We start from the raw sequence: 60960 nt of genomic DNA, 5'->3' as shown, positions 1-60960 counted from the left end.
CAGTTTCCTCATCCGTAAAATGTGATAAGAACAGTATAATAGTTAACAGTAGCATACTTATCTCACAGAGTTCAAGGAATCAACAAGCTAATACATGTACAGCACTTAAAGCTATCTCTTACATCGTGCTGAATAACTGCAGAGATCAGAATTTTGGAACTTCAGCAAAAGGTACACTATTCAAAAAATGGAAATAGTCAAAAAAGCAATTATGTTTATCAAACATTGGCATTCTTTAGAGATTGGTAAGAATGGGTATCTGTGCTTTTTATTTATTTATTTTTAACCAAACTGCCCTCGTCTTACAGAAAACTAAAAATGATTCTCTTAAAAGCTTACAATGCTCACATCTTTTACCATTAAGAGCGCTCCTTCAGAATGGTACATTTTTTAATTTGCTTGGATCCTGACTTTCTCTGTCCTAGTTTATACTGGCCCTGGTGCTTTCGACAGCATCCTGATGCCAGGATGACTACACAACAGCAGAGAAAGATGACAGAGGTGCAGAGGGCCACAGGAACCAACCACATCTTGGAAGTCACAGGTGCCCCATCAGGTGTTGTGTCTTCATTCTCAGATGTACGGTTTCTGCTGTTGTATCCTTTGGTTTTGTTCAGTAATTGTTTGCTACTGTTGAGTTGGGATGGAATAGGCATATGAGAAAGTTTTGTGTCTATAGGCACAAAGAAAGGAGAAATAGTCTTGTTATCTGGATTGTTGATGAACTCAGTACTGGCTGACACCATATTTACGTTTGTGGTAATGGAGTCATTCAGAGAAATGAATCTTGCCCAAGAGTCTGTGGTTAATTCCTTGGAATACCTAGTATTATTTGTGGTTGCAAACAAATCTTGATATGTGATTGATGATGGAGCCTCTACTGATGGTAGCATTTGGTTTATCATGGTCGTTTGTTGTTTATCTGAATACAAAGCTTTTAGAATCCTTAGTCTCTCCCGTATGTTAGATGAAGAACGGGTATTTAGATATGTGGGCAGTGATTGTTCAAAAACCAGCAAATCTGGATCTACACCTGAAATATAAATAAGGCATCATTTAAATTTTATTTTTAATTTAGAAGACAGGACCTTAAAGTACAGTTTGGAGAAGTCTTGGATTTTGCCACTGTAAGTTATTGAACTAAGCTAATTTCAAGTTCCACCACTGCATACTTCTGAAAGGCTTAGAAACATACTAGCCACGTTTGAATTTTTCTTAACTTTCTAAGACACTTTCTGTTGCAAATGAACTTGGCTACATCACATCGTGGAGAAAACTGCCAGGGCTTTTGCGCAATAATAGCAGTATTGGGCAAGAGCTGCAGAAACAGTAACCATTTGATATGTATGACATATTAAAGTCAAACAAAATGGGGCCTGAGAAGTGTAACTATTCAAAATTATTAGCAGAGCCCTAAATCTCATCCCTTCCCAGTGCCTGAGGGTCCAGTGCCTGAGGGCCTTCAGTGTTCTCTCTCTTCTTGTAAAACTCCTTTCCCTCTGGCTTCAAAAACTCTCAACAGCTTTACAGTTGTCACACTGTTTCCCTTTCAGTCTCTCTTGAGCCTGCTCGCTCTCTCAACACACCACCACCTACTCCCTTTCCTTTCTGATTTGTTTTGTGCCTTCTGTCATTTTGTTTCCATCCTCACTATTCTGCCAATTCTGCTTCTGGGGTGATCAGTACTTTCCCTGTTTCCTGGTCACTGTATCTCATTGCTTTGGCTTCTCTCTTGTTCTTCATACTGATGGCCACCTCTCCTTGCATTCTTCTCCCGTGACTCCCTGGACCCCAAATTCCTTTGGCACTTTATCTCAGACTGCCTGCCTCTCGTTTTTCCCTTCCTTTGCTGGTTCTCTCCTTGGTCCTCACTGATTGTCCTATAATCTTTAGTCTTTAGTCCTTGGTTTTTCTGCTGTACTTCTCGTCATCCCATACCAACCACCCTCCCACCCCCTGCCACCAAGAGATTATCCTCATCAACTGTCACCACTACATTGATGGCCCTGAAATCCACATCCCCAATTTTTTCCTCTTTCTTGAGCTCTGATCTCATTTCTCCTGTGCTCTACTGGAGGTTCCCACCTAAACATCTCACATCACCGCTGACATTCTCAAAACCATCATCTGGTCTGCCTCTTTGTCTTTTTCAGCGGCATCATCATTCTTCTGTCACCCATGCTGGACTCTGCACTGCAACGGGATTTTTGACTCCTCAGTTTTCTTCTTCTTTATCCAAAAAGTAACTAAGTGCTATCCAAGCCCTTCCCAATATGCTAGCAACCATCCCTCCTCTTCGTTGCAACTACAGCCACCTTGTCCAGATATAACATTACCCTGACTGCATTTTCTAATCTGCATCCTACATATAATTTTCCTGGACTAAGATAACCAGACATCACTTTAATGATAGTGTTTTCTCATGAAATACCTTTGTTGGTTCCATATTTCTGACAAAGTCAAACCAAAACTCTCCTCTGTTCTTTTGTTACCTGGCCTACCCTATCCTACCCATATTTCCATTGCAGCCCCAAATGTACCCCTATTGGAGCCACACCAGTGTTTGTGCTTTGCTGGGGTGTGATACGGAGCTCCTTATCTTGCCTCTACCTGGCCTCTTCCATGAAGCCTCCTCTGAATAATTGAGCTTTCTTTAGTCTCCCCTTCTTTTGCGCCTTTGTACTTAAGGCAGTATCACACATTTTTGTATTTAATTGTATGTCTTACACTAATTGTAAGACTTGTTGCGTCAACTAGATTAGAAGGAGCTCGAGGGCAGAGATATGGCTGTAATCTCCTGCAGTGTGGAGCTCAGCATGGAGCATTATGTGTTCAATAAGTACAGATTGATCAAGAAATTTAGCCTCCTTTGTATCGTGTTGGCAAAAATCTATTCTTTGATGTTTACTGATTTGTACCCTGAGATTATATACACGGGAAAGGACACTTAAATATGTATTTTTCTAAAGGAAAATGTAGTCGTTTTCTTGGGACCAATGCTATGCTAATGTGTGGCAGTAAGTGCATTTCCCCATCCCCGACATCCATCTTTGTAGAATCCTTGTATACAGCATCAGCGAACCTCAAAACTGACATTTAGCATTTTCTTTATTTCCTAGTGGTATCCTTAACCACTATAGTAGAAATAACCTATTTTGGTTCTTGCTGAAGGCTCTTGGAATAAATGAAATACAATGCTCTTGTTCAGTCACATATGATTTGTTATCTGGGATGAACTCATCCTTGCTGAACATGCCAAATTAATGGGAATTTCCTTTTAGTTTTCTGCCCTGGAAGCCCCAAACTTTTCCAGACAGAGTTCACTGGGAAATAATGATTTAGATTCATACATGGCTACTGCCAACCAATTTCTAGGTTATATGCCTCTACTAAAATATTACTGACATTCTTCAAAATACATACAAAGGACATAAATCATTACCGTCTGTTATGTTGTATAAAATGGCGCTGGTTCCGGGCTCCAATATGCAGCTCTCCAGGGTTGGGCAGTGAATATGGAGGCAGTTGACATCGCCATGAATAGGATCGTGGAAGAAGACAGCCAAGTTACAGGAAACTGAAAAGGAAGCAGGCAAAGTACATCTGCAGATGGTCTTGATTTCTGCAGCTTGATGAGCTCTGAGTAGCTTACATTTCTTTCAAGAACACTGGATTAACAGTACGTTGCAGGGCTATGTTCAGACATCTTACAGAACATTATGAACTATCGCAAATGCTTCTGTGAATATGGGAAAATGCCTCTTCAGAAGAAAATAGCTACCAATATTCTCAGTAATCTTTCACACATCCCATGCTACACAGATTACCTGGAATCATTGCCCAGTCCCAGTATTTTATGTTCAGGAAAATCCAATTGGCTACAAAAACCTCTGGGGATTTATATAGATCAGATTTCTAGATGCAATACCCTCTCAGAATACTAAGGCACTGAAGTTCACCAGAGAGAAAGAGGAAAAAAATAGACAAAGCCTGTAACAGAAGGGGGAGTGATAGGAAGGGCAAAAACAGTAATGACCCGTGTTGTTGGGAGAGGCCCAGGTGGCGTAAAGGCAGCAGGCTGGGTGAACATTACCTTGACCCCGACTGCAGGTGTGTGCTAGCCCCATGCTGCAAAGCCACGTCCAGTGAAAAGCTAATCGGTGTCATTCAGAGAGGAAGGGAGTAGACAGACAAGGTGGTTAGCATTTGGGATTCTAGTGGGGAGGGGCTCATCACTTGCTCTTGCCGGCTCCCCTTTTCTAAGTAGATTTGCTCCATAAACGATACCGTGTTATTTCTGGAAGGTCAGATTTGTTGAATGCAAATCTTCAGTCTGTCCTCCTTTAAGTGTAGCACAGATTTTCCTCCTGCTGTAGTGTAGTAGGAACCATGTGATGGGAAATATTCATGGGCCCAAAGGTATCAGCTTCTTTAATAAAATGAGATTACGGAGGGAGAGTGTACGATTACCAGACCTCCGAGTGTGCCTACAGCTGCTGTGGAATTGCTGGCAGAACCTGCTCTGCTTCTGTGTAAGGTTAACTGCGGGGGTTACGTCTCCCCTATTACTTCTGGGACACCCCGTGTTTCTACACTCTGTATTTTTCCAGAAGGAGAAAGAATAGGACAAAAGTCAATTAATAATACATTGCTAATACATTATAGATTACAAATACATTCCCTGAGGACTGTGCTGTAAAGTTTAAGGAAAAGGAAGAAAGAATATTCAAATTTAGACATCTAAATTTCTGATAAGAAAGTAGTGGATGCTGTAGGGAGCAATCTTTCAAGATCTTTTACATTCTTCATGCATATTTCAGAGTCCCAGCTCTGAGTAGGTTAGCTATTGTAGGATTGTGCATTTTAAAGTTCTGGCTTCTAGGTAAAAACTGGGATGTGTGTTCATGCCTTTTCTTCTCCTGGAGAAAGAAAGCCACAACTTGGAAGCCACAGAGGCTCTAAAATCCTGGAATTCTACTGGATGCTTCTAGTATCCCCGGAAGTCCAGAGGCCACAGCTTCCCTGGTGTGGAGAGTCAGGTAAATTCATGCCACGGGAAAATGCTGAAAAGGTATCAACCCTCCCTCATCTCCTCTCAGTGAAGGCTTCTGGGGTTATAAGCATCTGAAAGCAGAATATCTAGATTTGCTACCTCTTCCAAAATTTCCCTTTAATAAATTAATTGCTCTCTTCTGTGCCTGATTAACTTTTGAGGGCTAAGCCTGTGACAACTTCTCACACTGTGGTCTCTTGACAGTCGGTTTAGACTCTCCAAGGAGCTCTAATTTGCATCCCAGAAATCTTACATGGATAATTGGATAGGAGGCATTGACAATTAATGTCGGTAAGAAAACATGGGAAGAAAGTGTGGAACAACAAGAGAATTATTTTAAAGTACTGTGTTGCTTTTGTTGTTTCTTTCCAAGTAGCTTTCAAATCTTGGAAAAATGAAAAATAAATGAAGTCTTTAATCAAATGTAACTTGAAATTCTGCAACAATGAAATGTTTTCCTAATTACAGGCCTTGATTATATTATATGAATGATATTTAACCCTGAATCCAGATTTCAGACCAAAAAAAAAAAATTCTGTTAGGATATTTTGAAAACTAACTTTCTCTCTCTCTCTTTCTTTCTCTCTCTCTCTCTCCCTCCTTTCCTTTCTTTTCCTCTTTTTCTAGTTGACATATATTTCCCTATTTCTTTCAAAACATGAACCACAATCTAAATTCCTGTTCAATACATCCCCACACTTGGTCAACCCAAGCAAGCACATTTCAAAAGTGTGATACGATACCAATATCACCAAAAGAACCTTGAAAAGGAAATACTTTTGAAATCATATATGCTATATTCTGGGCTATAGAAATATTGTTAGCCAGCCCTCAAGGCAATATTTTCATTTAGCACTTTAGTGAAGAGAAGAGGTTCCCTGTTACCTGTAGGTTCATAGCGTCCCGGGTCATTACTAGATTTGTAAATGGAGCCTGCACTGGCCCCAGCTGCAAAATCAGTCTCAGTGTCTCTCCGTCTCTGCCCACTCCCTCATCCCAGGGCATCTTCTCTAGTTCTCGTCAACTGTTCACTGCACCCTCTGCCTAAGGGTCCTTTCTTAGGTCCTCATTTTGGAAGTTTCCCCTGATTTTTGCTCAGGTCTATCATCGACACTTACCATCCTTCCTAAGACAGCAGCTCTGACTGCACTTCTGACCAGTGCTTTCGGAATAATACTTCAAGAACTGGGCCCCCAGCTTCTGAGACTCCTCCAGGTCAATTAGGAGACCTGGGAAGCGTCGGATCCAGCAGTCTCTGTAAAACACAGTGGGTGAGCAGAGAGAGTCTGAGGTCCACCCCATGCTTAAGAGCAAAATCACGTCTGCTGCCACGGCCACCACATGCATCTCCCTGGGATGAAGACTCGGCAATAAGTCTGATGACCAGACAGACGCTGAAGCTGACCATCAGGGTTTAGAATGGTTTCTGGAACTTCGGGGCTGTTGCTAAGGGAGAAGGCTCCCTTGGAACTCTGTGAAGGGTCACTTTCTAGAAAAATGAAGCGGCTCTTTGACAGCACGTTGATTTTTCTTTTGTTTCTTCCCAGTTGCACCCCAGGTGAACATTTGACTTGATGCTGTTAATGCTGAACACTTTCCAGGCCATTTCAATACTCTGTCCTTTAGCCTTTGGAAGACGTAGATTCTTTCCTCTGCCTTTATTCTTTCTGTGAAAGTGAAGTCACAGACACCTTTTACTAAGTAAATATAAAGGCAAGTTGAAATCCTAGCCAAGAGTCTTTCTGAGGAAAACAATAGTTTAGTCACTTGATGTCAGATAAAGGAAGGATCCATTTCACCAGAAACAAGACATCATTTTGTCAGGACACTTCTATAAGGTTTTTTAAGAAACTTGTGACTGCAGGGTTTTTTTTTTCAATTATCTTCTTTTCTTTGATTTGAAGTTCTAATATTCAGGTTCACTAGAAAACTAGTTTGAGCATGGGTTTAAATTCTTTGTTTTTGCAAAAAAAAAAAATCGAAAGTAAATGAAAACTGAAAATGAAATAAAAAATTTAAATTTTGCAGTGATTTTGAAAACACTGAATATGAATCCTGGTCACTTCTTGGTGCCAGGCATTTTTTGCAAAGGCCAGCCACAAGCTTTTTAAAAAGAAGATTAAAGATCCAGCCAAAAGAATATCCTTATAATGTAGATGGAGCACAATACCCATTAAAGTGTATTTTGTTCAGTCAAGACTAAAAAGCATAATTGAAAATTGTGATGAAGTTCAAAAGCATAATTGAAAATTGTGATGAAGTTGCCTAATCTGTTTTCTGATATTTATGTTTTCAAGTTACAAAGAAGTCTTTGGGAAGCACATACATAAAGGCATCTCTGAAGCAGATGTAGTTACAAGAAATATGCATTAGGGAAATAATAGTTTTAAATTTCTACATATTAATAAAGTTACTTCCACTGCAATGCCAAAACATTTGAAAAAAATATTAAAGACAGTGAAAATGGCTTCCTTTGTGAAGTCTGTGTGTTCCATATCCCATACATTCCAAGATGAAATTAGTTCAAAGCATGGAACTGTTGCTTTTTTGTATCCATTTTTATACAAAGCATTAGTGGTAATTAGTTCGGGGCATAAAGTACCATACTGCTCTTTTAAAAAAAAAAGAAAATGAAACTTTTTCTCTCTTGTGATCTGTTTCTCTTATACTTTTTTGCACACTCACTCACTTGACACAAAAATGTTAACATTCTTTGAACTTTCATCTCTTCACCTGTCTACTAATAAGTTTAATAATCATCTTTTGATTTTTAGAAGCACAGTATTAACGATTGATAATAAAGAGGATGACAGTCAAAAGACTGAATAGCTTAAAAAAAATTTCACTTTCTGCTGAGCAAAAATTATATCATGGACTAACACCTAACCTTCCATAAGCCACATAAAATGCACTAAAAATAAAAAATATTTTATTCTAATGAACTTCTCTTAGAAAGCAAGTTTCAGTTGCTTACCTGCAAGCAATCTGAGTGTTTCATCTGTTCACAGGAAAGAGGGAAGAGAGGTTTCCTAAAGGCAAAACAGGAGACAGATGAGGAACAAAAGAGTACTCCCTGTTTTACCATGAGGTTCCATAGCTATTTTGATTAGTTCATGCCCTGGGGACATAAACCGGAAAGTCAACTTTCTAACCTTCTAACCTCCACATCTTTCAGTCGCATTAAATGTGGTTTCTTTCCTGTGATATACAATTCTTGAAGTTCTCATGTTCCCTGCAGGGATAATGGAACAATCCACAGTTGTTTAATCCTTTTGCTGTCAGATGATGTTCAAGGGGAGACCAAAGTTGCATTTTAAAGAATCTACAAGTTCCAATGTAAAAGCAGGCTCTAAAATTTTTAAAATAAATTTTGGGGTGATTGATGAACATTGAGTCTGGAAACAGATAACTTCTTGGAGCTGGGTATTTTGAAAAGGAGAGATTAAAAACTGAACAGCAGGGACAGAGGGAGGAAACTTCAACCAACTGAGATGTGGAGCAGAAACATCCCCCCATGAGCCTGATTCAGTAGCTCTGGTGTGGGAACCAGAATTCTTATTTTTATAAAAAGTATCTCAGGTGATTTCCTAAGATGTTTGGAAAACACTGAAATAGGTGACTGAAATAAGTGAAAGTTTTGCCTACATGAAGTGCTCAGCCTGAATTAAATAGAATCATTTTAAGAACTGTGCTACTTTAAATTCATTTAAATTGCCCCCTATGCTTTAATGAAAGCAAGATATTTCAGTTTTGCTTATTAAAAAAACAAAAAAGAAACAAAGTTGATTTAGAAGTATTGGAGGGACTAAAAAATAGAGATAAACAATTTTTAAGTGGTAGTGAAGTAATAGCATAGGTTTCCTAAATTCAAAAGATTAAAAAACAAAAAGTCAATATGTCATCCTTATTTTAAAGATGCTAATTGTAGTATTTACTTAACATTTTCATTTCATCAGTTCATAAAATTGGTGGAAATCATTTTGTAAAATGGGGCCTGAGAAATTAGAATATATCATTAATTATTAAATTGACATGCATTCACTTAAAAAAACCCAAACCATACCGAACAGTACAATAACAAATAATAACCATTCAAGATCTTACAATGTTAACATTTTGGTAATGTCCTTCTAAACATCTCCATTCAAAAAATAGATACTTATATACAATTTTACAAAAATGGATTCACACTGTTTCAGAAACTTTTTTAAAAATCCAGTGTAAAATTACATGTTCAGTGTCTCTAAAGAAAGCTCTACATCTAAAATTGTAATAGAATGGTATTTCATTCTACCCATGTACCAAAATTTACTCTGAGCCTTAGCTGTAAAAGAGTATTAAAATAGATTATAATCCACAAAGAGCACTTACAACATGCAATAAACTTTCAATAAATGTTAGCTACTCCTAACATTATACATTGTTTTTCAATTTATTATTCAAAGCAACACTGTGACAAACATCTTGTACTTTGATTTTTTTCCATTCTAGGTCAAAAGGTATACCTTCCATAAAAATTCTTGAAGCAATAGCCTAACTCTGTGTTTGACCATTACTTTAGGCTTTTGTAAAACAGATCATGATGTGTTTGAAGTGAATCATGGTGCCACAAAGGCCACTCTTTATTATTCATTAATCAGTGGATAACTATAAAAGTATACCTCCAGTTATAGACAAGCAATATTTTCATGAAGCTTAAAAATAATTTTAGGTCTTTTGTAAATAAAGTTTATCTTGCTTTGACTTTGCATTTCTAGCTTAACAGAAAACTTACTTTGTGAGTTATTCAAATGACTTGATCTTTAAGAGGCTTTCAATTCTAAATGACCTTATGTCAGGGGCCAGAAAGCTTACAGGATCAGTGCCCAGTACTGTCAAGCTGACACCCCAGATTACCTGCCCAAGATCTGCTCCGATAATATTACTGCCCGTGAATTGCCTTTCTAATGCACGTGATTTTTTTTTTTTTTTTTTTTGGTCTGTTTTTAAAAAGCAAGAAAATACCAGTCTGAGGCATATCTGTGATGGCTGGGAAACAAAAGCATCCACTGGTGAAAGATTCTAAAGGGACCGAGGAGAGACTAAGAGCCTGTTCTTTGCTGCCCCACTGAATCTGGCACTGTTGCTGATGGAGGGACAAATAAATCCCAGGTCCAAGACTCTGACACAGGGGGCAACTTCCGGCAAAATTTCCCCAGTTAAATGCCTAATACTGGACGTGGAACATTAGAGGATGCTAAATTCATGACCACCTACCCCCAAAAAACCTTAGATGTCTCCACTACACGCTCATTGAGAACAGAAGTGTGAAAGGGCCAGGTGAGAACTGAGTTTTATCAGTAAGGATTTAAAGGCCAGGTGAAACAAGGTGAAAGCTAGACGTTTTTCCCAGGATCCAAGAAAATATCTTGAAAGAGGCAAGTTATAGGTCCATCTTTGTTTCCTTCACTTTTCCCAGGGAGGCCAGAATCTACTACAATTTTTTTCTATGTCTTCAAAATTTTAGTTTCTTGTTCATGGTGTATTATAAAGAAAATAAGGGATGACAACACCGCACTATGAAGCTGTTAATTACACAGGAAGAAGTGCAAATGTAACCGAACAATGTGTTGAAAGAATTTCGTGTTTTACCATACGACTTTCTTCTCTGTTTTTTAACCCTTCCCCTTCCTAACATAAAATGTTAATTAGCTTTGTAGGAGGTATCTTTTGTTTGAAATAGGGGGCAATGTATTTATGAAGAAGTTACTATTTAACAACTTGTCATTCAAGAAGAAAGCTAAAACTTGTTAAAAAAAAAAAAGAAGTCCAAATACATATTCTCTCCCCAAGTAGAGGACTACTATTTGGTTCTCAGTCTCTGGTCTGAGAAAGTTTCCAAGCGGTTTTTGGTTAAGATAAGGGTGAACACACACACACACACACACACTGCTCCCTCCCAATACTATCCCTTCTACTCAAAGGTAACCTAACAATTACCGCCTACTCCCCGTTTTGAGGATTAATTCATAGCTCAGGAGCAGCACAAGATCCTTATTACTTGGGGTGAGCTTTCTACTTGCAATGTTCGGTGTAAGAAGATGGGGAAGAAGTATCCTTCCTTATGAAGTCCTCAGACTGTAGGGGCAGGGGTAAGGGAGGGGTAAGAGGGTGGCGAGAAAAGCCACCTCTGCAGGCAAATACGAGCAAAAGCGGCCAGACCTTTTGCCCAGAGGTAACATTCCGTGATGGCTTGTCCAAACAAACTGAAATTGGGAATGCAATGGCTGTTAGAAAATATTTAAAAGAAGGCACGTGATCTAACTTTATTTAGTTGAGTTGTACTTCTTTCTTTTAATAGCATAAAGAGAACAGGCCGCAGCAGCAAATACAAGCTCCTCTGCTTCCCAGCCCTTTCTATCGGGGGCACCCGGTGCACCGAGACCTGCAGAACCTGCTGCCATCTGGCTGACCCTTCTTCCTGCAAGATGGCTCCTACGCGATGACCATTCCGAAGAATCAGCTCGAGGTGCCACCTACACGCTCAGAGACGGCCCGTGTGCCTCGGTCCCCCGGGACACGATGCCGGACTCGACAGGACTGGCGATCCCAGATGTGATGTCTTTTTGACTCCCGGACCCCGACTTATTTCATCCCCTTCCTCCCACGCCCGTTTCTTTTCCTTTTCCCTTCCCGCTGGTAAGGCGCCTTGGAAGAAGAGGCAACCGGCTTCATCCCGCCTTCCGCGCGCCCGGAGCATCGCCGCAGATCAGGCGGGCTGCAGGGTCGCGGCGCCCGGCGCGCGGGGGCGGCCGCGGGGACGCGCCTTCCCGAGGCCCGCCGCCGAGGCCCGCCACCTCCTACCCTCCCCGAAAGCCGGAGCCGGGCGGCGGGGGTCCTGCGGGCGGAAGTGAGAAGCCAGGCGTGGGAGGAGGCTGCCGGCTGGGGGCTGGGATCCCCTCCCGGCCGACGGCCCGGGACGACCCGAGCGGGGAGCGATCGTCGCCCGGGCCTTTTTTGGCGCGGACGGAGGCCGGAGGGGCTGGGCCGCCGGTCCCGGGGGGCGAGGCCGAGCCGCCGCCCCCGGGACCGGGAGGAGGGGCCGCCTCGGCCCGGAGAGGCTGGGCGGGCGCGGGCGGGCGCGGGCCGCCCTGCGCCGCCGCCGCCTCCGCCTCCGCCGCCTCCTCCCGGCGCCGGCGCTCGGCGGCCGCCCCGGAACCCGGCGAGCGCGCGGGGGCGGGAGGCGGGCGCTCAGAGCTGGCGGGAGCCCCGGCCGCCCCCGGGCCCCCGGCCATGTCGGCCGAGGAGATGGTGCAGATCCGCCTGGAGGACCGCTGCTACCCGGTGAGCAAGAGGAAGCTCATCGAGCAGAGCGACTACTTCCGCGCCCTCTACCGCTCCGGCATGCGCGAGGCCCGGAGCCCGGAGGCCGGCGGCCCCGAGGTGCAGCAGCTGCGCGGCCTCAGCGCTCCGGGCCTGCGCCTGGTGCTGGACTTTATCAACGCCGGCGGCGCCCGCGAAGGCTGGCTCCTGGGCCGGCGCGGGGAGCCGGGCGGTGTCGGGGATGGGGAGGAGGACATGGACGAGGTGAGCCTGCTGTCCGAGCTGGTGGAGGCGGCCTCGTTCCTGCAGGTCACGTCCCTGCTGCAGCTGCTGCTGTCCCAGGTGCGGCTCACCAATTGCCTGGAGCTGTACCGCCTGGCGCAGGTGTACGGGCTGCCCGACCTGCAAGAGGCCTGCCTGCGCTTCATGGCCGTCCACTTCCACGAGGTGCTGTGCAAGCCCCAGTTCCACCACCTGGGCTCTTCTCCTCAAGCCCCCGGGGATGTCAGCCTGAAGCAGAGGCTGAGAGAGGCCCGGATGACTGGGACTCCTGTCCTCGTGGCACTGGGGGATTTCCTGGGGGGACCCCTGGCCCCTCACCCCTACCAAGGGGAGCCCCCGTCCATGCTCAGGTACGAGGAGATGACTGAGCGCTGGTTCCCGCTGGCCAACAACCTTCCTCCCGACCTGGTGAATGTCAGAGGGTACGGGTCCGCCATCCTGGACAACTACCTCTTCATCGTGGGCGGCTACAGGATCACCAGCCAGGAGATCTCCGCGGCGCATTCCTATAACCCCAGCACCAACGAGTGGCTCCAGGTGGCCTCCATGAACCAGAAGAGGTAAGCACCCAGCCGCTCTGCTGCTTTCCCATGCCATCCACCTGTTCGGGACTCCGTTCCCGCGTGTTTACTGGGCAGTAACAGGAGGTTATGCTGAGGTGGGAATGACATCCTTGGGAGTGTTGCTGGCCTTGACTTTGGCAAAGTTCCCGACGAACTAAGAGCTTGCTAGGAAGCAGAGGCCCTAGTGAGGTCAACTAGCTGAGTAGTTTCTTTGCAGGTATTGCGCCGTTAGACAAATTGCCTTTTTTTCGCGTCTCAGTGGAAAAAAAAGATGTCTGTGGTTTCCTAGAAGGATATTTTCAAAGAAAGCTTTCTTTAATTTTGCTTGTATTTTTACCTTTTTTTTGTTTTTTAGGAACTAATCCTGATTATAATGACACACGGGCAGTAACCTGTAACACTGACTTTGGAGGATCTTGTTGTTAATGACTTTGAAGCTTTCCATACTGAGGCACCAGTCTATGATCGGAAAATAATCATTGGACTTGTGTTAATATTAGCTATACAGGATTACCTTTCTTACTTTTTATCCTCTCTTTTGCATATCACTTTTCTTCCCAGACAGTCTTCATTATGGACCCAAGACTTGAGCCTGGCATTGGTCACCTGCAGAATTAGAACATTACCATCCACCCCAGCCTTCTCCCTTCCCATCCTGCAAATCCCTCCCAACATGCACTTGGGTGACTTGAAGAAAGGAAGAGAAAAGGAGGAGATTGGGGGGAGGAGGAGGGAACAGAGCCAGGAAAAGTATGGGAAAACAAGAGCAAAGAGCATTATAGGAAGAAGTGGTAGGGGAAGAAAAGATGGTAGGGCCCAAGATGGCCCAGAGCCATTCAGAAGTGGGAAGAAGAATCAATGTAACCCAAGAAAGGACAGGAATACCTTTTCTTCTTGTCCGCCTGTGCCCATCTCAAGCCCCACCATGGTTCCTGCTCTGAAGTGTGGAACGAGGAGCTGGGGGACTCACAGCCAGGCAAAAAAAACCCCACAAAACTCTTAACAGGAATGGGAAATTCATTACACATATTTACTTGACTCAAGGTTCCCCTCCCCAGCCTAAGGGGGGGAGGGTCCACTGGCGTTATTTCTACTATAATATAAAATTCAATTTGGAAAGTGTTTTTTTCTGATGATAAAAAATACATAGTTATCCTAGAAAACTGGGAAAATGTCAAAGAATGAAGAAGCAGAAAGACTGTCACTCCCACTCCCTCTGTTCTGGAGGTGATAACCATCTACAGGTTGGCTTATTTTCTTCCAGCCCTTCTTTAGTGCATTATTTACACCATTAGGATGATCTATTCAAAATTTGATATCAGAGCGTTATTTTTAAACAGATTCTAAGAGCTTTAGTTGAAGCAACAAAGGAACATGCAGTGGTGATGGGCGGTGCTCAGATTAGGGGTACAAGGCCCAGCAGGTTGTCACCTCTACACGTGTCTCCTGCTGTACATTTGGTGCTGAACACGCCACCCCTAGCTCCACAACTCTAACACGGCACCTCATGGGATTCTCTTTTCTCCACAAATCCTTGGTAGTCCTTTCCCCCCGCCCCCAGGAATGCCCTTACTGTCCTCTTTAGGGAAAAAAAAATTATTTGAGTAATGCATGAATACATGCTTAGAAAAATTGTAAATGACATGAAAAACCATGGAGTAAAAAAATATGTGTATCTGTAGACATGTTATATAAGTATATACATTATACTTATACATTATAAAGGTATATTTATAAATATGGTGATAGTGGTTAACAGGGAAAAATGTATACATGTATGTATGTACATGTTGGGGTGTCTATGCATCTTATACATATTTTTACTCTAAAATTGATTAGCTTATGCTGATTATTATGGCCCTTGATATTTCCACTCTGAGATTTTTTCTATATCAGCAAATGTAGATCCACCTCACTCTTGTTAATGGCTGTGCAGTGTTCCAGCCTATGGATGCACAGTACTGTAATTAGTTCTTCCCTTATTCATGAGCATTTAGGTCGTTTCCATTTGCCATTAATAAACAATGCCATGTTGAACATCTTGGTATACATGTGCCTAGCTTAGTAGGCATATGTGAGTTAGTTCTATATGGCAAATGCCCAGAATCCCTTGATAGGTGGGGCAAAGCGTACGTGCATTTAAAATTTTGGTAGCTCCTGCCAAATCGCCCATCAAAGAATTGTTCTAGTTTCCTCTCCTGTCAACAGTTTCTCTCCTGCCAGTTCCCTATACTCTTGCGAAGATAAGACGTTATCATCAGTTTAAAATTTTTACCAATCTAATGGGCAAAAACACTGGTGTGAATGTCTCTGCTTGGAAGAGAGATTGTTTGTTTCATATGTTTATTGGCCATTTGTATATCTTTTATAAATGGCCTTTGCCGGTTTTTAAAAAATTGGCTTATCTTTTTTGTATTCATTTTAGAAGTTCTCTTCATGTATATAGATATTAGTCTCTTGTCTCGTAGGTAATGTTGCACATGTTTTTGCCCTGCCTTTACTTTATCAGAAGGCTCAAAAGTGAAATGCCTTAAGTGACCAGGCGGTAAAGTCAGTGAGTAGAGGGGTGGGTGAGAGTTATGATGAACCAGAGAGCTACTGACCCACCGCAAGAGGGCTCTACCTCTTGGCCACAGCTGGTTACTTCCGCAAAGGCGTGAGGAATGGTGTTGCCAGACATCCAGATATCCTGATTTTTAAATGTTGGCAACTTACTCCATTTAAAAAGCAAACAAGTCAACAACAACACAAACCTTGTAGACAAAACAAAGTGTAGGCCACAACTGGCCTTGTGAGCCTCCAGTTTTGGACTTCAGGTTTATAGGGTATTCTAATAGGAAGAGATTTTAAATATTTTGTAGTCAGATTGGTCATGTGGGTCCTATGAGCTTTTTATCTTGCATAGGAAAGGCTTCTACAAGCCAAGACTAAATACTCATCTATCTCGTGCTCTATTACTTTTATAGTTTTGTCACTTTACCTTGACATCTGAATCTGCTTGGGATTTATTTTCATATAAGGTACACTATAAGGTTATAACATGTTCTCTGCATGTCCCAATAGCCTTAATTCTTCACTGTGATTTGCTAAATCAATTATCCTATGCTAATTTTCCTGTTTTCAAATTGGTAGATTGGCCATTCCTCTACCAATGACACATTTAAAAATTTTTGTAGCTTGGGAATCTATTGTCTGGTAGAACAGACAGCCATTTGTTCTGTTTTGTTTTATTTTAATTCTCTTGGTTATTCTTCATACATTTTCTCCTTCAGATATACTTTAAAATCACCTTGTCAAGTCCTGTTGGAATTTTGATTGGAATTACATTGTATCATAGGTTAATCTGGAGGAGGATTCACAGATTTCTGATACTTTGCAGCTGGAAAAATGGCTTGTTTTTCCATGTATTTATTTGGGTCTTTTGGTCCTTCAGAAAAGGTTTCTTTTATTAACTTTGCATGGGCTGTGTAATTTTTGTTATAATTATTCTTAGGTATTTTCTAGTTATTATTGTTCCTTTTTTTCCCCTACACTTTTTTTTTCATTATATTTTTTTAAATTGGGTTCCATATCGGAATTTGTACCCTTCTTTATCTCCTTCATACTTTGACTCAGATCTGACATGGTCTCAACCAGGAGTCCCTTCCTGAACCCTCAGTTGGGCCAAATGATCAAACTTCATGCTTTTCTAGCACACTCTTCACCTTGAATTGAAATCTTCTGTTTGTGTTTGTTTCTCTCCCTTCCAATTGGGGCCTATTGCTTATTCAATGCTTATGTATATTCACACTGCTAACATGGTGTCCAATAAATAATGGATGCTTAAAAATGCTTGGCTCTTTTGAATCATGGAATATATTTTACATTATTGTAATAAAAGTGAACATGTATATATATATATATATATATATACATTTTGTTCTTTTAAAATGTAACATTACAGTGAATATTTTTATCTTGTAACAGTCATTATAGTTATTTAGAATAGCTGAAAAATAATAGTAACATTTAATTAAACATTTACTCTGTACTAGGTGCTGTTCCTACTGCTTTGCATGTATCCTCTCACTTATTCTTCACAAGGATTATATTAGTCAGGTTCCCATTTTACAGAGGCAGAGACTGAGGCACAGAAAGTAAATTGCTCAAGGTGTGTAAAAAGTAGAGTCACCGAAATGTAAATTTCCGTTGACTAGATATAATCGTTTAGAGAGTTTATAAGTTTTGGCTTAATGACTGACAGTGACCATCTTCATGCAGACCTTTAACTTTTCCTTTTAAAAATGATTTTCTTCCAAGAAGTGGAGCACAGATATTTCATGCTACTGCATTGCTTTTCAGAATTTCATTGTGTGTGCCTCAGCCTCACCTCAGCCTCTGTGCCAGCATTATTCTAGTCACTATTGAATAAACAACAAAGATGATATGGCTCCTGCCCAGAAGGAGTTTATAGTTGAGTTTGGATGATGAGACAAATAAAAATGAAACCTAAAGTGGGATTATCCCTGGATAATGCGTCCAACACAGGTTCCGAAAACACTGGAGGAAACTTAGAACCTTGAGTACAAAGGGCACCTTTAGGCCTCTGGTTACATAGCATTTCACATCTACCTCATTTCACTGCCTTTGCGATGTATCCGGATGGTTGACAAAGGGGTCAAAGGCAGAGCAGCCAGCTTTCCCCAGGGACTGAACAGTGCAGTGATCCCAGAATCTTAAATAACAAGAGATAGGCGGGAACCCTGGGACTGGGAGATTTTATAAAGCCCTTTGCACCCTGGAGAAAATGGTGCAAAAACAAAAACAAACAAAAAACACAAAGAAACGTTTAGTGCTGTGCTCACTACTTGAAAACAGCAGTGTGAGTACACAGCACTGTTGGAGAGGCTGCTTTGAAGTCCAAGTATACAACACTGCCCGGTGGTCTGAACGTGAATTTGATCTCAAGAGTTGTCAGGACATAACTTTTTACGTGTAAAGCGTTGTGTGCCCACAGAATTGCTTGCTTCCCTTCCTCACTTTAATTAGCAATAACTTGCAGGAACGGGCACTGTTGCAGCCATCAGTTCATTAATTTATCTATTTCTAGAGTTATCTCTAGTATCTTCTGTTGCCTTGCACCCTTGCTCTGAAATCGGAGTCGGGTTGTGCCATCCTGTTCTGTGTGTGAACACAGCAACGTTGGGAGAGAAACCTAACAAACAAGTCTCCTGGCAGAGAAGGAATTACAGTTGTCAGCTTTGACTGTCCCCTTTCCTCTGAGCCAAAGTTTAGTATTTTAGAGCATTTCTAGAGTCATGAAACCTTCGAGAGATTTTGTCCTCTGTGGTTAATTGCAGTGGAGCCCAAGGATAGTATGAAGTAAAGAAAACTATATGTCTATTCACCTCCCCCCCAGTATAATTTTGGCCAGCAGTTTAAACTGCTTTGTGCATTAGGTTTTCTCAAAGGTGGTAGGTAGTAGGGAGCAACCATGACTCTTTCTGTCTCCTAACCTTCCCTTCTCCCCTCCCTGGTCCCTAGGGGAGGGTAATGCTTGGGGGAAGTGGCAGAGGGGAAAGAGGAGACAAAAGGCCCTGGTGGTCCACAGGCTGCACAGTCCTCCCCGGAGAGCTGGAGAAAGGGCTAGAGAAAGGAGCTTGCCTTTTATTCTAAGTTTTACCCTAATGGTAACAACTTTTCTAAGCAGCAAGTCCTAACAGTGGTTTACATTTCTTGAGCTCTCACTCAGGGCTGCATGTCGTGGTCACTACTTTAGATGTCCTCCCTGTGTCCTGCTCACAGCCTCTCTCTGAGATGGGCATTATTATTGGCCCCATTTTCCCAAAGGGGAAACTGAGGCTCAGTGAGTTTCATTAACTTGCACATATCACAGGGCCCGCACTCTAAGCCACTCAGACCCCGAATCATCCTGCCCTTCCGATGGTTATAATAGCTCTTGTTAGTCTTTGATACCTGTGTGCTGGTGGTTGGCTTGGTTCGTGTTACTCAGCTTTTAAGGATTTCAAAAGCTTTTTATTTCTTCTAAGTGAACTAGAAATTAGATCGTCATCTCAGTTTTCTCACTTTCATTTCTATTTACTGTAAGTCAAGTATGTAGCTACAACAAATTGTTATTTGATTTAAAATTCTTTTTGCCTCCTGAATGGAGTATGTCAGGGATCAATATTAAGAAACCACTGTAGGGACTTCCCTGGTGGCGCAGTGGTTAGGAATCCACCTGCCAGTGCAGGGGACATGGGTTCGAGCCCTGGTCCAGGAAGATCCCACATGCCGTGGAGCAACTAAGCCCGTGTGCCACAACTACTGAGGCTGCACTCTAGAGCTCATGAGCCACAACTTCTGAGCCTGTGTGCCACAACTAGTGAAGCCTGCGCGCCTAGAGCCCGTGCTCCGCAGCAAGAGAAGCCACCACAATGAGAAGAGTAGCCCCCGCTCACCGCAACTAGAGAAAGCCCGCGTGTAGTAACGAAGACCCAATGCAGCCAAAAATAAATAAATAAATTTATAAAAAAAAAAAAAAGAAAACACTGTAGAGGTGATACTTTTTAAAAATAAGTGATAGCTTGGATTCATACCTTTACTCTTCAGAATGTGAAGAGTGGAAAAGTTATTTTCAGAAAATGGGAAAAGGCAAGAATTTATAGAAGCGAGAGCGCTTTGTACAGAAGTCCAGCACTTTGTCCATTACAGCCAGTGACTATTGCAGTTGACAAATGAGAAACCCATCCTCCTGAGGTTAAGAAACGTAGGCAGTGACATGCAGGCAAGCATTCCCTCTAGTGACCTCTTTCTGCAAGTTACCCTTTTCAACTCTTAGAACGTGCTTTTCTTTTCCCTACTGAGACTCAGATCAACTGAGATTTAATGACTTGTTCAAGCTCACAGAGCTGTTGAGTAGGGGAGCTGAGACTTCCCTGTACAAGCCTGGGTTCATAATCCTTGGCAGTCTGCCTCTTCATCAAGTGGCCTGTTTTGGGGAGGCAATTGCATCATAAAACAAATTCAATATTGGAAAAGTGTTTCTCTTTTCAAGTGAATTTGAGCATGTTGGGGTCTGGAGAGACAGAGTTGTTTACTTTTAACTGCCTGTTTGTTCAGCCTCAGAAAGAAGCCCCTCACATATTGCTTAGGACAAATGATTATGCTGGAGGAATATCAAAAACTGTTTTGATCTTACAAAATTTACTATCTGTGTACCTTTGGGAAGCAAACACAGATCGTGGGCTGGTAAAATTTTAAGCTTTATTTCCTTCGGATCCCCAAATTTGCACACACAGAGAGGGCATCATGGTCAGATTTTAAGGACCATTGGCAGCAGGAAAGGTAAGCAACATGAACCAAGGACCCCCCAGTAACTGCCACCCCGGTGAAGTCTATTGGCTTGAAAACCTGAGTGGCTGGCTGAGTTTAGTGGACAATATGAGGTTCTTGATGAAGAGTACTCCATTTACTCTCTGATTTGAAAAACAAAACTAAGCTAAAACTCATTTTTAATGTAATGTAAACATTACAGGGACCTTTGAAAAAAAGCTTAATTTTTTAGTAGGTGACTATTACTAACATATGTTCTAGATCATAATGCACCATTGTTTATTAAACATCTGTCAGGAGATCAGGCATGGCTACTTGTTCACTGCTGCTTTTTAATCTACCCTCTTACATGCTTTTTCCGTTTGGAGCCTCTACCCCCCATTCTTTTTTAGGATGTTGTTACTTTTGAAGAACTCATTGTGTTGGCATTAGATGAGGCCTCTAAATTCACCGGGTCTAGCTTCTTTATTTCAAACACTAGAAAACTGAGAAATTATAGTGATGGTATCTTTTCTCTGTGTAGTACTTTCTGATAAGCTGTGTGGTGTAATTGTCTCGACTACCCTGTGACGGGTATGGTCCCCACGCTAGAGACGAAGGTCAGATAGCTGGTTATCAGCAGACGGGTCTAGAAGTGGGTCTAGAAGCAGGTCTCCTGCTTTGTGCTGCTGCTTGTATTATTGTAAACTTGAGATGGTTGCACGTATCACAGTCGGCTGACCCAGCACTTCCAAATGCTTATCCTTCCTGGCCTTCAAGGAGTCCATTAATCTTTATGTACTACATTGAAAGAAATTAATTTTTTTCTTTGCAATTCAAAAGTCATGAGGCTTTTATTTAGTATCTGAAGCCGATAAGCAGAGTTTAATTGTATTACTGAATATGGGCCTTAAAACCAATGCATTTCTCTTTTTAAAATTATTTACTCTTGTTATAGGTGATCATTTGTTGATAAAGGTATTTGTTGAGTTAACATGTGTGAATACCCTAAGAATGCCAGATCAAAATATTTTTAATTAGTTCAGTGCTTACCTCCCCCTACCTATATGTTGTGAAGCAATATAGAAGATGCCCTCATATCGAGGAGGATGGGTGAGTGATCTGCTTAGGTGAACTCATGGTAAAGGGCTATCTGGACCACCCTGTAGCAAACAACCTTTGCGTGTGCTTGTCTGTGTAGGCAGCACTGGTGTGTACCTAGGATGGCGCCTACCCACTGGGCATAGAGAGAGGCGAGGGAATGGGGTGGGTACTTGCTCCCACTCCTGAAAGAGGTATTGAGTTTATTTTATTTATTATTTATTTATTATTGAAGTGTAGTTGATTTACAATGTTGTGGGGGGTTTTCTATTTTTTATTGAAGTATATTTTTAAATTTATTTTTATTGAAGTATAGAGGTATTGAGTTTAGCATATACAAAGTGGTTCTTGGTTTAAGCAAAGCAAGATTAGTCCTTGTTATATTGACTTGCTTATCTTCAATAGCTAAAGTTTGGAGGATGCATCAAACTTGTGGATTCTTGGGGATAAGAGTGAAATTTGAGATGCCGTTCAGTCATTCCTTTGTCCCCAGGCAGAATAGCACCCAAATTGGAGAGCTCATTTCCTTCAGATATCCAGCAGATTCCTCACGCTGCTTTAGCAGATCATGCCATTGTCTTACTTCTTTTTTCTTGTTTATATTGTCTTAATTTTTTGCTTTCAAAAGCTGTACATTTTATTTTTGGCTGCGCCATGCAGCTTGCGGGATCTTAGTTCCCCAATCAGGTATCAAACCCGTGCCCACTCCATTGGAAGTGCGGAGTCTTAACCACTGGACTGGGAAAGTCCCTTTTGTCTTACTTCTTTTTTTAAATTATCATTTATTTATTTATTTATTTTACTTTTTTGTCTGCATCGGGTCTTAGTTGCGGCACACGGACTCTTCGTCGTGATGCGTGGGCTTCTCTCTAGTTGTGGCGTGTGGGTTTTCTCTCTAGTTGTGGTGCGCGGGTTCCAGGGTGCGTGGGCTCTGTAGTTCGTGGCATGCGGGCTCTCTCGTTGAGACGTGTGAACTCAGTAGTTGTGGCGCATGGGCTTAGTTGCCCCGAGGCATGTGGGATCTTAGTTCTCTGACCAGGGATTGAACCTGCGTCCCCTGCATTATAAGGTGGGTTCGTTACCACTGGACCACCAGGGAAGTCCCTGTCTTCTGAATGATCAAAAGAACTGACTTTGTGGGCCTTTGTGTCTCTCTTTCAGGTCTAACTTCAAACTCGTGGCTGTTAATTCAAAACTCTATGCCATTGGTGGGCAGGCCGTTTCTAACGTTGAATGTTACAGCCCTGAGCAGGATGCCTGGAATTTTGTGTCACCCTTACCAAACCCTCTGGCTGAGTTTTCTGCGTGTGAGTGTAAGGGGAGAATTTATGTCATTGGAGGATATACTACGAGAGGTAAGTAAAGGGGCCTAGTAAGTGGTCCTCCTACACGTGAGCTTTGGCAGCCTGGGAAAGGGCAGGAGGGGCTGGAGGAAACCCTCTAGTGTGATTTTATGTATTATATAGTATATATTTACATATCTGGAAAAAAGAGCATCCTGTATGACAGGGGCAGTTTGGACAGGAGGGGCCTTTGATGCCTTTGTGTGAGCATGAAAATTGAAAGGGGGAGGGGGAGCTGTGAACAAAATGTATTTCCTTCCTGCTTTGGAAACCCTACCTTGTGGTCAGCCATCCTGTGACTTGGCTCGGTAACTCCCATCCTTCTCCCAAACGCACACTGAATCCGCCCCATCCAACACTATGGAATTTAGTGCCACAGCATTCTTGCAGATCTTTGTTTTCACTTTCTCCCTTGTGTTTGGACACAAGCATGTCAGATACAGATTCCAGAAATTCAGCTCCAGGCGCTTGTTCCCATAGCATAGAAGGAGCAAGTACATAAAGAGAATTCTTTCCTGACCAGTGATGGGAGGGGGTTGTGCTGTGTATTAACCGTACATATGTGTTTTTCACTTTTTTGGGTGGGCATTTTGTAGTTAATGATGTGGAAATAAAATGTTTCTCCAGAGGTTTTATACTGCTGGTCTTGGTAGCAAGCATCTCACAGCTTGGCTTTGTTACTTGGTTTTCTGTTATTAACAGTAAGAAAGGCAATAGTGGACCACCAAGAAGAGGTGTGTCTTTCCTGTTATCTCTTTCCTTCCCTTAAAGCAGTTGTTTCCAAGTTATCTCATGGCCAAGGCAGTTTATTTCTTCTTTTGGTCTGTCTGACTGTATAATGCCCAGAACTTTTAGAAAAGGCATAACTGGACTCTTAGCCACATTGAAGTAGAAGAGTTACCATTATATTTGACGTAGTGAGATAACCTGTCACCCCTGTATGGTGTGATATGGGCAGGACAGAGCTCTCCAGCCCTGGCTGATAACAGGCGTGCTGCTGATGGCCCCAGGAAGCTGCAAGTGACCATTTATAACTTTGCAAAGAACAGAAATCCATGTAATAATAATATGAAGTAGGTGCCAAAAATTCTTTTCAACATAACCAGATGTGTCTTGTTTTGGGGATATATGTTTGAGGAAGAAGTTAAATGTAAGGTATTTTATGAGCATCTGATTTACTTTTTTTTTTTTTTTGGTGACAGCAAAAGATTTTGATGAACACTTCTTAGAGTACCTCTAAACAGTTGATTGGTGGGGAGGGTGGTAGGCGGTGTTTTAGTTTCCTGTGGCTGACTTAACAAATGACCACAAACTTGGTGGCCTAAAGCAACAGAAATGTATTCTCTCACAGTTCTGGAGACCAGGAGTCTGAAGTCAAGGTGTCAGGAGGACCACGCTCCCCCTGAAGGCTCTAGGGCAGAAACCTTCCTTACCTCTTCCCGGCTCTGATGGTGCCAGGTGTTCCTTGGCTAGAGGCTGCATGATTCCAATCCCTGCCTCTGTCTCCTCTGTGTGTATCCGTGTCTTCCTATTCTGTCTCTTATAAAGACACACACCTCATTGGATTTAGAGCCCAGCTGGGTAATCCAGGATGACCTCGTCTTGAGATTCTTAACTAAATTACATCTGCAAAGACCCTTTTTCCAAAAAAAGTCACATTCAGAGGTTCTGGGGGTTAGAAGATGAACATATGTTTCAAGGGGTCACCATTCAGCTTTCTACAGGTGGTATGTTTATTTATGCATTTAAGAAGAGGCGGTGACATGGGAAGAGGAGAACAGTGAGGGTTTTTCTTTTTCACTCCAAGTTTTCATTACTTGTCCCTAGTGACTCTCCACTGATGATAAGATAATTGCCAGCTTTTCCTTTACGGATAATTGAAAGAAAATGAGACCTAGCAGTCATTTCTTTCACCTTCAACATTGGTGTTCAGGTTACAGTGGCCAACTTTATAGACTTAACTAAACCATAGACCCGGGAGAATTCCTGTGCATGCATATATGCATGTGTATCTATGTGTATCTGTGTGTCTTCTCTCCTAGGAAAGTAAATACAGTTATTTGCTTTTGCACATTTCTAAGAATTCTGATTCCTCCCTAGATTTTGTGACACAGGATGCGCCCTGTGGGCTGACGCAGTGCACACATATCCCCTGGCTTCTCTTCTAACCAGGAGCCGGCAAGCGCTGACAGGCAGCACTGTGACCTGAAGACTGTGCAGCTGGTAGATTTCCTAGTGTTTCCATGACCCTGGCTGAGCAAACGTTCTTTAGATTTGACCTGGAAAACCCTTGCTTGTGTGTTTTCTAGTTTCACAAGCCACTACTAATGTGCCTCCTTCACTTGGGCCACCCACTGTGATTCCTGTCCCGGCTTCCCCGAGCCAAATCCCCACGATGGGATGGTTAGGTGATGTGGATGGATGACTGTTTGTGTAAGGACTGAAAACGAGTTTTCTACGATGGGAGGGCAGGACAGTTCCTCGTCCTCTGAAGCCCCCCTCCTCCTCTGCTTGGGCTCTTCCCAGCATCTTCCTAATAGTTCCTTGTCTTTAAAACAAGAAGAGTCATGATTGTCATGAAAAAAAAAAAAAAAATTCAGGACTTAAAGTTGGCTTCGTAGCCTGCTGACTTCTTACGTTAGGTGAGACTTCTAAAATTTAGTAAGGAATAGTTTGTGATTTTTATGATAGCTGTTGGATTATTTTAATTCTTTGGCCGGCACTGAAGAAATGAAATTCGATAGAAAGTAGTAGTAACCACTAAAGGGAAGAAAGGTGATTTGTTAAATGTCAGAATCAACTCTAAATGTAAAAGCAGAAAGATCATTCCGCCAACTCAGACGACCTCATCATGGTCTGAGCCCTTGTTGGGTGAGGGGAGAAAACATTTACAGAAGACCTGGAAGGACCTTCAGACCTGGACCTGAGAAATAAATACATTGAAGCTTTGCTAGAATAAGTCCTTTATTTGTGGGATGGGGAGCCAGGTTACTAAGGAGCACTAGTTGGATAGATTAGTAACCAAACTCCCTAGGGCTGACTCGTAGGATGAGCCTATCACAATCGCTACAAAGAAAAGAACGAGCGGGAGGTCATAGTGTTGGTGGAAAACAGAAGCTGTAACAAATTTGACATTTCTTCAGGCTCCGAACGGGTGTACACACAGGATCTGGACTCCTTTCCCTTCCCTCTGTGCCCTCTTAGGAGACACTTGACTTGGTAGCAGAGAGCACAGTGGAGCTCTAATTACTGTCCACTGTGGGTGGGTCCTTCTGTCTCAGGAGGAAGTACTCCTCCCAGCTTCTGCAGCCATCAAAAGGCTGTGCGCTTTAGTTGGACATCAGTTCCCAAGCTGGGCTGTCTCTTACACTGATTTTGTTGTTTAAAAAACAACAACAAACAGAAAGTTCATTATTTTGGCTAATTCAGAGCATTTAAAATTTTTTTTTCTGAGTCTAAAATATTCCATTTATTCTTTCCTTGAGGAGAAAAGCGGAAAAAAAAAGAACAATAAAAAAAAAAGAAAAATGAAACTAGATATTTTAAATTTCACAAGCATTTTTCAAAAAGAGAGTAGGCAATATTTTCCTTTGAAAAAGCTATTCAAAATGATGTCAGGGTAGTCTTTCATCTACCCTCCGATTTTATCCACACAATAATTAACCATCTCTTGTGAAACGGGGGTGGGGTCTCTGGTGTTACAGTTGGGAAACAGAATTGCCAATGATTCTGTGGCTTGAAGGTCAGAGGTGAGATTTTCTTGCATCTCTCCTGACTTGCAGCTCTGCGTCCTTTCCTTTAGACAGCTCCAGAGATCCTGCTCGGCTCGCTTGGCTTGTTTTGTAGAATCTGTTGTCAAGGATAGATCCTCTTGGGGCTCTGCCTGTCGTCTGCGTTAAGCAGGCAGTCATTCTGTAGATACTGATGAGGGTTCCGAGGCTCGGATTCTTTGTACGCTGGCCTGGTGGTTCTCAAAGGCGCAAGGGTCCCAGGGAGGAGGGGGTGCTCCGTCACAGCGGCTCATCTCCCTGGCCTGGCCTGACCGACTCTGACAGCCTCCCAGGCAGGGGACGTACCTGAAGGGCAGGCCAGTGGGGATGATTCTGCACGGATCTCCTCCCGGCCATTTCGAAAACTATTTCCCCGACCTCGGCTTTCCTGAAATAGTTTTGCCTCTGTGTTAGCCAGTCACCCAGGTGGAGGTAGGCGTGTGTGTCCAGCCCAGGCAGCCGGCCTTGCTCCCGGTCGCTGTGTCATCATGCGGCTTCTTCCTGCCTTTCAGACCGGAACCTGAACATCTTGCAGTACTGCCCCTCCGCTGACACCTGGACGCTCTTTGAAACGTGCGACGTCCACATCCGCAAGCAGCAGATGGTGTCGGTGGAGGAGACCATCTACCTCGTGGGGGGCTGTCTCCACGAGCTGGGGCCCACCCGGAGGGGCAGCCAGAGCGAGGATATGCTCACCGTGCAGTCGTACAACACTGTCAGCCGCCAGTGGCTCTACCTCAAGGAGAACACGTCCAAGTCGGGCCTCAACTTGACGTGCGCGCTTCACAATGACGGCATCTACATCATGAGCAGAGACGTGACCCTGTCCACCAGCTTGGAACACCGAGTCTTCCTCAAGTACAACATCTTTTCGGATAGCTGGGAAGCCTTTAGGCGTTTCCCAGCCTTCGGACACAACTTGCTGGTCTCCTCACTTTATCTGCCCAATAAAGCAGAGACATGACTGAATTGACTTCGTATTTAAAAGAAGCCTGGTTCGAGACCAAAAAACAAAAAAACAATGTCCAATTTCGAGAGAGACTGATTTTTAAAGGGAAAATGTGGGTTTTAGGCCGTTTATACAAAAGCTGTAAATATGCTTACTTGAACTAATTACTTGAAAACTTGTGGAAAAAAGAGACCAACTTTATTATTTTTTTAATTATTGATTTTTAAATTATGGGAGCAAATCCATGATGATGTTTTCATACAGATGTGATACCCTTGGGCCAGTGACTGAAACTGATCCTCAAAAAGAAGATTCATTGTGCCTGCTTTGGTCAAAGGGCCAAAGTCAATCATTGGCATGAATGGTAAAGATGATTTTAAAATCAGTTTTATTTAGGTCACTTGAAATATCACTGATACCTTAAGTGAGAGATTATTTTTTTGGTTATTAATTTACTTGACAAACATATTAACACTGTCTTTCTCCCTCGGTCACACCCTCATGTATTGCAGTGTGTTTAAAATAGGTTCTATGTTCGTATATTTTATTTGCACACGACTTTCCAGGAAACTTACACCAGTGGAACCCAGCACCCAGTCCTCGCCAAAACCTGCATAAAAACATTCTCAGCTATTTTTCCAGTCTTTTTTTACAGTTATGAATGCTGAGTAAATAGGAAGGTATAACCTCTTATTTCATTTATGTAGCAGATTGCAGATTTATGTGGTCAGATAGGTAGTATTGCTAGGCGTTCTGTATTTCTTAAAAGAGAGGATATATTGTTTCATTCTGTTCTTTTAAAAGGACAGATCTCTATGTTTTTAAAATCGAGTCTTAAATTTAAGTGGGAAGGGAAGGAAGCACCAAATAAGGGGAAAAAATGCCTTTGAGAGTTACTTTTATTGACTGTATTTGACTTAGTTCTTTTTTTAAAGTTTGAAACAGTAACTTTATATTTCGGTCAGGCACCTTTCTAATTTAGTCTCGGCGTTTTAATTCATACTTTGCTTTTGTGGGGTAAGGTGAGGGTAGCTTTGAAACGTTTGTACTGGAGAGAGGGGAAGAAGCCCCTACAGAGATGGAATGGCATCTGGTAGGATTTCTGGAATCCGGTAAGGTGCTCTGCTTGCCTTGGTTGTTAAATCAAGTGGAACCCAGCTCAAGCAGTTGTTTGCAGGAAGTCAGTTAACAAATGAATACAATCTTCTGCCAGTCACAGATAAGCATTTCTTTAAAAATATACAGGCATATCTCGGAGATAGTTCAGTTCCAGACCACTGCAATAAAGCAAATAAAGCAGGTTGCAAGAATTTTTGGGTTTCCCAGCATGTATAACGGTTATATTTACACTATACTGTAGTCTGTTAAGTGTGCAATAGTACTATATCTAGAAAAACAATGTACATACCTTACTTTAAAAATGCTCTATTGCTAAAAAATGCCAACCCTTATACCTGACAAGGTGGGGTTGCCACAAATCTTCAATTTGTAAAAAACGCATTATCTTCGAAGTGCAATCAAGTGAAGCACAATGAAACAAGAATATGCCTGTATACACGCACGTAAAGAAATTTTATTTTCATTGAAAAACACTTTCTGAGATTCTCCTATTTTCTGTGATGGAATAAGTTTAAACTGTGAGCTGGACCCTATCTTTCTGTCCTAACATTCCAGTTTCAGCATGCCTCGCTTTAAGAAACTCCCGTAGAAAAAGAAAAACTGCTGCAGCAAATTCATGCACTCAGCACACGTGCTGAGCGCCTCTAGTATGCATTCACCATGCAGCTGTCACAGAGGAGGCAGTAACCTTGACAGGCTTCAGTTTACCCAAGGAGTCGCCACAGGGTTTCCGGGCAGCTGTGGCCTCCTTTACATATATTATGGTATATTTAAAATTAGGGTCTACTTGTAAAAATTCTAGTTGCATAACTTTTCAGGAATACTTCTGTTAGGTAAAATGAGGTGTCTTTATTGCGGACCTGGAGACAGATCTTTGCATCTTGTCACCAAATCTTATCAGCACTCTCCTTACAACACTATTTAAGGGTTTCTAAGCCATATCCATTTGTTCTCAAATACTTAGCCTTTTTTTTCTTTTTAAAAAAACCAACAACTCTGAACTGAAATCTTCCTGGAAATGGTACTTTAATATTAGATTTATATTAATTTATATTCATTATAGAATTGAATTTCCAGTGACCAAGAATTTCATTACATATATTTAAAAATCTAATTTATTTTAGATAGCATTAACTTTTGTTACTATAGATCTTAACGTCTTTAAGGCTTAAACTTATATATTCATAAGATTCTAGCCAGTTGAATTAATTCTGGACAAACAATTGGAGATTAGCTCGTAAATACCCACATTGTAAAAAATACAGTATTATTCCTGCCAACCAGTTCTCTTCCTCATTACATTCTTTGGGTCCATTTTCCGAATGCTGACAATTAGATGCTTGGACCAAGTGAAGGCATACTCTGATCCACAAAGCTCTTTTTATAAACCAGGTTTGATGTGTGTGTGTGTATGTGCATCTGTGTGTGTGTGTGTGTGTTTGCATTTGCACGCATCTGGCATATTAAGCTCTCTCTAAGATACGCAGACTCCTAACAAGACTGTTCCTTGGGGCTGCCAGTGGTACTTAGGCAAAGTGGAAAGTGCAGTAGGACAGATCTGCGGATTTGGGACATTATCCTTCCTGCTGTACACATCAGCTATGTTGGCATTTTGAGGGTAATTTTAATTTAGCCCTGTTCTCTCACTGGGGCCAATGTTATACTAAAGGCTGTACCTGTGATGAAGGCAATGTTGCTTTGAAAGTCTCCCTTTGTTTCCTCTCTTTCTCTATACGTGTTCTCCTTCTTTTCAGAGATGCTTCTGAGGGGTGCTGACCTCTCTGTGGGGAGGGGAGTTACTGGGAGGACCCCAGTGGTGGCCACCCTGCCAGAAGCGGCCTATTTCACTGAGAATGGTCTGAATGGCAGAATGAGTCCTGAGTGTGAATTGTTAGAGGAAGGTTGTTGGTTCTTCCAGTCATTCTTTCTGGCTTTCTCTTCTGCACCCTTAGTTTCAGAGGCCTCTCCCTTTGTTTTTCTGATGAATGTGTAGGAGTTGACTATTTCAACCGTATTTGTTAAATCTTAACAATGAAGTACTGAGAAGGTTATGGATACTAGTAAGAAGCAAGTAGATGTAGATTAAGCATGAATACCAAAGAGAATTTCACTCTGCCATTTTTTTTGAACCCAAATCCCAAGTAATTCCAAATGCCTTAGATATCAATTAAAGTTGTACTGAGATGGACAAAGCTCTTTCTCTACAGAGAGAGTAATCAAGTAAATGCCTGTTCTCTTTCAATAAACCATTACTGAGCAGTGTGGATGCCGTGTTTTCAGATTTCCAGGTAAATTCATGACTCTCCCTGTTTGGCTGCACAGGTAAATCAGGTAGAAAGGCTTTGGCCTTCCTGGTCGACCAACATTTAATAAGCAGTGGCTTAATGCAGAGCACTCGAGAGACAGCATAGCAACAGAAAGGGAATATGGGTGAGTTGTTAGATGCCTTTCTCCTGTACCAGGGGTGGGAATACAGAGCATCTGTGCCACCATTCTTTCAAGGAGGCATTGTGAATGAGCGGCACTCCTCTCCTCCCGGACAGGAATTGGTCTTAAAATCTGTGTCATTAATGCTTCCAGGCATCCACTGCCAGTCTATCAGAGTGAGATGAAGTCTATTTGTCATCCCTGCCTTAGGCAGAAGAGTGAATGAATTACGTGAGTAGACACCACCCAAAATGGCTTTGAAAGCAGTGAGCTGATTCAGCTCAGTTCCCTGGTTCCCAGAAATATGTATTAAATATCTATCATGTGCAAGAAAGTGCTAAGAAGTGGGGATACAGACGTAAGTAAACCACTATCCCTGGCCTTGAAGAGCTTACAGCCTTGTGAAAATGTTTGCCGTGACGGTCGTAACTAGACTGTTCGTCTGGAAGATGCCCACTTTTGTCAGGCACACTGGGGCTCCCTGGCCTTCCTGCCTCTTCAGTCCTGGTTCCAATCTGTCCCGTACTTTATGGTTGACTAGGAATCATCATGAACCAGCTTTTCTCTAGATTTGAACATCATGTCCTATGGTTTCTGTTTTTCACAGTATGCTCTTTTCTCACTACTTTCCGTAGTCTTCTCTGTACTTCATTTTTCAGAAAAGAATGATATGAGATCTGCTTTATTTAAAATACTTACGAGGCTCCACAGCTTATGGAGCTGAGAGCTCAGCAGCTTGATCCCAGGAAAAGGAGGAGCGAAGCCAGGGAAGCAGGTATTGGGAGAGAAGCAAGCTGTTCACGTGTGCGTTTGTACCTATGCCTTTAACACACTTCCATAAAAAGTATTAATAAAGAAATGGACATTGAGACACTAGTCCTGACTGAAAGTCAGTTGATTTTTTGCCTTTGTGATAACTGTCAAAGGGTATGTTTCATTCACATGAGAGTATTTATTTTTCATTTTCTGGTGTTAACTTAGGAACACGATACAAAATACAAACCAATTGACACAGGCTGACTTCTGCACTTGACATAACCATTTTTATCCATTCCTGTAGGAGACAGATTAAATGTAAAAGACGGTCAATTTTGAGTTGCAAAGGGTGCTGAAATGACCTTGATAGAGTTGGCTGGTGCTTTGTCAAATGGATGTCATAGTCTCTTACTAGTAAAGAGAAAGAAAATGTCATTTGCATTCTTGTGTCATTTTTCTAAAAAAATACTTAATGGGGGCTCTTTAGATGTCTCTGCAATGTTTTCATATCTAGTGGTCATTTTAGGCAAAATGATAATCCGTAGAATGAACAGTTATGTTTTGTTATGACTGATTGTTTGTTAAAAAGGTTGTACTGAGTCTTCAATTTCAAGTGTGGCTTAAAATGTAAACACATCACATGATTCATTTCAGTACAATGATGCCTATGAAGCACTTATTCAAACAGCATTCCTTTGTGTTTAGAACTACAGAAGAAAATCTCTTCAAATAAAATAGTTCTGAATCAGTGTATGTTGTCCTTTAAGTATGAGCTGAGGACTCAGGGCTGGGAGGAGGCAGACCATGCGTGAGACAGGTCCCTGCCGTGGGAGCGCCTGATTGCCTGGAAGGCCAGACGAACACGTGAGCCAGTTAGAGAGGTGGCATTTGGGCTGGAGGAGGAGTCATGTGGGGCGTGTCACGAGAGCTGCTAGTGTTGGGAGAAGAGGGGTCGGGGAGGAGGGTCTCTGAGTCCTTATAATTCTGAATAAAAGAACGAAGTCTAAATCTCACAGTTTAGCAGCTGTGGCCCTCCACAATCTATGCTTTCTACCATTTCCCACTGTTGTAAGCGCCCCTCACTCCAGGAAAACTGAAACACACAACTCCTTTTCTATTGTGTTAGTTATGACGCTCACTGTCTGCGAGGCTGAGAGGGGTTGGGGGTCAGTGTCACAAAATGGGGTTCAGGGACTTCCCTGGTGGCGCAGCGGTTAAGAATCCACCTGCCAACGCAGGGGACACGGGTTCGAGCCTCGGTCCAGGAAGATCCCACATGCCGCAGCGCAACGAAGCCCGTGCGCCACAACTACTGAGCCTGCGCTCGAGAGTCCGCGAGCCACAACTACTGAGCCCGCGTGCCGCAACTACTGAAGCCCACGTGCCTAGAGCCCCTGCTCCGCAACAAGAGAAGCCACTGCAATGAGAAGCCCGTGCACCACAACGAAGAGTAGCCCCTGTTCGCCGCAACTAGAGAAAGCCCGCGTGCCACAACTAGAGAAAGCCCGTGTGCAGCAACGAAGACCCAACGTAGCCAATAAATAATAAATAAATAAATAAATTTATAAAAACAAAACAAAACAGAAAACAAAATGGGGTTCAGTTACTAGATGATGGCCCACGGATGTCCATCTTCTTCTTCATTTTTTTTTTTTTGGCTGCACCCCACGGCTAGCGGGATCTTAGTTCCCTGACTAGGGATTGAACCCAGGACCCCTGTAGTGGAAACGCAGAGTGCTAACCACTGGACCGCCAGGGAAGTCGCCCATGTCCATCTTCTATCCTTTGATTGCCCTGCCTGTGGGAACATGTGTGCACGCACATGCCCTTCTTATACATACAATTTTAAGAATGACCCAACTTAAACTACTACTACTACCCCATTAAAAATCAAAGACACACTCGTCTTTTCCCCAAGGGAAACAATCAAAAATCAGATCCAGCTACTGTATCCAAAGGTGACATCACAGCTCACTGAGTCCCAAGTCCAGGGTTGTCAGGGATTACCCATCCCTCCGAAGCCCATGGGTGACCACCCATTTCTGGCAGTCTATAAACTAATGAAGAACTTAACTATTTCGTACACACCCCATACTAACAGAGCACTTACTCTGTGCCAGGAAATCTAGGCATTTTTCTATTTAACTTATTTAATCCTCACAGCAATCCCATGTGGTAAATATGAATATTACTGCCCTTTACAGTTGAGGAAACTGAGGCACTGCAGGTCACAAATTGCCATTTGGGAAAAGGCAGAAGGGAAAATGGCATGCAACAGTCACTTGTCCGAATGGCATACATTTTCCTGCAGGTAGCGGCTGGCAAGGGCCCTGGTGGTGGAGTGGGTTTCTGGGCAATCTGGGAGCCCATGATTCTGCTCTGCAGCAGGGTGTTCCATGGCCATGCGTGAATGGGTGTGCCCAGGTGGCAGCCACGTTCCTGTTGGCAGGGTTATGCGGGCTGTGGGGAGGAAGCCTGAGACCCTCTATAGGTGCTGTGGAATCCCAGGCCCCTGTCTGCAGGCCATAAACATTTCCTTGGCAACAAAACCCTTTAAAAACCCAATTAGATGCTGGTACATCTGATCTCTGGCAACTCTGTGGGCCAGTGGCCCAGATCTAATGGAGCCCAGCTCCTTGAACTTGGAGCCCACCTTTGTGATTTCTGTCTCCACCCTTCACCCTCAGCTTGATGGCTCCAATCTCTTCCTCAGCTTTGGGACAACCTGAGGCAGTAGGGCTCTGCCCTTCCAGACTACATCCCAGGGAATGCTGCTTTAGTAGAAACGGTTGCCTCTATGTGGCAGGAGGGGTTTGGGGATACAATTCCCACCTTATTTCTTTGCCTCCTCCAAGAACCCAGTCTGACTGTTTTGTTCATGCACCTTTGGTTGAAACAGACTCTGGCTCTTGCAGTTCTGCAAGGCACATATTATGTGACCCTCTGTGGCTGCCTGGCTGCAGGCAGGAGGGTTAAAAGCATGGGCTACAGAGCAAGACTGGCTGAGTTTGCTTCCCAGTCCTGCCACTTTCTAGCTGTATAGCCTTGGTCAGGTTACTGCATCTCCCTGGACCTCAGTTGCTTTATCTGTAAAGATGGGTAACAGCAGTATCCACTCTATGGGATTATTGTGGAAATTGAATAAGGAAATCCATTACTCAAAAACAGCTTATAAAGAAGTAGGGGAGGAAATCCACATCCACACTTATTTGGAAGATGTGCTGGAATGAAGGGAACTGGAGTAAAAGAGACCACCCTGTGTTTCCCGGGATTGTTGGTGCCATTGCTGAGTGAGGGTTCAGGTAGGGACACCAAGGTGTCCTGCAACAGAGTAGCCAGTGCCCCTGGTACAAATTCCTGTTGTGGAGAGGAGATGCTAGCTATCACCTCTGGGCTGGTGGTAAATGGCCAGCCTCTGCGCTGGGGCAGATTCATGCACAGTGATTCTGTGCCGCTAAAACCTAAAGAAAAGGCATGTCTGTGTCTTTTCCCAGCTCTGTTTTCCAAGAGGTGAATAGGTGTTTTCTAGTAGTGCTGATGTTTATTTGTTCTGAAGTCTTTTCTGCTCTGTTGTGGGTCTTGAAAATCACCAATCTTCAAAGGCAGCTTTGTAAGGTGGCATTTCGATGTCACATACTCGTGGACTTGTTGCATGGCTTCAGAATGTTTCCCATCATGGTGCCTGCCCAGGGGTCTCTGTCAAGCACAGTGATTGCTTCTCTGACACAATCACCCTCCTGTTTCCTTCTGAGCTTTGTAGTTATTCAAGCTCTACTGTGTAAGTAGTGGGGTCAATCTTACTAAGAGGAGGCTGGATGAAACGGCAGCTCCTGTGAATGCTGTGTAGAGTAAACCCTGGGTCCATACACTCTCCTGCTTGGAGCTGGACACATCAATATAGACAAAATTCCAAGTGAAGAAAATTTCAATGTTGAGAGAGAACTAGAGAAAATTACCATAGGACTAGGTGTATTTGCATGGGACAGAAATCCTAAAGTAACATACCTTAAATACAAGAGAAGTTAATTTTCTCTGATGAAACAGAAGCCTGGAAGCAGGCAGCGTGGAGCTGGTACAGCCCATGGTGTGCTGGGCTGGCTCGTTCCAGCTCGTGAGAACCAGTTGTTAACATCTCTTCCCAACTCTATGTTCACTGATGTCACATTGGTAACTCAAAATTGGCCATGGTGGAGTAGTCACGTCACAGAAATTGGCAAACGCTACAAGTCAGGGTTTTGCTTTCCAAAGAGCCTGTTGTTTAACATTTAACAGCACACCTCTGGGTATAGCTCTCTACAGAATTAGGGACCCAGGCTTTTTCTATCCTACCGCTCCATCATCCTTGTATGTGGTTCCCATTCTTGTGGTCATTCATGTCCAAAATTGCTGAAAAAGTTCCAGACATTGAATTACATATTCCAGGTGGCAAGAAGGAATCCAGAAACAAGGGGACAAATATTGGGCACCAGCAGTATCTTAAGGACGTTTCTGGGAAGCTGCTATACAACATTTCTTTGGCCTGCACTAGCGACATGGCTGTACCTAACTGTAAGGGAGCCTGGGGGATGTAGTCTGTATTTGGGGATCCATCTGTCAAGCTAAAAGGTAGGGGTCTGTGGTAAACAGAGCTCTAAGATATCCCTGTGCTCTTTACCCTTGTATAATCTCCTCCCCTTGAATATGGACTTGCAAATATGAAGAGATAGCACTCCTGTGATTATGCTATATCCCAAATTAACTTTTTTTTTAAATGGCATGGGTGACTTTCTTTTTATTTTATTTTATTTATTTATTTTGGTTGCTCCAGGTGTTAGTTGCTGCAGGCGGGCTCCTTTAGTTGCAGCACGTGTGCTCCTTAGTTGCAGCTCGCGGGCTCCTTAGTTGTGGCATGCAAACTCTTAGTTGCAGCATGCATGTGGGATCTAGTTCCCTGACCAGGGATCAAACCTATGTCCCCTGCATTGGGAGGCGGATTCTTAACCACTGTGCCACCAGGGAAGTCCAAAATTAATTAACTTTAAGATAGGGAGATTTTCTGTGTATGCCTGACCTAATCACAAAAGCCCTTTAAATCCAAGTCTAGATGTCAGAAATGGAGAAAGCTAGAGATTAGAAGCATGAGAAAGATTCAGTGTGCCATCGCTGTCTTGAAGATAGAGGTAGCCCTGTGGCAAGGAAGGCAGGAGGCGTCTAGGAGCTGAAAGTGAACCCCTGCTAACACCCAACAAGGAAATGAGAATCTCAGTCCTACAACCACAAGGAACTGAATTCTGCCAGTGTGGTGAAGAAATTGGCTCTTTTTCCCTTAGACACTTAATTGTTTTAAAGCTGTCAGTGTCCTAAATTCTAGCATATTTTGTGCTAAGTTGAACTTGGTAAATTCTTTTTTTTTTTTAATTTATTTTATTTATTTACTTTTGGCTGTGTTGGGTCTTCGTTGCTGCGTGCAGGCTTTCTCTAGTTGTGGCAAGCGGGGACTACTCTTCATTGCAGTGCACGGGCTTCTCATTGCAGTGGCTTCTCTTGTTGTGGAGCATGGGCTCTAGGCGTGTGGGCTCAGTAGTTGTGGCTTATGGGCTCTAGAGCACAGGCTCTGTAGTTGTGGCGCACGGGCTTAGTTGCTCTGCGGCATGTGGGATCTTCCCGGACCAGGGCTCGAACCCGTGTCCCCTGCATTGGCAGGCGGATTCTTAACCACTGGGCCACCAGGGAAGCCCAAACTTGGTAAATTCTTAATCAACAGATATTTATTAAGCAAATACTAGCATGGCTGCCATTGGAATACAAAATAAATAAAAACTTTGTCCTAATAGGAACTTGAAGTCTAGTTCAGGGATAGATGTGGACATTAATGCAATTAGAGAAAAGAGGGTGTTCATATAGTCACATTATACATTGACCCAGAAATGAGTGCAGTAGAGCCTAGAACAGTATGTTACTTGGGTGCTGGCTGAATTTACCAGGATGTTTTGGACTGCGAGTAAGAGAAAACTCAAAATGAACTGGCCTAAACAATTAAGGAAATCATTAGATAGAAGATAAATGAGAAATCTAAGGATAGCACAGACTTTAGTCAAGTTTTGATCCAGCAGTTTAACTATATCACCATGTATGAGGTTTCCTCAGTGTCCTCATGAGGCTGTCTGCTTTTGCGGTTTCAAGATGGCAGATCCAGTGGGGAAAAGATCATCTTTGTTACAGCATTTCCTGTGTTAGTTCTGATATTCATTCTGGTTGAACTGGCTTAGGTAACACTGAACTGACATTGTGTTTGGGGGCATTGAGGAGTATGGAATGAGCTGATTGCTATAGCAAAGGTCACTGCTCTCCCCCTGGGGCCAGAGCTGAAATCAGCTTTCTTGGATCCCCACATGAGAGAGAGGATATACAGATGTATCTGTGTGTGTGTGTGTGTGTGTGTGTGTGTGTGTGTGTGTAGCTAGGGGACTGGGGCAGGAAGGAGCTGTTGAGAGAAGGAAAAGGAACTAGAATGTGAGTGATAACTACAAATGTCCACTACCCTACACCGGCAGTAAGTGTGACGTAGTTAAGGAAGGGAGATATTATTTGGAGATGATACAATTATTTTTGATTTTCCCAAGGTACTGGTATGTGTAATTGATTAAGGTATAAGGAAGTGGACACAGGAAGAACAATTAGCAGGCAATTGTGGTAAAATACACAGGAGGTTCTGAAGTCCTGAAACAGGATGGTAGCAGTGGAAATGGAAGCTTTTTAGAGACAATATGGGAGAAGATCTCCAGGATTTGGTGAGGGGTGAAAATAGGGAGAATTATTTCAAGATTTTGATTCTGAAAGATTAAAAGTACTCTAGTGCGACTAACAGAGAAGGAGGGCTTGGGAGGAAAGCTGGTTTGTGGGGCAGGGAGAGAAGGAATAGTGGGTTTCAGCCATTTTGAGTTTAGAGTAACTACAGAAGATCAAAAAGAACTGGGTAAATGTAGCTAGAGAGAAGAGCCTCAGGTCAAGGACTGAACCTCAGGGACACCCACAGTTAGAGGAGAAGTTGAAAGAAACAAGGACAGTGAAATATCAACAAGGTCAAGAAAGGAATTTCTGAGCGGAGTGATGTGGAAGAAGATGGAATTTGTGATCTCTGTTGATTTAAGTTTCAGGCCTACAGATTAGACCTAAGAATGATAATAAAACACTTCCTGTGAAGAGTGGTCATATGAATCAGGTGTGGCAGTGGCAACTAAGCAACAGTCTCCTGGGAGGTCCAGGGAAATCTTTTGGGCTCCCCTGATAAACAGGAATGGTTACAGATGGTACCACTCTTTCTCCTTTTAACTTTCAATTGAGTCTATGATAACTGGAACTACAACAGCACAGGGCCACGAAGGGGAGGCCAAAAGAATCACAGAGCACCAGCCTTAAGGCTAGTGATGCCTATAGCTGAACTTCTTGGGATGTCAGAATTATTCATTTTCATTTGTTTAAGCCACTGTACCCTGTTTTTTGTTACTTGCAGCCCACAGAATTCCTAACTAATACAGCTGGCCATGATTTTTCTGCCCTCAGCCCTGAGTAATTATGTTTTTGACTAAAGTAGACAATTTTGAAGATATCCACGAAGGCTGAGATCTCTGTTCTCTGACTGAGAATTTTGGTTTGTGACTTTGGCTCTGGTCATAGTTGGTTGGACATGGAGTGAACTCTTGACCAAAACTGGGCCAGTCAGATTCTCTTTAGCATTTAAACTGAGAGACACAAGAAAAGGGTGTTGGGAGCTGAGTCACATCAATTTCAGAGCTTTGAAATAAAGGTTTGTCAACTTCTGCAGCTGAGGTCTTGGAGCTGTCTAAGTTCCAGCCCTTTCTGAGGGCTGGCTGTCCAGTTTTTCATTGGATTCCATGAAAGACATCTATATCCTCAGAATCAATTCTTCTTTGCTTGAGCAAGGTAGATTCTGACATGTATAAGGAGTCCCAACTAGGAAACATGGCATACCCAGCCCTTAGCAATCTGACTTCTGTCTCTTTCTTAAGCCATATTTCCTATGCTCATCCTCAGTTCTACCATTATCTTCTCAGCAAAGCCTTCCTTGAACCCAACAGGGCAAGACAATTGATGTCTCACCCCTATACCTGCACATCACCCTATGCTTATCTGACTTAGAAGGTAGACACTCCATCTTTTTCATTTGTGTATTTCTAGAAGATAGCACAGTCTGGCACTTATTAGGTACTCAGTAAATGCTTTTTGAATAAAGACAGAGATGGGAGTTTCTGACTAAAGCAACAGTACAAGCATAACCACAAGAGAATTGAAATACATAGGATTCTATGCTGCTGGAGTGTCAGAGACCATGTCTTATTCAGCTTAGCACAGTATTTGGTACATAGTAGACACTTAGTAAATGTCTAATGAGCTGAACTGCACTGTGCCTTATTTTTCAGAGAATACTAAGTGTCCCTATGGGGCTGGAACGTAAGAGCTGTGTGTGTGTGTATGTGAGTGAGTGTGTAGGATGTGATGGTAGGTGGGGGGACTAGTGGAAAGGAAATGGAAAAGGTAGACTAGGGCCATACTATGGAAGACTTTGCACACAAGGCTAGGGTTCTTGACATTTATTTTATATGCAACGAAAAAATATGAAGGTACTTTATGCACACATGTAATTGGAGTGAGAGGTAGGCAGACTAACTTATAAGCTTCTAAACAGTTCAGAAAATAAATAACAAATAACTGAACCAGGGTGGCAGCAATAGAAATAGAAAAGAGCACCAGCTCTCAAGAGTTAACTGTACATTTCAGGAATTTTATGAGCCAGATGTTAAACTTTTGGTAATTTTAAGTTGGTCATAGTGGGAATATTCACACCACAGAAACTGGCAAACACTACAAATTAGGGCTTTAAAAAAATCTCACTTTATTATTATTATTATCATTTTTTGGCCACGCCATGAGGCTTGCAGGCTCTTAGTTCCCCAACCAGGGATTGAACCCGGGCCCATGGCAGTGAAAGGGCTGGGTCTTAACCACTGGAACGCCAGAGAATTCCCTCACTTCTTTTGATGTCATTTTACTAGCACACCACTGAGAAAGATTTCAGAGAGACATCTGGGTAGAAATGACAGGCCTTGATGATTGGTTGGGGCAGGTGTGGGGTTGAAAAATGGTTAAAGATGTTTCTGAAGTTTCTTATCAAAAGTTGTAACTCTGGGTGACTTGGAGGATAAGGATGTTGTTATAGCCAATAGTGGAAACATCAGTGGGAGACTAAGTTTTGGGGAAAAGGTGATGAATGTAATTTGCTACATGAATTTGGGATATAACACAACATGGATGTGTCTCATCCAAAAACAAAATTGTTGCCTGTGTTAGATGCCCAGATCTGGCCGACCTGGTGTGTACATTTGGAATCAGCTGTGTAGAGTGGTGACTGAAGCTTTGTGAGTGGACACATGTTCCAAGGATAAGCATCAGAGTGAGAAAACGGCAACAGAGGGAACATTGGGGGCACCTAGGTTCAAGAAGCAGGCAGGAGAAGAGGGCACTGAAGGAGAATCTGAGAAGTCAAGAGCCATCAGTCCATAGAACAGAAGCACCTCCTAATTTTCAAGTCCTCCTTCTTGCATTTCTGCTGGACATCTCTTTGGTCTTTTCCTCTCCTTTTGGATCTTAGGTTCCAAAAAAATTGCTTATACTAGTGCCTCAACCCTATTAGACTCAACACTTCCTTTTTATTGTATTTTATAATGTTCCCTTTTCTACTTTGAGATGTAGTTTATAAATAATGTAGCCTCCCTACACACTTCATTACAAATCAACATGATGCCCTAGTCTACCTTTTCCATTTCCTTTCCACTAGTCCCCCCACCTACCATCACATCCTACACACTCACTCACATACACACACACACAGCTCTTATGTTCCAGCCCCATAGGGACACTTAGTATTCTCTGAAAAACAAGGCACAGTGCAGTTCAGCTCATTAGACATTTACTAAATGTCTACTATGTACCAAATACTGTGCTAAGCTGAATAAGACATGGTCTCTGACACTCCAGCAGCATAGAATCCTATGAAAGGAGAAATAAAAGGAAAATAATCTATAAATGAATAATATGTTTACCAATATGTACATGTTTGGGCACAATTATACTAAAAGAGACAATGAAGTAGTCAGATACTTGTACCTTCAAGGAATCATTGTGCAGGTGACAGCTACAAATGTAGACTGATAAAGCTGTGTTGTACCAGTGATTCAAGTACCTGCTGTGGCCTTGCCATGGGTGATGTGGATTTCCACAATAGTAAACCTCTCTTGGCAAAATTCAAAAATCAAGACAAGCAGCTCTTGATTTACACAGTAGTTGTATTTCTGGAAAATTCAGCATATAGTCATACTATGCAAAAAATAGTTGATGCCTGTATATAAAATGGACTTGAGTTCTAGGTAAGAAAATTATAAACAGAATTTTCTGAATGTCTTTGGGCCACACGAACGTTGCATGGAATGCTGGATAATTCATTGCATAGGACTGTTCCATTTATTGCAGAATATATAACACTGGAAATACTGTGCACTAAATGTAGGAAATATAACCACCAAAATGCCATGCCAGTTTCCAAAATGCCCCGCAGGGGGCAGTTCTAACCCCAGGGAGAACTCTGGTTTACTCAGTGCTCAGTGGTTTTGTGATAAAAAAGCAGTGGAACTAGGATATCAGACGGCACTAACCATGTTGTATGGACACCTCTCAATTTCTGGAGAACTGGGGGCAGTGGATGTGCAGGTCAGCTGGCCAAGAAGAAGAGACAAAGGATCATAGCTTGGAAGATAGTTTGCTCCTTCAAAAGTTGAGTTCTTGGTAGCAACCTCAAGGACTTGATTTAAAAAACATTCTTTAGGGAATTCCCTGGCGGTTCAGCGGTTAGGACTCGGCGCTTTCACTGCCGAGTGAAAGCCTGTCTCACGCCGCCGCCAAAAAAAATTCTTAAAAAAATTCAAAATAATAATAACAATGCAAGCTTATTGTTTAAAATCCAATCACACACATACACAAAGTCAAGAAGGCAAAGGTATTTGTTGCAGATGTCTCTCACCCACTTAATTTCTTCTCCTTCCTTGAACAAGAATTGAGAATATCAAAAACATATATTTAATTCCTGTCATGAACTTTCTTATATATGTTTAATTATTTTAAGACAGAACATCAAACAGGAATTCCAGAGAGATATTCCCCTCAACAAAGTATTGGAGACCCGCAGGCTGCTATTCTTAACCTAAGGTGGGGCTGGAACTAGCTGCACATTCCCTTTCGCTTCACCCCTTCTCTCTCACCCTCTAATTCCCCATGATTCCTTCCTCTCTCCTGAAGTTTAAAGCCGTCAGCCCTAACTTTGCAGCAGCTCTGGGGAGAGGGTTGCAGGAGCGGGGGTGGCAGCAGCTGTAACCTCTTGCAAATCACCCCCTCCTCCAAGTCCTAATTTCACAAACACATAGTTCCACAGCTGCTAGAAACACTCATCACTCCTCGGCATCTAAAGAATGCTTTTGCGTGTTCCTCAATTTTAATTAACTCTCAAATATTGAAGCAGTTTGCTGAGGTTGCCGATGAGACAGAGCCCAGAACCTGAGTGACCCTCTCCAGTGCCCAGCCCCATGTTCCACATTTTCAGATTTAAGCATAGGGTGCCCATGGGGGCCTTCACAGAAGCAAACGCCACTCGTGATACATGATTACTTATGGATGGTTCCTGCTTCATGTAGTTATGAATGGATCTGAAAAGGGGAGACAATTGAATAACTTTGATTAGACATCTTTGAAAAGAGGTAAATTGCTAACATGTAATATTTTGTCCATAGGATCAAATATTTGAGGAAAATACTTGTTTTTGGCTATTAATTTTATGCTTTCATTCGCATTGGGGCAAGGAGATTTGCTTTACTCTCCAGACCAAAAAAAAAAAAAAAAAAAGGCCTTACCTGCACTACTTACTATTCTCTGTGAAGTATGATTCCTTTTTAGTGCACTAGGAACATTTTAGACTGCTAAGTTGGCACTCCTGGATCACTTATTAACTTCTGGCCTTGTCCCTGAAGTCCCTCCTAATGCCTAACTTCTTCATCGTGTGATCACCTTCCTATTCAGATGTATTGTGAAGGGCAGTGCTTCTGAACGGGCATGTGTTTTCAGTTCACCTGGGCATCTTCTGAAAACGCAGATTCTCAGTAAGGACCTGCTGTACAGCACAGGGAACTCTACTCAATATTCTGTAATAACCTATATGGGAAAAGAACCTGAAAAAGAATAGATACATGTATATGTATAGCGGAGTCACTTTGCTGTGCACCTGAAACTAACACAACATTGTAAATCAACTATACTCCAATAAAAAATAAAAACTAAAAAAAGAATGCAGATTCTGCTTTACAATCCACCTGGGGAAGCTTTTAAAAATGCAGATTCTGATTCAGTAAATTGAGATTGAGCCTGAGGTTCTGTTTTTCTCACAAGCTCCTAGTAAATGCAGATGTTGCTGATCAGAGAACCATGCTCTTGAGTAGAAAGGTAGAGTGGAGGAATGACAGGTGGGGTCAGAAGGGAAGATTACCTTTCAGAGATCCACAAACCACCTGGGAAAGTAAGCTACAGGAAGCGGTGAGAAGAGGTGCATATATGTGATTACGTACCTAGGTATATGAATGTATAAGATTTATATGAACATATAAACTCTGTTTATCTCTATTTAAAAATGGCATCATTCAATAGACATTTGGCATAAACATTTAAAAAGGAGGTATGGAGCTCTTTAGGAGTGTTTTATAGATAATCTTTAACATTTGATGTGTCATAGCTTAAAATGAGTTAAAATGTATAAAATGCTTATATAGTGACTGGTCTATTTTAAGCACAACCTAAGCATTAACTATTATATTTATTATTAGTATCACTATTATAGTTTAATACTGACTCTAGGATTCAAAGATCTAGGAATTAAAATGGAAAGGAGTTTCTTGGAGAAGTTAAGTCTTTCCTATAAAGGACAGTCATGGGGATAGTCACCAGGAAATGGAACAAATCAAAGAGCCACCTATGTCTTCCTTAAGTCTGTGTGAAAACTAGACTGAGGAGGGCCTGGGAAGTAAGATCTTTCGAGGAGTTTTTACGATGTGGATTAGCTGCAACACGAGAAGCTGTAGTAGCTTCTAACCTCAGTTGTATTTGCAGCCTGAGACTCTCTTGACAACTGAGGCTCCACATATGGGAAAAAAAAAAAGTTAAAGTTGTCTTCTTAAAAATAGAAAAAGTAGGGACTTCCCTGATGGTCCAGTATTTAAGACTCTGTGCTCCCAATGCAGGAGGCCTGGGTTTGATCACTGGTCAGGGAACTAGATCCCACATGAACTAGGCAATGAAGATCCCACGTGCTGCAACTAAGACTGGGCGCAGCCAAATAAATATAAATAAATAAATAAATAAATATTAAAAAAAAAAGGTGTGGTGGTGAGGCATTCATTTAAAAAAAAAAATAGAGGGGACTTCTCTGGTGGCACAGTGGTTAAGAATCCGCCTGCCAACGCAGTGGACACGGGTTCGAGCCCTGGCCCGGAAAGATCCCACATGCCATGGAGCAACTAAGCCCATGCGCCACAACTACTGAGCCTGCGCTCTAGAGCTCACGAGCCACAACTACTGAGCCCGTGTGCCACAACTACTGAAGCCCGAGCGCCTAGAGCCCGTGCTCCGCAACAAGAGAAACCACCACAATGAGAAGCCCGCGCACTGCAATGAAGAGTAGCCCGCTCACCACAACCAGAGAAAGCCTGTGCACAGCAACAAAGCCCCAATGCAGCCAAAAATAAAAAATAAATAAATTTATTTAAAAAATAGAAAAAGTAAAACCAAAATTAGATTCAGCAATAATTAGCAGTAATTGAATTTTAGTGAGATAAGCACCAAATTATAGCAATTTGAAGACTTCTCTTTGTCCCAAATCAGGTTAATTAGTTCTCATGCTTATTTAAGAAAGGTTATTTTTACAAAGTAGCATAATTAAGTGGGATTTGGTATTATAGATGAGATTTTTTTATACCACATGGTTTTATTGTTCTCTCGCCCCTTTTAAATGATAAAATCTTGTTTTTCAGTGGAGCTCACTGTCTTTAACTAAAGCTGGTATAACTGATTTTATAAACTTAATGTTTATCAGGTCCTGGGGAAAGCTTACTAGCTATTCAGCAAAACCATTAGTAAGTATACAAAGCACTACCATCCACCTAGTGGGAAAAATCTGAATTGCAAGCATTGTGCATACGTTGAGAGGCTTCAAACTGCTTTTGAGGGGTTAGCCCCACAAAACCCAGGCTCTGTAACCACAGGGCCCACGTGAGGTCAGCTGTGGCTCTGTCATTCCTAGGGGGGTTCAGTGGACCCTCCAAAAGTGTGGGCAACTCATGCACTGCCTTTGAGGCTGGTGCTCATACCTCCTGGAAAAGTTCACTGCTTATTTCCTTCTTAAGAATTTATTAATACATGTTAGACCTCTTGGTATATGAGAGAAAAATAGGTAATGCTCTAATTATCATAACCGCACGCAGAGTTAAGTAGTACTTTCCCAAGTTTGTGAATAGAATGGAAGAAATGACATAAGTATTTAAACTATGTTACTACTGATAGAGCTTATCAAAATTGAAGTGACAAAGATCACAGTCAACATTACGAGTAAGAGGCTCGCAGAATGTTTTACACCATTTTAATTCTTGCTTATTGCTTCTTATTGTGAGGCAGTGTAATAGAACAGAAAGACCACTGGTAAGGCACAAACTTGGTTGGAAGGCTTTGGCAAGCTCTCGGCAACTGTTTCTCCGTCTTTAAAATGGGAAAATAATAGGGACCATATACTGTTATGAGATTAAATAATACATGTTCCGCACTTAGTACAATGTGATCTTAGAGCCTAGTTTAGGGAGCAGCAGTGAAGGTCATAAGTTTTTCCTTGGTTTTTGGATGTTTGCAAGGAGTTAGCACCTCCAGGAGCACAGTACCGCCAGCACCACCTGGGCTCATGAGCTCAGCATTGAGTCAGAGGAAAGGAGGTCGCTTTCTGATTCATGGTTCCACTTCCTGAGGTTCCTTAGTCATCTGAACTGGTCCAGACGAGGCTGCCCCTACTGAGAAACGTTCATGCCCTGTTTTGAGTCAAATGACATTATTTACTGATAGTCTTGGGTAGATGGAAAGGGTGTTTGTGTATTGGTGCATGATGTGGCCAAGGTAACACATGTGTTCTTCCAAAGCTGGCTTTTATTTCTTTGGAGAAAGTTATGAATAGCCGCAGAGAACTGGAAACTGTCTTCCAGCTCAGAGGCACAGCGGAAGTTGGTGCTAGGTGGAGCAGGGGTGACTAACTTGCACGGCGACCTCTGGGAGGTGCTCCAGAACCTCTGGGTTGGCCACCTGTACTGCGGAAGCCATTATCCCAGGGTTGCTGCCCTGTTGCTGGTGAGGGTTGCCTTCCGGAGACGTTCCCAAGCCCTTTGATTAAATATTAGCGTTTCAATCATAACGATTGCCACACTGATGGCTGTGTATGGCTGTGGTGGCTGACCCCGTTGCTCTGGGATTGTGGTGGTGAATAATCTGAATTATGTGAGTTTTGTGATTCGAAAGAAAAAAATGTATATCCACAAGAGTCAGAACTAGAAGTGTCTTTGTTTAAAAAACGGGTGCACAACACTTTCCCTCTACTTATTAAAATGATCCAGGCTCAAGACGGAGCGTTTGGTATGTGTGGAGCATAAAGAAAACTGTGATCGCCCCCAGTTAGACCATACATACTAGTGCCCCCAGGACAGACCCAGTCCAGCTAATACCTCCTTTCACTCTCAAGTATTCCTTTGGAACAATAGCTTATGTGATCACTCTTTCTTACTGCTGCCTCCCAGAGGGCAATACCGTGCATATGGTGGTCAGTGTCTACAGATTCCTTTTTGCAACCGTAGGGTCACATGGCAGAGCGATAAAGAGCCTGTGTGCTGAGGGGCCGACAAACTGGCTCTGGAGTTCCTGGGTCGCTTACCAGCTCTGTCAGTTTCAGCAAATGCTTTTTTTAAAAAAATGAAATTATTTTCTTGTCACTTAAAAGGCATCAAATGATAAAAATGGTAAATAATTTCTAAGAGTAGACAGGAGTACAAGATTTCTTCCACCGCACCTCTACCCTCCTCCCCAGTGGTAGTGATCTTCAGTCGGATCGGTTCCTTCGCCTTTTTTGCACCTCAGTCTCTCATCTGTGAAATGGGCATGTTGAGCTCATCTCACATACATTCATCTATACGGACCTGATGTGCCTGCCACAGGTCCTGATGTATAGTAAATGCTCACGAAGGGTTATTAATATTATGATTCCTGGCCTGCTCCTTTGTAGGCTGCTTATTTTCACTTAGCAAGTATACAGAATGGTTTCTGAACCTCATTTGTAATAAACAAAAATCCCCCAGTAAATGTGGAAATGTGAGTTTTCTGAGGGGCCTCTATTCAAATGTTGTTCTTAAGCAAATATTACCAGGCTCAATAAGCATAGAAATGGAACCATCACCCCTCTGCTCGAAACTGGTCCTTCCAGGTGGGGTTTGGGGCAGTCTGGGTGTGTGGGAGACGGCGGGCTGGAACATTTACACGGCTGTTTGTGGTGTACCTGTTCAGTCATCAACAGAGAGCTTTAGTTTCCATCTGGTTTCTCTCACTGGCACTCAACTCACATGGAAAAGAAAGAGAGAAAGAGAGGAATGAAAGAGAAAGGCATCTAAAGGGCTCCATGGATAGGTTCAAAAACAAATTTGGTCCTATGATCCCAGGTTTTCATGTGGTCGGAAGAAGGCAGGAGATGGAGGTTTCTGAAAGAAAAGAACCCAAGGAGATGTATTTTGACATGTAGAAGATTAGCTGCTGTCAGTTCGCAGTGATGAGTGCTGTTCTGTAGTCAAAACATCCCGCTGAAACTGGGGACCGCTGACAAGAATGTCCTCCCTTTCCTGTTGCTTTATTTAGTGACAGCCAGTTCCAGCTTGTTTTGTCACAGTCAGGCACTAGGGAGATGCCTCCGTTATCCTCAATAGGATGGAAACTTCTGGTTCACAGAATTTACTCTTTTTAGGCCTTTCCAGCCCCCTGTCTCTCCTTGCAGGCTCCACCCTGACTGTCTGTCACACTGGATTTGAAAACCCTTTCCTGAGAGTGGGTAGGGATCCAGAGTTTGTGCTGTGGTAATTGGAATGCCCAGTCCCTGCTCCCACCCAAGCCTATGTCTTCTTGAGCCCTTTTGAGTGGATTAAAATCCAGTCTCCCTCATACCCCCAGGTGGGGAGCATGCAGATTAGTAAACACCAGCATTTTTTTTCAATTATCGAGCCAAAAGTATATCAATAGGAGTTTATTCAGAAGACATTCTTGGCACATTGGTAAAAGCAAAGGATTTTTACCTACCTGAAGACTCATAGGTTATAGGTCTGCGCTCCTTTCTCCAGAGATGACACCTTGACTCCAGAAAGCATTTCTTTATGTTCATGTTCTTCACATACACAGAGTGACATGTAGCAAATGGGTCTTAATGATTATATTCCATGTCTTTTAGTAAAATGCATCTTTAGGTAATAAATCTTTTTAACCACACAGACATTTGTTTTTTTAAAATTTATTTTATTGAGGTATAGTTAATTTACAATGTTGCATTAATTTCTGCTGTACAGCAAAGTGATTCAGTTATACATATATATATATATTCTTTTTCATATTCTTTTCCATTATGGTTTATCACAGGATACTGAATATAGTTCCCTGTGGTCTACAGTAGGACCTTGTTGTTTATCCATTTTATATATAATAGTTTGCATCTGCTAATCCCAAACTCCCAATCCATTCCTCCCCCACCCCCCTTCCCCTTGGCAACCACGAGTCTGTTCTCTATGTCTGTGAGTCTGTTTGTTTTGTAGATAAGTTCATTTGTGTCATACTTTAGATTCCACATGTAAGTGATATTATATAATATTTGTCTTTCTTTGTCTGACTTACTTCACTTAGTATGATAATCTCTAGGTCCATCCGTGTTGCTGCAGATGGCATTATATTGTTCTTTTTTATGGCTGAGTAGTATTCCATTGTACATCCATTCCATTCCACATCTTCTGTATCCATTCATCTGTGGATGGATGTTTAGGTTGTTTCCGACCTTTGTTGTTTTTAACCACATTAATGCAACACTTCAAAGAAGTTTTTCTGTGTTAGCTATCTATATTTGTTATCTATTGCTGCATGACAAATTACTCTAAAACAGCTTAAAATAACATTATTATTCACACATTTTCTGAGGTTCAGGAATCCAGGAGCAACTTAGCTGGGTAATTTTGGCTCAGAATTTCTCATGAGGTTTCCATCACGATGTTGGCTGGGGCTTTAGTTGTCTTTGAGAACTTGACTGGGCTGGAGAATCCAATTCCAAGCTCGTTCGCATGGCTCTTGGCTGGAGGTTTCAGTTTTTTACCATGTGGGCGTCTCCATAGAGCTACCCACAACAGAGTAGTTGGCTTTCCCCAGAGTGAGGGATCCAAGGGAGAGAGAACAAGACAGAGGCCACAGTGTCCTTTCTAAACTAATCTCAAAAGTGATATAACACCACTTCTACCATATTCTATTACACAGAAAAATTCTGGTGCAATGTAGAAGGGTAATACATGGGTGTGAATGATAGGGTGCCATCTTGGAAGCTGGCTACAGCAGTCCATTCTCTGGGTCCTAATGATTCATCTCCCTTCCACATGCAAAATACACGCATCCCTTTCTCAAAGTCCCCCAAATCTCATCCCATTAGACCATCAGCTCAAAGTCTAGAATATTGTCATCTAAATTAGGTCTAGGTGCAGATGAGGCTTGTCAGGTGTAGTTACCTTGAGTATGGCTCCTCTCCCTCTGTAGACCTGTGTACAAAAAGACACTCACACTCAACAAGCTATGTTTAGGTAGGCATGGGATAACCACCATAGATATTTCTGCTCAAAAATGGGGAAATTAAGAGGCACACAGGAATCCTTGGCTGTTCTGAACTCCAATTGGGCAAACATGGAAGTTCCTTGATTAGGACTTGGTCATACTCCTGACTAGGAGTTATTCTACATCACTCTTGGCTCTGTCTTCTGGACTCCTGCTTCTGTCCCCTGGGTCATCCTTACTCTTTCATGAAAATTAGCATGTGTTTGCAGCTGAGTATTTTTCTCAACCTGCTTCTTGTCAGTAGAGTTTTTGGGACCCAATGGCCTCTTTTCCTTTTATCCTTTACTCTGTAACTTTCAGTCGAAGCTGAAATAATTCTTTAAAAAAATTTATGGGCTTTCTGTGAATCCTCTTGGCATTTACTCCATTAGATAAAAACCCATAAATCTCTTTGCGAGAGGCCCTCCTAAAGGCTTAAGCTTCTACTAAGGGACAATGTCCCTAAACATCTTAAAAGTCCCGTTGTTTGAACATGAGTAAAACTCCTAAAATCTTTACAGGGCCTTAATCTAAATGAATAGTACTCTGAGGGACAATGTTTTCCTGGAAGTGTCCTGTATTTGATCTCTGCTTGAAAGCCCTTTCTAAAATTTATCATTGTTTGTCACTTGGAAGGGCTGAAAATGTTCAAAACCATTGTTTTTTAGTGGTTTTAATGGTTTCCTGGCATGTTCAATTTAACAGTTTTTCATGTGATAGCCTTATTTCCTATAAGCAGCAAGAAGAAACCAGGTACCACTTTAACACTCTGGCTGGAAATATCGTCAGCTGGATCACTGAGTTCATTGGATATATTTATTTTCTACTTTCTCCTATAGCTGCAGGTGATGGTGTTGCTAAACTTTCTGCCACTTCATAACAAGGATCTCCTTTCATCTAGTCTCCAGTAAGATTTTCCTCAATCTCCTTTAAGTCCTCCCCTAGCAGTTTCCTCAAAGTCCAGAATTATATGAACAGTGTATTCAAGGCTCCTTAATGTTTCACAAACACTCCTCAGAATCCTTACAGCTTTTCCAGTTTTCACCCACTGCTTTGTTCCAAAGCTCTTCTCACATTTTAGGTTTTTGTTATGGTACTCCACTTCCAGGTAACAAAATCTTTATAACAATTATTCCAGATGAAAAAGTTTATTCCCAATTCCAGACTGGGATATGAAAACTCAAGGGGTTGTGACTTGCTCAAGGTCACACAGCCAGTATGTGGATGAATCATGACTCAAACCTAAGAATAATCAAAGTGCATCACCCTTCCCTCCCCCACCCCCCCAATACCATGCTCTCTCTGGAGGAAAAAAGGCAAACAATTTATAAATAATTTGGAGTTGCTGAAGTCTTGACAGGAACATCAAATTACATGGTTCTAAGTGGTCCCATTTAGATTGTATTCTATTGTTTTGTATTGTCCAGTGCAGAGACCCTGAGTCTATAGATGGCCTCATTTTATAAATGAAGAAGCTGAGAAGTATTAGAGTCAAAATTTAAACAAGGGTCAACTGACTTCAAAATACTTTATCCTCCAAGTGTCCAACCACGCACATCACGCCTTATTCATTCATATTTGAACGATGTGAAAGACACCATGTTTACGAAGGAGGGACAAAATGGAACTAACTATATGTCCTTACATTCTCTGTACTTGGGGCTCCTCATCCATAAAAAAGAAAAATGGTAGGTTTCCCATAGGGATATTGCTGTGATTGAATGAGTCAATGCATGTAAAGCTTAGCAGTGCCTGGCCTTCTGTAAGCTTTCCATAAATGTCCTCACAAGGTCAGTACTCAAGAGATTTGCACCCTAGCCCTAGTACTGGCTGGTCACCTCAACTACTCAAGGCCCTGCTTCAGGTCTGCTTCAAAACAAAGATGGAAATGATCCATTCTGGATGCTACCAAGACTTGATGAGGAAAAATGAAATGAATTACATGACCAGCACTGAGATCTGCAGCAGAAAGTTGCTGCAGAAGTCTGGCCTTCTGTATCACCATCTCAGAGGGTATGAAAGAACCTCATTCTGAGTCTGTAATGCCCCTTTGGCTCCAGCCTGGAGCCGGAGCTTCATTAAAAACTGTGAGCTGTGCCAGTTTGTCTGGGGCTTTATGAGGTAAATGAAAGGGGGCCTCGGAAGAGACTATCGGTTCCACCGTGGCTCGGGTGGGTGTTCGCCCCCAGACTCGTGTGGTGAGATGAAGGCAGCCCTCAAGGGCCAGGGCATTGATCTTGCCCCCAAGGCTTGGAATGTGGCTCCAGCCTTCTCCCCAGGCCTCTTGAGGCTCCACAGTAGGCCTCACACTTTTCCCAGGTTTATTCCTGGTGGCAACTGGTCTCACAAGGTAGGAAAGTATGACTTTGGAGCTTTGCGGTCATTTTTATGTAACAGTGTTTTAATACATAAGATGTTAGAGTCAAGCTTTCTATGCTTTCCAAACGGTGTCTGTATTTTGATTTTTAATGTGCTCCTGAACAAGGCTGTCTGCCAGCACAGGCCAAATCTGGTTAAGAAGCGCTCCTGTACCTGGAAAGGGTCCCTTGAGAAAGCACTTCAAGTCCGCTGGCTGGTTTTGCTCTTGGCTTGGAGACTGTCAACTTTCCACCAGACCTGCCGCATAGTAGAGCACATCCTCTCCGAGAGGGCGAGAGAGCCAGGAGAGAGCAGGTTGCAGGAATGACGGCTATAAAGCAGATGTTATTAGTGGGCATTGGGTGAGGTTGGGAGGCTGAGTACAGTAGCTTTATTTCAGTCTCCAAGGTGGGCCGCAAGACTGTGGTCTAGAAGGAAAGCTGCTCCCATTTGGCTGAGCCTGGCATTCTGAGAATCCCCAGGCGAAGAAACACTTCTGCCTGGTGTGTAAATTCAGAGGTTGGGTCTGGAAGGAGTGATGTTGATGAAATGCAACATTTAGGGCACAGCCTTGAGAGCTCTCAAAAAGACACTGGTTGGGAACTTGGAGCAAGGATTTTAAATATCTCATGACCACCCAGTTTTCATTTCGTTTTGATTATTCTTAAAGTAATAAGCCTGATTAACGAAAGAAAGAAAGAAAGGAAGGAAGGAAGGAAGGAAGGAAGGAAGGAAGGAAGGAAGGAAGGAAGGAAGAAAGAAAAGAAAGAAAGAAAGAGGAAGAAAGAAAGAGAAAGAAAAGAAAAGAAAGAAAGAAAGAAAGGAAGAAAGAAAAGAAAAAAGGAAAAAAGGACAAGAGAAAATCAGATTTGTTGGAAACTGGTTTTGCATCGTTAAGTGGGGCTCAGCTGTCTGATTTATGCATGTAGCTGGGTCTGGTGATGAGAAGCCCTTATGTAATTTAGGTTAGGATACCTGCACCACATTTGGTATATGGGACTCTAGGTCTTATTCTTCTCACTCTGATGTCTTCATTTTGAAAGGGGTTCTGGGTAATTCAGTGTCCCCTTCAGGGTCTAGAGAGACTCCCTTGGCAGATGGTGATAGCATTGAACTACCCACAGGATAACTGAACACTTGCCTAATAATTTATGTTTGGATTTCTTTTTTTTTTTTCCCCAGAGAATTGAAATAAGAATAATTCTTTGACTCTGAATTTGACCAGCTTTAGATAAGGTTACTCCACATCATCAGGGGGTCTGCAGTTCTTCTGAGTATTTCCCGACCAACCCCCTGGGTTAAATGCCTTTCCTGACACTTCACGTTGCCGTGGTTTCCCTCCCAACCCTCTTATTCACATATTCCCTTAGGAAGGTTTTAGTAAAATGTTCCGGTGATTATCTCTAGAACTGGAAATAATGAAATGGAATGAAATAAACAGAGGCCAGATTTATCTCACTGAGTTGTGTTTGAGCATTTCAAGTTCAAGTTATATGACTGTGTGTGTATAATGAACAACCACCCGGATGATCCCCAGAGAGATGTATGCACATCACAGATGGAGATGTTGTTCCTCACGGATTTGTCTGCTATGCAAAATTACCTCTACAAAAATTAATTATACTGATGATTTTTTGCCACCCTTTTGACCTTAATGGAAATTAGGACCAGTTCATGAGACTCCTTTTTGTCTTTAAGGCCAGTCCACAGATGTGAACTCTGTGCAGTGGCGTAACTTACTAGGCTGGATTGGGTGTTTAAACTGGAGAGGGTTAAATGAAATACATCCCGATTTCCAGAGCTCTTTAAGAAGAAGTCCAACTATTGTGTGCCAAAGGCTAAATATTTAAAACAGAAAGCACTGAGACAGACTGGAAGCTTGGGCACATCCAGGAGAAGTATTTTTAACTTCAAGCATGTAGCATCAAACCATTAATTCATTGCTCTGCACATTCATTCATTCTGTAGTCCTTTCCTTTCCTACTCAGCCTTGTCAGTTTCTATATTCAAAGTGGTTTCTCTTTTCTGTTGTGATTTGTGAAGCAACCTCATTAACTTCAGGGTTTCACTGGTTCAAAATTAGGAGTGGGGGACTTCCCTGGTGGCGCAGTGCTTAAGAATTCGCCTGCCAATGCAGGGGACACGGGTCCGAGCCCTGGTTCCGGAAGATCCCACATGCCGTGGAGCAACTAAGCCCGTGTGCCACAACTACAGGGCCTGCGCTCTAGAGCCCACGAGCCACAACTACTGAGCCCACGTGCCACAACTACTGAAGCCTGCTCACCTAGAGCCCGTGCTCCGCAACAAGAGAAGCCACCGTGATGAGAAGCCTGCGCACCGCAACGAAGAGTAGCCCCCGCTCGCCGCAACTAGAGACAGCCCGAGCAGCAACGAAGACCCAACGCAGCCAAAAATAAATAAACAAATAAATATATTAAAAAAAAAAAAGTTAGGAGTGGGTAGTTGATCCTTCCTAATATAGACTGGAGATCAACCTAGAATAAATAGAGCTGAGAATTAACACAGAGAGCGGCACTGAACTAAGGAAGTTAGAGAGAAAGTTGGGCCCAGGGAAAAACCTGAGAGCCAGGAGAGATGGTCTTTGGTCTCTTGATCCCTGCTTTCTGCCTGTTTTTCTTACATTGAGGGCAGTTCTGTGCTCTGCCTCTGTCCTGCCATCTTCTGAAACACAAGTCTACACTAACATGGCAATGATTGGAAGTGCCTTTTTCCTCAGGGGCTTCAGAGGCAGAAAGAGTATTGAGTCCAGAGGTCGGTGCTTAACTCCAGAAGTGATGTCTAATGACGGACTTTGATTCTTGTGGCATTTGACTAACAGGTTGTCTGAAAGCAGCCTTTACAGCAACCCCTAGAATCCACTAGGGAACTGTCCATTCAGATCATTCTTCTACCAGCCTACTCAAAGAGCTTCAAATATTTTAATCTTCAGTGTGACATAAAGGTAGAGAATAGGTTGAGAAGTTCCTGACTGTTTAGCATGTAGGAAATTGAGGAACAGAGATTTTAGGGAAACTGAAAGGAGAGACTAGAAACCATCACTAGTTTTTAAGCTAATCTCTTTCTGTTCTTTAACCTTAACATATACTTGGTGATTTCCAGGAAGTAGACCTCAGACTCTTGGATGAAGCCTTTTAGTGATATGCTGGCAAATTAATACCGAGTGATCGCTGGCAAAACCACCTCTCTACACTCCCACCATGGTTACAAGAATTTTGAATTACTGAATTACTGTTTTCCCTAAGAAATTACGATCAGGTAATAACCAAATATTCCTTTCTCCAAAATTTGTATTTATTCGGAGAATTTCTGATTATGTTGGATATTTATATCTGATACAAACTGATATAACTTAGTTGAAAAAGTATTGCATTATAGATAAAGGTAACTAGTTCAACATTCTTCTATAAACTGAAAATCAGTGTACAGAACACTTTAAATTTTCTTTCTACTAGGGATAGCATTATTGGTTTTCAGTATTCCAGTGGTCTGGCATACTGTACTATTTTTAACTACCAAATCATCACATTTTACTTGGTGTAGTACTGTTATTATTTAAAATATCTGAAACTTGAGTCAATTATGTCTCAAGATCAAGAGCAATGACTCAAATTTTCAAGTGAAATGAAAAGACAATCTGATGCACAGGCTACAGGTCTAGACAGATCTGCAATGTGCAAGATGCAAAAAGCAACTGGATTGTGCTATTGCAAGCTTCCATTGCAAGAATATTTCTTATTCTTGTTCAAAGGTTTTTCAAACCAGCAGAATATGAACACAATAGTACTGACCTCTAAATGTGATAAAGAAGATGAAACAAGCCATAAATGCATTCTTTGAAACAAAAGCTATAGGTTGCTATCAATAAAAGACAGCTTTTGCAATTAAAAAAAGTTCAAAAAGATCTCCTTAAAAATATTCACAAAGAGATGATATTATTTGAAGCTATAAGAAACAGAGGGAAATATTTGACGTTGGCTCATAATTATCTCCTCACTGGTCTTCAGACTGTTAGAGTCAGAAAAAGCTTTTGTCAACAGCTGGAAAATTTCTTGTGAAAATTTGTGTGTTATTTAAAAATGACACACTGCTTTTTCTGAAAGACAGCATTTAAAAATATTAAGTAATATTCCTTATTAACCTTTTTCTATTCCTTACATATTTTCTCTTTCATGTCAGTGACTTTGTTCTTGAACACTTATTTTTATTAATCTTATTTATGAGTACTTTATTTTAGGATGACAATGTGTATTTAATGTTTACATTTATATAAATAAATTTTTCCTGGAGATGATTTTAGTTTGTAAATGTTGTATTGGAATGAATGATATATTTAGTTTCACTGACATTTTATATGAAATAAATTAAATTAAAAAATTTAAAACACTTTAAGTGTTAAGTGAAATAAGTACAAGTACAGTATTGTCATTTTGTCCTGTATTATAATCAACATCAGTTTCTACTCAGAAATCTGCTAATTTTAGTTTTTAAAAGGGCTTTGGACTCCTAAAGTATTTCATGCCTAATCCACTACTCAAACAATTTAAATTCAAAGTTTAGGGACTTCCCTGGTGGTCCAGTGGTTAAGACTTTGCCTTCCAACGCAGAGGGTGCAGGTTTCTATCCCTGGTTGAGGAGCAAAGATCCCACATGCCTCGTGGCCAAAAAACCAAAACATAAAACAGAAGCAATATTGTAACAAATTCAATAAAACCTTAAAAAAAAAATTTAAAAATGTTTAAAAAGATACCTGTTAGTACAATATTTTCAAAGAATTTTTACTATCACCATATTACAGACATGGAAACTGAGAGATGTGGGCTGTGTCTGTGATACTAATGGCCACGTTTATGTAGTTATTGGTATAATTTAACAATTTACAGTTGCAGGCTTCATAAAAATTCATTAGTTTTTATGACACTATTAATCTTCCATCTAATTCTAGTGAATTGAAAAAGTTAATTTAAATTTTTATCAAAGTATTATCTACAATAGTTTAAAAACCAAATAATGTTAAATGGCTTGTGACAAAACAGTAGTTGCTTGTGTTTCATCTCTACCTCTATCCTGATCTCCAGAAGTAATAATTTTGAACTCTTTTATATGTATTTTTTGGCATTAGCCTTTCAATCTTTTGATTTATAAATTTTATATATTATATTCATTGTCTTCCTCAATTTCTGCTCAAATACAATATTCTATCTTTTCATTGTTATGACTATGTTAATAGTTATCCACTAAGCCAAGTAGTATGCTATTGGTTATTTTTCTTTTTGTACAACTTTTTCTTCTACCTGGAGGTAATATTACTATAGTGACTTCATTTCTTCATCTGTTTAGTTTTCTAAGAACATGTGATGAAGCCTCCCCACCCCTTCCAACAGCTTCATAACAAGCTTATTACTATGTTTGGCTGCACAGTTGAAGCTGTCGGGTACTTTCTTCCTTCCTTTCCTCTCACACCCACCTTTGGGGAAGGGAAGGATGTGAAGGCATCGTCTGTTTACTATGTGGAACATCACCCTTGCCTTTCTCTGTGCTTCATGTCTGGAATCTCCCTGATTCAGTTTCTCCAACGGAAACATTGCTGGAGAGAAAACCCTTGTCTCCTATCACAGGGGTTGGAGAGGGAGTGACAGTGTAGGGTGGGAGCAGGACCCAGGGCCCAAGTGTTCCTCATACAGACTTTCAGACAGGTCTTCTCTTTTCAGTGCCTTGGCCTCATCTCTAACAGGCACCTTGAATTCTGGAGTTTTCCAGGGTTTGCTCCTCAAAGCTGTATCTCCCCTCAAGTCCCCCCACCTTACCTTTTCAGGCGCTGAGTTTGACCTTTCTCCTCTCAACTAAGTGATTCACAGTTCTCCTGTTTACCTTTACCATTTTGATTCAGGGCTATAGATGATTTGATTTTCATCAAAAATATATGGCATGGTTTGTTTCCTATTTTCCTTGTTTTGAGGTAACTTTTGAGAGGGGATTGGACCTGTCTTTGCTCTTCCAACTTAAAACTGGATGCCTTTTATGGATTTTTTTAGAAGGCTCTGCTTTTATTTTCTGGCCAGCAGTCTGTGGTCTAATGGTCCAGTGGTCTTTCACCCATAGGGATTCATAGAGTTCCTTTACATTCAGGAGATGTTTTGGTTAGGGCTCTTTGGTAGCAAACAAAAGAGACCACGTCTGGTTACCTTAAGCTCACAAAATCCAAGGACAGGCTGAGTGGCCAGGTCTTAGCTGGGATAGAGCCTAGGGAAGCTCTAAGCATCTAAGTAGCCAGAACTAATGGGCGGTCTCTCCACTGGGCTGTTTTGAGAGGATTGCACATCTCCATTCCTGTTCTTTCATCACTTCACTCAAGAGTCAGATTCCAAGCAGAAAAAATATGATTGTCCAAACTGGGATCAGATGCCCATTTCTTAAGAATTCTTAGCCAAAAGAAAGGGGAAGGAATGTTGGCAGGCAAAACAAAGCAAATAAATAAATAGATGTCCACCCAGGTGATAATTTTATAGGGTTGGAGAGGTTAATGGAAGCTGGTTTTGCTTTTTTTGAGATCTTTCAGGCAAAAATTCTCCTTGGGATGTGCCAGTACTACTGGCAGGTCACTTTTTATTACAATGTGCTTGCTGGTACAGGCTGTCCACTTAGGAGAGACAGAGTACACTTGCCACCAAAAATTCATCTGAATTCTCTTCAGTAGGACTCTCTTGAAATGCTTTCTATAGGATGTTTTGGGCTAGAATTCTTTGGAGTGGAATTCAGGAATCTTTCTAGGAAGTAAGTGATTTATTTATTTATCTTTTCACTCAAATTCAAACAGTTCCTCTCTAGGAGGAGTCCCTTACATAATCATGCAGTTTTCAGTGGGGAGAAAGTTTAGTTCTTTACTCCAGGTTCCCCTGAGGACGCAGGGCCATACATCTCAAATTTGCAGGGCAGTCAACAGAGTGATTTATGACCCATCGCTTCACAAGTCAGCTTCACTCAAGCATTTGAGAGAAGGAAGAACAATCAAATATGTTCTCCTAAGTTCTTGTCTTTGCAGATCAAATGGTAATCTTCGTAGCCAAGCACCTATCTAAAATAACATCAATATTTCAGTCTCAAGGGGCAAACCAGTCTCACAAGTTTGTGAATTGTCAGTATAATTAAACCAAGACTCTGGCATAGCCCAAAGACATTTCCCAGAAACTTTAGGCCCCAGAGAAGAGTTATGTCAAACAGATAGAATAGTTTCAGATTTCTTGAGAAAAGGAAAATTACAGTAATATTTATAAGGGGAATCTGTACAAATCCAATGTTTTCCTAAAGTCATCATTTCTCAGACTTCAGTATGAGAGTGCTTTTGAATAAATAATCTGCAGTTAGTGTGAATTTTTGACGTTTGGAAAATTTATTAGCAAAGTTAACCTCAGGAACATTGCCCTCTTCTGGAAGTACTATTAAATATCTTTTCTGCAGGGAGGTGTAATAATACAATATGAATTTAATGAGGAACATATAGGTAACAGGTCTTTTTCTAAACTTCGCCAATCAAATGAACATGTTTCAGCCAACTAGAAGTTGCAATATTAATAGAAATATCACGTGATATTGAAATGCTGCCACAGTTAGGGCCTGAAAATTGTGA

General features: G+C 42.0%; 2 protein-coding genes across 5 annotated transcripts; one reads left to right on the top strand and one right to left on the bottom strand.

Annotated features, from left to right (window-relative positions):
* Positions 1-267: 267 nt before the first annotated feature.
* MANSC4 (MANSC domain containing 4) lies at positions 268-13156 on the bottom strand. 4 transcript variants are annotated; one of them, XM_061206715.1, is made up of 5 exons: positions 13088-13156; positions 8028-8082; positions 6172-6720; positions 3443-3577; positions 268-1033 (listed from the first exon to the last, which is right to left on the bottom strand). In XM_061206715.1, the coding sequence occupies exons 3-5, from the start codon at positions 6398-6400 to the stop codon at positions 360-362; spliced, it is 1038 nt and encodes a 345-aa protein (XP_061062698.1). In that variant the 5' UTR covers positions 6401-6720; positions 8028-8082; positions 13088-13156; the 3' UTR covers positions 268-359. The 4 variants fall into 4 exon arrangements, with proteins under 4 accessions (XP_061062698.1, XP_061062695.1, XP_061062696.1 ...); XM_061206712.1 differs by lacking the exon at positions 13088-13156 and adding an exon at positions 11358-12095; XM_061206713.1 differs by lacking the exon at positions 13088-13156 and adding an exon at positions 11487-12095.
* Positions 12258-29784, top strand: KLHL42 (kelch like family member 42). The gene is made up of 3 exons (XM_061206711.1): positions 12258-13197; positions 22756-22949; positions 27220-29784. The coding sequence occupies exons 1-3, from the start codon at positions 12326-12328 to the stop codon at positions 27669-27671; spliced, it is 1518 nt and encodes a 505-aa protein (XP_061062694.1). The 5' UTR covers positions 12258-12325; the 3' UTR covers positions 27672-29784.
* The last annotated feature ends 31176 nt before the right edge of the window (positions 29785-60960 follow it).

Source organism: Eubalaena glacialis, chromosome 11, assembly GCF_028564815.1.
Source record: "Eubalaena glacialis isolate mEubGla1 chromosome 11, mEubGla1.1.hap2.+ XY, whole genome shotgun sequence".
NCBI classification, from domain to species: Eukaryota; Metazoa; Chordata; class Mammalia; order Artiodactyla; family Balaenidae; genus Eubalaena; species Eubalaena glacialis.
Note: the sequence above shows the minus strand (reverse complement) of the source record. Positions and strands in the feature narration are given on the sequence as shown.

Excerpts from the sequence above, each read along its gene's own strand:
- KLHL42 (XM_061206711.1), top strand. The coding sequence starts at position 12,326 with ATGTCGGCCGAGGAGATGGTGCAGATCCGCCTGGAGGACCGCTGCTAC. Across the intron at positions 13,198-22,755 it reads GCCTCCATGAACCAGAAGAG|GTCTAACTTCAAACTCGTGG; the intron begins GTAAGCACCCAG and ends TCTCTCTTTCAG. Across the intron at positions 22,950-27,219 it reads TGGAGGATATACTACGAGAG|ACCGGAACCTGAACATCTTG; the intron begins GTAAGTAAAGGG and ends CCTGCCTTTCAG.
- MANSC4 (XM_061206715.1), bottom strand. The coding sequence starts at position 6,400 with ATGCATGTGGTGGCCGTGGCAGCAGACGTGATTTTGCTCTTAAGCATG. Across the intron at positions 3,578-6,171 it reads CTGCTGTCTTAGGAAGGATG|TTTCCTGTAACTTGGCTGTC; the intron begins GTAAGTGTCGAT and ends CTTCCTTTTCAG. Across the intron at positions 1,034-3,442 it reads TTTATACAACATAACAGACG|GTGTAGATCCAGATTTGCTG; the intron begins GTAATGATTTAT and ends TTTATATTTCAG.